A 70589-nucleotide genomic window follows, 5' to 3' on the forward strand; every position below is an offset into this window, starting at 1 on the left:
GAAACACACATGCAAAAATCAATAAACATATACATATATATCGAATAAAACGGAAATATATAAAGTTAAAAAGATCAGTGACTGGGGAGGAGACTAAACACTAGTTCACTAAGGACTACGTTTTCAATCTCTCACCGTACAGTGCCTTGGGACGAGAATAAAAACTAAAACGTTTTATCCTCTCTCCCCGTACAGAGACTTGGGACGAGAGTAAAAAAAAAACTGAATCGAGAACAACGTTACTCGCTCCCAAACTCTTTGTACAGAGTCTTGGGACGAGAATAAAGATCGGATCGTTCTCTCTCTCTCTCTCCGTCCGTCTCTCTCTCTCTCTCTCTCTCTCTCTTGTCACTCACAAGAGAATGGCCCACTCACCCTTAGTCAATAACAGGTTATTTGACTAAAGGAAAAAACTGAAAGGACTAAGAAATTGAAAATTAACAAGTTCCTTGAAATTAGTATCTAAAACACTTCAGTTTGAAAGAAGAATGAACAAAACGTCAAAATCGATTTACTCTTTCTGCAAAGTGAAACCGTGATTCTCTCTTTCTCTATCGTAACGATAGAGCGCAAACTGCGTAGCATAAATAAACCAAACGTTAGTTCATCTTTAAAAAAAAAACAGCACGAAGACTATTCAAAGAATATATTTCTTAAAATATTTTCTAAAAAATATTCATTTCATCACTCTTACAGAGCAACTGTTTTAAACTAAACAAAAATAAAAGTTGAATGGGCTCAACGTTGTTTAACTTCGTTTTCCAAGTTAGGACCGCCTACACAGAATAGGTAAAGGCCGCATATAAACAAAAACATAAAATTTATCTTGATGTTTAGCATAAATGGAAAGCTAATCGAAGAGGCCTAATAAAGGCGGGTGAGATATAAAATATAAAATATATAGAGGTAAATCTATAAATATCAACAATAATTTATAAAGTGATAAAATAAATACTAAAAGCCTTTAACACACTTCCGTACACTGAGGGAAGGGTCGGCCATCTTCTCTCTATGGAAAAACCAGAGATTAAAAAAAAAGCAAGGGCAAAACACTTTTCCTCTCCTTTCAAAAGCATTTCTTTTGAAGATAGTATTGAATAATCCAACACGGCGAAAGCAATAAAACCCAAGTACTTCACCAATTAGGTCGAAAACTCGAGGTCATAAAGCGAGCGGAACCAACTTGTCGACAAGACCGACAGAGAAGAACTGGAGAAATTGACAAGTATATGCGGTATCTGGCCGATAGTCGGCGCTGGTGGTCACACCCGCAACCTTCACGGCGATCGCTCGCGAGTTTTTGGAATCTGTCGAGCCGTCGGAGACGTCAGCTATTATATATTCACCGGCTAAGTTTAATATTTAAAATTGGTATTCTAGCAGGACATTATCAAGTTTATGTTTATGAAATTCTCAATTATAAATACTCTTTCCGTGAGAGAAGCTAAATATTAACATTCAAATCTATAAAGCAATGGCAATTGAAATGTCAACAATGATAGCCACGTGTTCATGATCTATGTTTAGAATCAGGCAATTGAAAATCAAAGGGATGCAAATCATTCATGATGTTTGGTGATGCCCAATGAAATTTATGTTCTTAAAAGTTTACTACAGTGATGCTTAATCACCTAAAATTTAAATTTTCCACAGTGATTTAACATGTTTAAACTGTTTTCATGATTATATACTAGTATGTATTATACTTTGAGATATTTTAATACCACCAACAATATCAGTTCATATCCTTTGCTTCCTTGTTTCTGTGTTGATCTTTTCTCTTGCATATCCTTGATATCTTGAATCCCTGTAGGATCCACTTCTGAAATTAAATTCACTGATGTACTTGCTAAGGCAGCTCCTCCTGTAATGTAATTATATGTAGTTATTCAAATCCAATTGCATACTTATTCAACGATCATCTTCTTATACATCAAGACTTCAATTTAACTATTGTATCCATAAATCAAACATATTGTAAATCAAATTTATTGGTGTTGAGTTACCTAGCTGTTAAGTTTAAATACATTTGAATCTTTGTATACTTAAACCCAATACAAGTTATACAAATGTTATAAAGAAGGAAGTCATAAAATTAAGGCCTATTTGATGTAGATTTAAGATGTTAATATCCTTAAACTTTAAGAATAAGCCGAATGACACTTTCCAAAGCTGATGGCATAGAAAAGAATTAGAATTATAAGTCCCTAACTATCTCTAACTTGAAAGTTATAGTGCTACAGAGTAAAAAATAAAAGTTTGTACTTTTTAAAGATCACTGTGCTTCAAAAATTATTTCATCTCCAACAATGTTGACCAAGACTTTATGACAAGGTCAAGAAGAATTAACCAAAGAAGATATCACTTACTAAGAAGCAACTTTTAACACCTTTCAAAATTTATAAAAAAGGAAAAAAGTACCATGCAGGTAATCCTATTCTAATAATTCCCTTTCTTCCATTAACACCTTCAAAAAGGGTTTCAAGTCTCATGATCTCACCTGTGAATGAACAAGCAGTGATCTAACATTGCTACTTCAGTTCGGAACATTCCACTTTTCTCCCGTAGTCCATTTCTTTTTCTGGAAGCAGGTTTTGCCCCGTAGTCCATTTCTTTTCTGGAAACTGGTTCTGCCATGTACGCCAGTTTTTCTGGAGGCGTTTTTTGCCACGCAGTCAATTTCTTTTCTGAAAGATGTTGTCAATAGAGGCTAACCACGAGCAGTCCAAAAAAAAGCCCTCGTGCGTAAAGGTATCTGGAAATAAATGTTCCAATTTGAGAATGACTATTCCTGCTTCAAGTATAGAAACCTTAAAATCTAACTTTACAGAGGTAATTTCCGACAAGAATCTTACTGTACTAAAACGTATCTTTTGTCACACATCAAAGTTTTAAAAATTACATTTTCAATATTAAACTTACCCGATGATCATATAGCTGCAACTCTGTTGCTCGACAGAAAAAACCTACGGGCGGAATACGCCAGCAATCGCTATACAGGTGGGGGTGTACATCAACAGCGCCATCTGTCAAAGGTACTCAAGTACTCGATGTCAACAAAGAACCAATTTTTCCTCTGTCGTGCCAATGGCAGGACCTACTAAATACGCCGTCCCTAACTGGATTTGTTTTCACAACGATTTGGTGAAGTACACTATTCCAGTTTTGAGCTTTCGCTATGCAGGGGTTTTATCTTCATTTCAAAACTTGAATTCGTTTTCGATAGATTTAATTATGGTGACAAAGAGAGTATGGACTCTCTTTCACTTTTAAATGGCCGACCCTTCCCTTAGACGGAAGTGTGTTTAGGTTTTTGGTAATTTTGCTTAACACGTTATAGATCCATTTATTTATATCTCTCCGCCTTTTTAGGCCTCTTCGGTTAACTTTCCAATTATTATAAACTTATAAAAATAAATTTTTATGTTTGTTTATATGCGACCTTTCCTAATAGTAGGCGGTCCTAACTTGGAACCGAAGTTAATTAACATTGAGCCCGTTTTATCGTATTTAACCTTTAAAGAATTTAATACTTTTTTAATTTTAATGTTTTATGGAAGAATTTCTTTGATAGTCTCGTACTGTTTTTAAAGATGAACTAACGTTTAGTTTTTAGTCTCCGCAGTTGTTGACGTTCAGAACATTCAACTTGCGCTCTATCGTTACGATAGAGAGAGTGTGTATCACGGTTTCACTTTGCAGTAAGAGTAAACCGATTCTAGCGTTTCGTTCATTCTTTCTTAGCTTAAAGAGTTTAAATTCTAAATAAAGGAACTTTTTATTTGGGAAACCTTTCAGTTTTTTCCTTTAGCAAATAACATGTTTTAACGATATATAATTGGGCTCTTCTCTCAGGTGCTAATTCAAGAGAGAAGAGAGAGAGAGATAGAGACGGAGGGAGAGAGAGGAGAATAAACGTTTCGTTCAAGCGGGTAACGTTGTTCTCGTTTTTTACTCTTCTCCCTAGTCACTGTAGGGGAAGAAGGTAAAACGTTTCTAGGGTTTTATTCTTGTTCCCAGGCTTTATGCGGTGAGAGATTGTAAACGTAGTTTATTTGATCTAGTGTTTAGTCTCTTTTCCAGCCACTGAATTCTTTATCTTTATTTATGTTTTTCTGTTGCATTGTAAAACTGTTTTCGCAATGACTACCTTTTAATGAAGGATAGGATTGCGTGTTTCAGGTAGAAATCAGTTAAAGTTTCGATTTCAGTGAAATAAGTGCAAACAGAAAATCAAAAGTGATAAAGTGATATGCGCAAAGTGTTACAGTGTTGCGTCCGAGGGTTCATCTGTTCGTGCCAGTTGTTCACCTAGTCCAGGACCTCTTACAAGCTCCCAAGCCCAGGGGAGAAGTAATGTCGAACGACTTATGGGTTCCACAGGCCTTGATCGACGAACAGACGTTTTTCCCTCCGTGGTTTCGGGCGTATCTAGGCTACACACGTTTGCCGACGTGAGATCGCCCCACCCACACAAAGACGAGAGAGCCCATTTATTCCTCGTCTGCGGAAGAGGTTTCTCGTAAGAAACCATGGACCAAATCTTGCAGCTTTTGAGTGCAAGTCGGTCCCTTCCGCGCAAGTCCAACGGCCTAGGTGTAGCCACTGGGTCAGTTCGGACTCGCTGCAGTCATCCGACGACTGCACACCTCCCAATAGAGGCAAGGTGGTACCGCAACAGGCAGTAACTCCGTCTGTTGCCGCTCCAGCTGTTTTAGACCCTCAGTCACGACGGACAGTAGCTCCGTCTGTTGCCGTTTTTTGTAGACCCTAAGTGGTCTTTACTGCAGTCTATGTAGACTCAGTTAGCTGCGGTTATGCAGGAGTTTCGTGCGGAGAAGGTTTACACTGCTCTCGTTAGCCTACAACCTGCCACTGTTGTGCACCCAGCTCACGCTGAGGCTGCCTGCTCCCACACTCCGGCTGCGGAGAGCTCCACCTCCGATGCGCAATCGACCCTGCCAGACGCATGTTAACGTTAGCCGACGTGCGGCTCCCTCCGTTAACATGCGTGAGCTACCGCATCAGCAGTGGGAAGGTGGAGTCAAGCTGCCGTGTTTTGACGCGATGCGTTAGTTTCCACAACCCACGGCAGTCCCCACCACGCACCACCACTCCGCTTTGGTTGTTGTCTGCTCCCACACTCCGACTGCGGAGAAGGTTGACGATGCACCCGTTTGCCTACAACCTGCCACGGTTGTGCGCCCAGCATGGCTGCCTGCTCCCACACTCTTGTTGTGAGAGCTCCTCCACCCATGCGCAGTCGACCCTGCCAGACGCATGCTGACTCCCAGAGACACACGGAACACTCCGTTGCCGTGCGTGAGCTACCACAAGCTGCCGTGTTTTGACACGGTGTGTCAGCCTCCGCAACCCACTGTGGTTACCGCCACTCACCCGCAGCAGACTAGTCAGTCAGGAGTTGAGGCTTCCCCACACAGCTTTGGTTGTTGCCAGCTCACAGACTGTCAAGCAGTTACATGACGTTGCCTTCTGGTCTGCTACTAATGCACCAGTGCTGTATGTCCTCACGCACCTGTTGTGGTTGACAGTTCAGTTTTTGACAGTTCACAGACTGTCAAGCAGTTACATAACGTTGCCTTCTGGTCTGCTGCTTTTGCACCAGTGAGACCCTCACTGAGATAACCTAGCTTTTCTCTGACATGGTTCCTGTAGATGAGAAAGTGCTGTTCTCCCTCCTTCTGATATTCCTTTGAGGACTCTGTCATTTGGAGAGGAGCCTTAAGCTGCTTAACCTCCTATGGACTTTAATCAAAGCATAACAAGGCTTCCAGGGATGGTAAATGGTTCCGCTTCAGTCGCTAACCCCGGCTGTTGCCACACCTGCTCCCATAGACCCTAATGGGCTTTGTTGCAAGACATGCAGTCCAAGCTTGTGTCCTTGTTAGAGGATTTTTTTTTACGGAGAAGAACCTTCTAGCCAACAACCTTCCTACCGGTTGGTTGTACGCCCTGTTGACGCTGAGGTATCCTACTCACGTCCGCCAGTTGAGATGGTTCCTCCACCGGTCCGACCCAGTGTGGGTTGCCAGTCGCACGTTGACGTTAAGCGACTCTCGGAGGTGGTTGTGGACGTTCAGTGTGTCACTAGGAAGACGTTCAACAACCAGCAGAGATGACTTGTTGTGACGCAGTGCGGCAACCTCAGCAACCCTGTAGGGGGTTGACTGCACAACCCAGACAGTCTACACAGTTTCGGGTTGACGCTGTACTTCCTCGCGTCCCCATGGTTGACAGTTCACAGACTGTGCAGCAGTACCATGATCTTGTGTCCGGCTCCGTCACGCATCCACCAGTGCGACCGGATTCAGCGAGTCAGACGTTGCCCACTCCGTTGCCGTTTCCTCATCAGTTTCGGATGAGGAACCCTCTGATGAGGATATTGCTGAACAAGACGATCAACCCCCAGCCCTGCTATCCATCCAGAAGATGCTGAAGAAGGAACACTGCCCTGTCAGGCTGTGGATGAGTCTGGTTAGGAAACTGTCATCCGTGGTTCAATTTGTGTCACTTGGAAGACTACACCTCCGTCCTCTTCTGTATCATCTAGCTTTTCACTGGAAAAGGACTAGACGCTAGAAGCGGTCTCGATCCCGGTTTCCGGAAAGATAAAGTCTGGTCTGACTTGGTGAAAGGACTTTATCAACCTTTGAAAGGGTCTTCCCCTGACTGTTCAGACTCCCAACCACGTTCTCTTCTCGGACGCATCGGACGTAGGCTGGGGTGCGACATTAGGCGGTAGGGAATGCTCGGGATTATGGAACTCGAGTCAAAGGACAATGCATTTCAACTGCAAGAAGCTTCTGGCAGTACGTCTGACCTGGAAAAGCTTCAGGTCTCTCCTTCAAGGCAAAGTGGTGGAGGTGAACACGGTCAACACCCTGCTTTGACGTACATCTCCAAGCAAGGAGGGACCTACTCTCTGACATGGTACGAGTTCGCAAGAGACCTCCTCTCCTGTTCAACAGGTCTAGACTTTTCACTAGTAACGAGGTTCATCCAAGGCAACTTGAATGTCATAGCAGATTGTCTCAGTAGGAAGGGACAAATAATTCCAACATATTGGACCCTCCACAAGGATGTATGCAAGAGACTTTGGGCCACCTGGGGCCAGCCAACCATAGATCTCTTCGCAACCTCGATGACCTAGAGGCTCCCAATACTTTGCTCACCTATCCCGGACCCAGCAGTAGTTCATATAGATGCCTTTCTACTAGATTGGTCACATCTAGATCTATATGCATTCCCTCCGTTCTAGATTGTCAACAAGGTACTGCAGAAGTTCGCCTCTCACGAAGGGACAAAGTTGACGCTAGTTGCTTCCCTCTGGCCCGCGAGACCTTAACTCACCGAGGTACTTCGATGGCTAGTAGACGTTCCCAGAACACTTCCCCTAAGGGTGGACCTGCTACGTCTGCCACGCGTAAAGAAGGTACTCCAAGGCCTCCACGCTCTTCGTCTGACTGCCTTCAGAATATCGAAAGACTCTCGAGAACTAGAGATTTTTCGAAGGAGGCAACCAGAGCGATTGCTAGAGCAAGGAGAACATCCACCCTTAGAGTCTACCAATCGAAGTGGGAAGTCTTCCGAAACTGGTGCAAGTCAGTATCCGTATCCTCGACCAGTACCTCTGTAACTCAAATAGCTGACTTCCTCTTATATCTGAGGAAAGAACGATCTCTTTCAGCTCCCACTATCAAGGGTTACAGAAGCATGTTGGCATCAGTCTTCCGTCACAGAGGCTTAGATCTTTCCAACAATAAGATCTACAGGACCTCCTTAAGTCTTTTGAGACCACGAAGGAGCGTCGTTTGGTTACACCTGGTTGGAATTTAGACGTGGTTCTAATATTCCTTATGTCAGACAGGTTCGAACCACTTCAATCAGCCTCCCTGAAAGATCTCACCTTTAAGACTCTTTTCCTGATATGCTTAACCACAGCTAAAAGAGTCAGTGAGATTCATGCCTTCCGCAGGAACATCGGATTCTCATCCGAAACGGCTACATGTTCTACAACTTGGTTTTCTAGCCAAACACGAGCTGCCTTCTCGGCCTTGACCAATATCGTTCGATATTCCAAACTTATCGTATGGTTGGAAATGAACTAGAAAGAGTATTATGTCCTGTAAGAGCTCCTAAGTTCTATTTTAAAAACCTTTACGAGGCCCGTCTGAAGCTTTATGGTGTTCAGTTAAGAATCCATCTTTGCCTATGTCAGAGAATTCTTTATCCTATTTTATCAGACTGTTAATACGAGAAGCTCATTCCCTTCTGAATGAGGAAGACCAAGCTTGGCTGAAGGTAAGGACACACGAAGTTAGAGCTGTCACAACTTCCGTGGCCTTTGAACAAAATAGATCTCTGCAAAGTATATTCGACGCAACCTATTGGAAAAGCAAATCAGTGTTCGCGTCTTTTATCTTAAGAATGTCCAGTCTCTTTACGAGAACTGCTACACTCTGGGACCATTCGTAGCAACGAGTGCAGTAGTGGTGGGGGCTCCACCACTACAATTCCCTAATTCCAGAACCTTTTTAATCTTTCTCTTGAAATATTTTTGGGTTGTCCGGAAGGCTAAGAAGCCTTTCGCATCCTACTTGATTTGGCGGGTGGTCAAAATCATTTCTTGAGAAGTGCCTAGATTAGAGGTTTTGATGAGGACCTTTAGTATGGGTTGCAACCCTTCATATTTCAGCTCCTAGGAGTCGCTCAGCATCCTATGAGGATCGCGAGGCTCAGTAAGGAAGACGTACTTAAAAGGGCAGAGTAATTGTTCAAGTCGTCTTCCTTACCAGGTACTTATTTATTTTATGCTTGTTATTTTGAATAACTGCTAAAATGAAATACGGAATACTTAGCTCATAATAATGTCAACATGTAATGCTGGTCTCTACCCACCCCCCTGGGTGTGAATCAGCTATATGATCATCGGGTAAGTTTAATATTGAAAAATGTTATTTTCCTTAGTAAAATAAATTTTTGAATATACTTACCCGATGATCATAAATTAAAGGACCCACCCTTCCTCCCCAATAGAGACCCAGTGGACAGAGGAGAAAATTGGTTCTTTGTTGACATCGAGTACTTGAGTACCTTTGACAGATGGCGCTGTTGATGTACACCCCCACCTGTATAGCGATTGCTGGCGTATTCCGCCCGTAGGTTTTTTCTGTCGAGCAACAGAGTTGCAGCTATATGATCATCGGGTAAGTATATTCAAAAATTTATTTTACTAAGGAAAATAACATTTTACTTTGGAAATACGAATATTTTTGGAGTGTTACAATTTAGTTTAATAATTCTAAAAAGAAAAAATAGTTTTCCTAGTAATGAAAATTTTGAAATTAAACTTTTAGAGATTTTTTTAGCATTTTAAACAACAATAACAGTACTTCCGGGTAATAAAAATTTGGAAATATGACAAAATGTTATTTTCCTTAGTAAAATAAATTTTTGAATATACTTACCCGATGATCATATAGCTGTCAGCTCTGCTGCCCGACAGAAAAACCTACGGGCGGAATACGCCAGCGATCGCTATACAGGCGGGGGTGTACATCAACAGAGCCATCTGTCAAGTAGGTACTCAAGTACTCGATGTCAACAAAGAACCAATTTTCTCCTCTGTCCACTGGGTCTCTATTGGGGAGGATGGGTGGGTCCTTTAATTTATGATCATCGGGTAAGTATATTCAAAAAAGGGATTTTGACGTAGGAAAAATCTATTTCTGGGCGAAGGACCTGTGCCGCCCAGTGAATAAGCTCCATTTAGCACTTATTCTTAGGTAATTTACTGCTAAATATACCAGAGAAAAAATGTAAAGGAGTGCTAGGTTAACTAGCTCGCTCACCTATTGGTGTCGGTATAAAATTGGGCGTATATTCCAGAGGTCCCGCACTATTTAGATTAATCCACGACAGAGAACCCCAATAGAGGAGAGCCGTTCAACCTCACTCGGTACTACTACAATGCATCCGCTCAGAACCCAACTCCTTAGCACCCAAAGTTTGGGGACTCCAAGGGAGAGGAGCTGGGAGGGTTCACTGGGCGGCACAGGTCCTTCGCCCAGAAATAGATTTTTCCTACGTCAAAATCCCTTTTCTGGGCTCGAACCTGTGCCGCCCAGTGAATCTACACAAGAGAAAAATGTCACCAAACTTGCAAAATAAAGGAAAAAACATAAGCGTAAGAGAAATACAGGATGCTTTAATCAGAGATGAGTACCAAAAAACAATTATAAGGGTATCTTAAATATGAACATAAATCCAATAAGGTAGGTATAATAATGCCGTGAGTGATAATATATACAGATACTCAGGAGCATAAAATTTACAAATATAACGACAGTATTCAGGTGCGAGACCAACGAATACAATAGGGTATAAATGAGGCAGGTAAGAGGGAGAGATAAAGAGTCAAGGCATTAACCTGAGTTACTCGTGAGTAACTACGCTCCCTGCGGCTACTGTAGAAAATTTTAGGGCTTCCAAATGTTTAAGGTAGTGTTTCTTGAACACTGACGGTGATTTCCACCCTGTATACCTGGAAAGGTCTGTAAAATTCATGTGGTGAAAGAAGTTCACCGAGGTGGCAACCGCCCTGATATCATGTGCAAGAGGAAAAGAGTCAGGGTTAGCTTGTTTAATAAAATACAAAATTTGTTGCCTGATCCCTTTAATAGTAATGGTACCGCCTTGTTCTCTAACGAATAGAGGCCCCGAGGAGTTAGAGGAGGTCCGGGATAGATAAGACCTAAGAGTAGTGACAGGGCACAGCGACGGATCTTGCGTGAGGGGAACAATTTTCCAGGAGGTCCATCTGTTTTGAGGGTCTTCATTCTTAGCCAAAAAGAATTTGTTAGGAGAAAGAAGGACCTCTCCTGAAGGCAGAAAGTCAATATGACCCGGGTCTCTCGACAAGGCTGCCAATTCAGAAATTCTTGCCCCGGAAGCCAAGCTCACTAGAAAAAGTGTTTTCCTGAGAAGGGGCATGTAATCACAAGAACTGTTAATGGTATCAGAAGCCAATTTGAGTACGTCATTAAGGAACCAGGTCACCGGGGTAGGACGAGTAACCGGTTTCAGTCTGGCACAAGCTTTCGGAATTGAAGCTAACAAAGAGTCGGTTAAGTCTATGTTAAAACCCACTAGGAAGATCTTTTTCAGAGCCGATTTAATAGTGGTGATAGTATTGGCTGCCAGACCTGATTCTAATAAAGATCTAAAGAAAGTGACTGTAAGGTTTAAGTTCATACAGTTCACGTCTAAGTCTATTAAAAATTTTGCCAACTTTTTAACTGCAGAGTCATACTGACGGATGGTGGAATCCCGTTTATCCGATTCTAGGAACAAGGTGTTTTGAGGATCAATATTGGCACCATGCATAGCCGCAAACTTCATAAAGTCCATAAAGTTAGGGCGCTCTGAATGTTTGAGAAAGCGTACACAACGCGTGTTTGTACTATCTGAGACAGAACCGGATTGGGTATCGGGTGAGGGTATAATCTCAACTCCCGCAGGAGAGGATACCAGTTGCTCTTGGGCCAGTTGGGTGCGACCAAGGCTACTTGTCCCTTGAAGGATCTCAGTTTGTCTAGAACTTTCAGCAAAAGATTCACCGGGGGAAAGAGATAAATCTTTTCCCAGTTGTCCCAATTCTGTGACATGGCGTCTGTGGCGTAAGCCTGAGGGTCTAGATTGGGAGCCACATATACTCTCAATTTGTGGTTGGATTCCGTGGCGAAGAGGTCCACTTGGAGACCGGGAACCTGAGAGAGAATCCACCGAAATGACTTTAGATCGAGTGACCATTCCGATTCTAGAGGGGAGGTCCGGGACAGGGCGTCTGCCACTACATTCCGGACTCCCGCCAGGTGGACAGCTGAAAGATGCCAACGGTTCGAGGCTGCTAAGGAGAATATGGCTACTAGAACATGGTTCAGAGGCCCTGACTTTGACCCGCCTCTGTTGAGGCAGCGGACCACCACTTCGCTGTCGAGGACCAGACGAAGGTGTTGTTTCTTGGGAAGAGCGAGACGTTTCAGGGTTAGAAGAACTGCCATGGCCTCTAGCACATTGATGTGAAAATGGCGGAACAAGGGAGTCCAAAGACCTTGAACTTTCTTGAGCTGAGAATAGCCGCCCCAACCTGATAGGGATGCGTCTGTGTGAATGATTAATTCCGGGGGCGGAAATCGAAGGGGAACTGACTTTGACCGACTGTTTGCTCTTGTCCAAGGAAGAAGTCTTTCCCGTAGAATGGGAGGAAGGCGGACTTTCCTGTCCCGGAGCTTCCGGTTCGCCCTCGAACGCCAGACACGATTGATATCTTTCAATTTTGCCTTCAGAAGAAGATCCGTCACTGAGGCAAACTGAAGGGACCCCAGAATCTTCTCTTGAAGCCGTCTGGAACTTACTTTGTCTTTGAGAAAGCGTTTGGTGTTCCTTGCAATCTCTAACCTCTTGGGTCTGGGAAGACACAGAGTATGAGATATAAGATCCCATTGCAGGCCGAGCCATTGGAACTTCGATTTTGGAAGAAGACGGGACTTCTTGAAGTTGATCTGGAAGCCTAGAGATTGAAGATAATGGATGACTTTGTGAGTGGCTTTTAGGCAATTTTGGGAGGTGTCTGACCAAATGAGCCAGTCGTCCAGATAGGCTACTACTTGAATCCCTTGATTCCTGAGTTCCTGAACAGCGACTTCTGCTAGCTTTGTGAAGATCCTTGGGGCAATGTTGAGCCCGAAAGGCATCACCTTGAAGGAGTAACTTTTGTCCCCTAAGCGAAAGCCTAGGTACGGACGGAAGTGTCTCGCTATCGGGACGTGATAGTAGGCGTCTGTAAGATCGATAGAGGTGGTGACGGCCCCACGGGGAAGTAAGGTTCGCACCTGCGAGACGGTAAGCATTCGAAACTTGTCGCATTGAATGGACAAGTTGAGAAGGGATAGATCTAGAATCACTCTTCTCTTGTCTGAATCCTTCTTCGGGACACTGAACAGCCGACCTTGAAACTTCAGATGTTTCGTTTCTTGTATGGCATTCTTTTGTAAAAGATCCTGGACAAATTCGACCAGGTCCGGAGTGGAATGTTGACGAAATTTGTTCGGAGGAGGAGGTCCTTGAATCCAACTCCACCCTAGTCCCTTGGAGATGATACTGAACGCCCAGGGACTGAACCTCCATTTGTTGCGGAAGGCATAGAGCCTCCCCCCTACCTGCTGCACCTCAGTATTGATTTGAGGAGTTGCCTCCACGTCCGCCTCGGAAGTTCTTTCCTCTGCGAAAGGCTCTTCCCCTGCCTTTGTTCTGGTTAGAGCCACGATGGTAGCCTCTACCTCTACCATAACTCTGGGAAGAGCTATGAGCCTCGAAGGACTGGTTAAAGGCAGGGGAAGTGGCGGAGGCACCAGAAAGCTGGCTCTTAAGTAGCAGAACGGTGACATAGTCATCTGAAGGAGCCCGAGAGGTGGAAGGCTGTGCAGGGGCAACAGAAGATGGAGGAAGAGGCAGCCGGAAGTTGGATGAAGCACTCTGTTGTTGCCTGAACTGGGTGGAGGTATATGGTCTAAGCTTCTTCCTACCCCGGGCTTGATAATTTGCGGGGTCATACTTGCGTTTAGGGGTCAAACCCCAACGGGCTTTAAGGCTCTGATTAACCCTAGTGGCCTCCGCCAAGACTTCCTCTACGAGATCCTCGGGGAAAAGATTTGAACCCCAACAGGAGGACCGGATGAGTTTATTAGGTTCATGCCTAATCGTCGCCTCAGCTAGAACATGCTTGCGACATCTGCGTTTAGCAGTAGCGAAGTCATACAAGTCATAATATAACGACTGTAACGTAGCCTTGTTGAGAGACTTAAAAATACTCTCCGTATCGTAAGTCAAGGCTATCGACTCCGTGGATGTGGCCAGGTTTAGAGTACGGCCCACACGTAGGCGGGAATCATATTCCTGTTTAATGAGAGATTCCGGGAGATGGGGAAGCTTCTCACTAAACAAGACTGAGGCACAGTCTGCTGCAAGCTTGCCGGAGGTAAAGGTGGTATGGACGTTGTCCCAACAATCAATACCTGAGGGAAGAAGGAGGGAGATTGGATCCACCTCTCGGATGGGAGGCAAGGGCTTCTCCTCCAGAGCATATTGAAAGGCAAGCTCTGCCACCTTATTGACGCATGGAGTCAAGGTGGTCTTGTCCATTAAGAACATCGTAAAGGAGCTTTTATGAGGCGTCAGCATGGTGTTAGTGCAGCCGATGTCATTCAAAAATCTGGCCCAAACAGATTGGGCTTGCTCCTTCGGGAAGATGACCGTCTCTTTGGGGACCTTGTCTAATCGGACTAAAGCTTCCTCGGTAAATCTGGCATAACCATGAAATGGAAATGCCAGACCCGGAAGAAAGAATTCAAAGTCCTCTAGAGGACGAGTGCCAAGGCCCTCCAGAGTCAACATTCCGTCTGAGAACGGGGAATGAAGAGCCATCCGCCAGGGGTTGTTCTTGGCAAACGGCGGGAGCTTAGAGGCATCCGGTATGAGAGAGCTTTGGACTCTCTCCGGAGCTCCTTGCTCTAAAGCCCCAATTCTCTGACCGAAGTTAGAGAACATCGTGTCCATCCTCAACTGCATCTCCGAAACCAACTTTGCCTGCATCTCCGACACAATGCGAAGCATAGCTGATTCGGAAAGGCCCGGGCTAGCAGCAGGAGGGGCGGAAGGAACTCCCGGGTCGTGAGACTTAGAGGAGGAACCAGAGGTCTTTGAAGACGGGTTCGTACCATGTTTAGAGCCATGAGAAGTCTTGTGAGGCTTGCGAGCTTTGGGTAAGGTCCTTGAAGTAGACTTATCCTTAGGGGGAACCGGGTATGAACGTTGAGACGAATCACGGTCCCCAGAAAATCCAAGAAAGGAAGAGCGATCAGAAGAAGAAGAAAGAGCGGGGCTGAGGATAGGAATCTCAGCGCCGGACACACCTGCCTCACTTACCACCCTACCTGTATCCGGCTCGTCTAGCAACATTGGTTCGACGTCCAGGTTCATGGAGGCAACATTGTCCTCCAGACCTCCGGGGGCGTCCGATGGATCTTGCTCTGGGTCGATGAGACCCGTTATAGTGGCATCAATGTGGGCAATGATGGGAGCTGCCACATGCCTAGCCACAGCAGCTGAAGACTTGGCGTTGGGGTAAACCATGGTGCAGTAGTCCTCAGATAGGACGTACGGCCGCTTAGACTTTACATTCCGGGCAAACCCACCAATCCACACCTTCAGTGTGGCCCGAGCCGCAGACTTTTTCTCCGGGGATGCCTGAAATAATAGGGGGAATTATAAAAGGGAGACTCCCAATGGTCCTTCAAGACCATAGATATCTTACTAATAGTAAATAAAATAAGAAGGCAATATAGCCAACGGGACTCACCGAGTCAGATCCAAGGGTAGTGATGAGGTCGAAGCAAATCACACAGTTATCCGGGTGCCATACCACAACGTCTTCCAGTTGAACCCCACAAGGGGCGTGAGATCGGCAGACGGAGTGGCCACAAGGCTGGTGCAGAACAGCTGCACAGGCCGGCGTCAGACAATGCACCATCTGTAAAAAGAATAGTATATGAGAAACTGTAATTCTCTTAATTAGGGGCGGGTCTGGAGGACCCGGGCCTAACATAGGTCTAACACAAGATTAGAGCTTAACTGTACTATTCTTTAAGTGGCCTAACATAGGTCTAACACAAGAATAGAGCTTAACTGTACTATTCTTTTAAGTAGGGGCGGGTCCGGAGGACCCGGGCCTAACATAGGTCTAACACAAGATTAGAGCTTAACTGTACTATTCTTTAAGTAGGGGCGGGTCCGGAGGACCCGGGCCTAACATAGGTCTAACACAAGATTAGAGCTTAACTGTACTATTCTTTAAGTAGGGGCGGGTCCGGAGGACCCGGGCCTAACATAGGTCTAACACAAGATTAGAGCTTAACTGTAAAAAATAAAAATAATTTTTTTTTTTTTTTTTTTTTTTTTTAATTAGGGGCGGGTCCGGAGGACCCGGGCCTAACATAGGTCTAACGCAAGGTTAGAGCTTAACTGTAATATTCTTACATAGGGGCGGGACCGGGGGTCCCGGGCCTAAACATAAGTCTAACTTGAAACTAAAGTATAGCCATCCATTCCGGTCAAGCCGGGAGCATAAAAAAGGATGCAATAACAAGGAATTAAGACACATAGTGTCTGATTTCCCGGGGTGGGGTAGACCCCGGGCCGGGAAATAAAGGTATATTCAATACCAATTCCTTTAGAGACTCCGGGGTAGTGAACTGTCATATATAATCATCATAGGAAATGTTATAAAATAATAGGGGGGCGGAACTGTAACTAAGAACTGCCAATCAAACCCGGAGGGTTTCGTATAACATAAGCCAGAATGAAAAGTGAATATAAAATAGGGTGCACCGGGATCCAACTCTGTTGACCGGTGGCCAACCAGACTAGACAGAGACTAAACCGCCGGGCCACCCGGAGGACAAAGTCCATAAACACTTAACTACCCCCTCTAAAAGGAGGGAAGGCAACGGTCCCTTAGTGGAGGGGGGAGAAGCCTAGCCTCCCACCTAGCTAGAGGGGGAGCGTGGGGGAGGATCACGTGATACGAGGCAGCAGGACTACCAACTGACGATCCCCAACCAGACAGATCAAACGGAGTAATGGCACAAATATTCATTATAAAAATAATAATAGCGTTAAATATATGAATAAACACATAGAAAATTTTTGGGCAAGGCATGCAACATAAATAATTAAATCACAAAAGACACACCTGATGGCTAAAATAACATTGCCGCCTTAGCACGGTCGGCAGCCATAGCGATACGTAAATGATATCGGCCCAAAAATTGAACCACGAGGATTCTAAACGCTAAATAATGAATATTCACAATAACAAATAATATTTGATAATAAAAATAATACACATAGTAACACCGCAAGTGAAAATTAAAAGCTCTCAAAAACAGGAGTACCAACTGTAGTGAAATCAAGCAAGATCGGTATGAACGAAGAGAATAAACTCCTATAATATAAATATTAAACGATCTAGGTTGCTCAAAACACAGTAAAACCCAGCTTGGTGCTTAACTTAGACGGTGTCTCCTGGGAAACCGACGAAGAAGCCATAATTCACTAGAAAATATCCAAAAATCGAGAGCACTAGAAAAATGCGGGTTACTTTGCACGATGTGCTAAAAGGAGTTGGGTTCTGAGCGGATGCATTGTAGTAGTACCGAGTGAGGTTGAACGGCTCTCCTCTATTGGGGTTCTCTGTCGTGGATTAATCTAAATAGTGCGGGACCTCTGGAATATACGCCCAATTTTATACCGACACCAATAGGTGAGCGAGCTAGTTAACCTAGCACTCCTTTACATTTTTTCTCTGGTATATTTAGCAGTAAATTACCTAAGAATAAGTGCTAAATGGAGCTTATTCACTGGGCGGCACAGGTTCGAGCCCAGAAATTTATTTTACTAAGGAAAATAACATTTTTCAATATTAAACTTACCCGATGATCATATAGCTGATTCACACCCAGGGGGGTGGGTAGAGACCAGCATTACATGTTGACATTATTATGAGCTAAGTATTCCGTATTTTATTTTAGCAATTATTCAAAATAACAAACATAAAATAAATAAGTACCTGGTAAGGAAGTCGACTTGAACAATTACTCTGCCTTTTTAAGTACGTCTTCCTTACTGAGCCTCGCGATCCTCATAGGATGCTGAGCGACTCCTAGGAGCTGAAGTATGAAGGGTTGCAACCCATACTAAAGGTCCTCATCAAAAACCTCTAATCTAGGCGCTTCTCAAGAAATGACTTTGACCACCCGCCAAATCAAGTAGGATGCGAAAGGCTTCTTAGCCTTCCGGACAACCCAAAACAATAATAAAACATTTCAAGAGAAAGATTAAAAAGGTTCTGGAATTAGGGAATTGTAGTGGTGGAGCCCTCACCACTACTGCACTCGTTGCTACGAATGGTCCCAGAGTGTAGCAGGTCTCGTAAAGAGACTGGACATTCTTAAGATAAAAGACGCGAACACTGATTTGCTTTTCCAATAGGTTGCGTCGAATATACTTTGCAGAGATCTATTTTGTTTAAAGGCCACGGAAGTTGCGACAGCTCTAACTTCGTGTGTCCTTACCTTCAGCAAAGCTGGGTCTTCCTCATTCAGATGGGAATGAGCTTCTCGTATTAACAGTCTGATAAAATAGGATAAAGAATTCTCTGACAAAGGCAAAGATGGATTCTTAACTGAACACCATAAAGCTTCAGACGGGCCTCGTAAAGGTTTTTAAAAAGAACTTAAGAGCTCTTACAGGACATAATACTCTTTCTAGTTCATTTCAAACCATGCGATAAGTTTGGAATATCGAACGATATTGGTCAAGGCCGAGAAGGCAGCTCGTGTTTGGCTAGAAAACCAAGTTGTAGAACATGTAGCCGTTTCGGATGAGAATCCGATGTTCTTGCTGAAGGCATGAATCTCACTGACTCTTTTAGCTGTGGTTAAGCATATCAGGAAAAGAGTCTTAAAGGTGAGATCTTTCAGGGAGGCTGATTGAAGCGGTTCGAACCTGTCTGACATAAGGAATGTTAGTACCACGTCTAAATTCCAACCAGGTGTAACCAAACGACGCTCCTTCGTGGTCTCAAAAGACTTAAGGAGGTCTTGTAGATCTTTATTGTTGGAAAGATCTAAGCCTCTGTGACGGAAGACTGATGCCAACATGCTTCTGTAACCCTTGATAGTGGGAGCTGAAAGAGATCGTTCTTTCCTCAGATATAAGAGAAAGTCAGCTATTTGAGTTACAGAGGTACTGGTCGAGGATACGGATACTGACTTGCACCAGTTTCGGAAGATTTACCACTTCGATTGGTAGATTCTAAGGGTGGATGTTCTCCTTGCTCTAGCAAACGCTCTGGTTGCCTCCTTCGAAAAGCCTCTAGCTCTCGAAAGTCTTTCGATAATCTGAAGGCAGTCAGACGAAGAGCGTGGAGGCCTTGGTGTACCTTCTTTACGCGTGGCTGACGTAGAAGGTCCACCCTTAGGGGAAGTGTTCTGGGAACGTCTACTAGCCATCGAAGTACCTCGGTGAGTTATTCTCTCGCGGGCCAGAGGGAAGCAACTAGCGTCAACCTTGTCCCTTCGTGAGAGGCGAACTTTTGCAGTACCTTGTTGACAATCTTGAACGGAGGGAATGCATATAGATCTAGATGTGACCAATCTAGTAGAAAGGCATCTATATGAACTACTGCTGGGTCCGGGATAGGTGAGCAAAGTATTGGGAGCCTCTTGGTCATCGAGGTTGCGAAGAGATCTATGGTTGGCTGGCCCCAGGTGGCCCAAAGTCTCTTGCATACATCCTTGTGGAGGGTCCAATCTGTTGGAGTTATTTGTCCCTTCCTACTGAGACAATCTGCTATGACATTCAAGTTGCCTTGGATGAACCTCGTTACTAGTGAAAAGTCTAGACCTGTTGACCAGGTGAGGAGGTCCCTTGCGATCTCGTACCATGTCAGAGAGTAGGTCCCTCCTTGCTTGGAGATGTACGTCAAAGCCGGGTGTTGTCCGAGTTCACCTCCACCACTTTGCCTTGAAGGAGAGACCTGAAGCTTTTCCAGGTCAGACGTACTGCCAGTAGCTTCTTGCAGTTGAAATGCATTATCCTTTGACTTGAGTTCCATAATCCCGAGCATTCCCTACCGCCTAATGTCGCACCCCAGCCTACGTCCGATGCGTCCGAGAGGAGAACGTGGTTGGGAGTCTGAACAGTCAGGGGAAGACCCTTTCTAAGGTTGATAAAGTCCTTTCACCAAGTCAGACCAGACTTTATCTTTCCGGAAACCGGGATCGAGACCGCTTCTAGCGTCTTGTCCTTTTTCCAGTGAAAAGCTAGATGATACAGAAGAGGACGGAGGTGTAGTCTTCCAAGTGACACAAAAGAACCACGGATGACAGTGTCCTTACCAGACTCATCCACAGCCTGACAGGGCAGCGTTCCTTCTTCAGCCTCTTCTGGATGGATAGCAGGGCTGGGGGTTGATCGTCTAGTTCAGCAACGTCCTCATCAGAGGGTTCCTTATCCGAAACTGATGAGGAAACGGCAACGGAGTGGGCAACGTCTGACTCGCTGAATCCGGTCGCACTGGTGGATGCGTGACGGAGCCGGATGCAATATCATGGTACTGCTGCACAGTCTGTGAACTGTCAACCATGGGGACGCGAGGAAGTACAGCGTCAACCCGAAACTGTCTAGACTGTCTGGGTTGTGCAGTCAACACCCTACCGGGTTGCTGAGGTTGACGCACTGCGTCACAACAAGTCACCTCTGCTGGTTGTTGAACGTCTTCCTAGTGACACACTTCAACAACCACCTCCGAGCGTCGCTTAACGTTAACGTGCGACTGGCAACCCACACTGGGTCGCATCCGTGGAGGAACCACCTCAACTGGCGGACGCGAGTAGGATACCTCAGTGTCAACAGGGCGCACAACCAACCGGTAGGAAGGTTGTTGGCCAGAAGGTTCTTCTCCGTAAAAAGTCCTTTATCAAGGACACAAGCTTGGACTGCATGTCTTGCAGCAAAGCCCATTAGGGTCTACGGGAGCAGGTGTGGCAACAGACGGGGTTAGCGACTGAAGCGGAACCATTTACCATCCCTGGAAGCCTTGCTATGCTTTAATTAAAGTCCATAGGAGGCTAAGCAGCTTAAGGCTCCTCTCCAAATGACAGAGTCCTCAAAGGAATATCGGTAGGAGGGAGAACAGCACTTTCTCATCCACAGGAACCTTGTCCGAGAAAAGCTAGGTTATCTCAGTGAGGGTCTCACTGGTGCATAAGCAGCAGACCAGAAGGCAACGTTATGTAACTGCTTGACAGTCTGTGAACTGTCAAAAAACTGAACTGTCAACCACAACAGGTGCGTGAGGACATACAGCACTGGTGCATTAGTAGCAGACCAGAAGGCAACGTCATGTAACTGCTTGACAGTCTGTGAGCTGGCAACAACCAAAGCTGTGTGGGGAAGCCTCAACTCCTGACTGACTAGTCTGCTGCGGGTGAGTGGCGGTAACCACAGTGGGTTGCGGAGGCTGACGCACCGTGTCAAAACACGGCAGCTTAACTCCACCCTCCTGTTGTTGTGGTAGCTCACGCACGGCAACGGAGTGCTCCGTGCGTCTGTGGGAGTCAGCATGCGTCTGGCAGGGTCGACTGCGCATGGGTGGAGGAGCTCTCACAGCCGGAGTGTGGGAGCAGGCAGCCTCAGCGTCTGCTGGGCGCACAACCGTGGCAGGTTGTAGGCTAACGGGTGCAGCGCCAACCTCTCCGCAGCCGGAGTGTGGGAGCAGGCAGCCTCAGCGTGAGCTGGGCGCACAACCGTGGCAGGTTGTAGGCAAACGGGTGCAACGCCAACCTCTCCGCAGCCGGAGTGTGGGAGCAAGCAGCCTCAGCGTGAGCTGGGCGCACAACAGTGGCAGGTTGTAGGCTAACGGGTGCAGCGTTAACCTTCTCCGCACGAAACTCCTGCATAACCGCAGCTAACTGAGTCTGCATAGACTGCAGTAAAGACCACTCAGGGTCTACAAAAGCGGCAACAGACGGAGCTACTGTCCATTGTGACTGAGGGTCTAAAACAACGGGTGCGGCAACAGACGGAGTTACTGCCTGTTGCGGTACCACCTTGCCTCTCTTGGGAGGTGTGCAGTCGTCGGATGACTGCAGCGAGTCCGAACTGACCCAGTGGCTACACCTGGGCCGTTGGACTTGCGCGGAAGGGACCGACTTGCACTTAATAAGCTGCGAGACCTTGGTCCAAGGTTTCTTACGAGAAACCTCTTCCGCAGACGAGAAGTAAATGGGCTCTCTCGTCTTTGTGTGGGTGGGGCGATCTTGGGTAGATACGCCCGAAACCACGGAGGGAAAAACGTCTGTTCGCTGATCAAGGCCTGAGGAACCCATAAGTCGTTCGACATTACTTCTCCCCTGGGCTTGGGAGCTTGCAAGAGGTCCCGGACTAGGTGAACGACAGGCACGAACAGACGAACCCTCGGACGCAACACTGTAACACTTTGCGCATATCACTTTATCACTTTGATTTTCTGTTTTGCACTTATTTCACTGAAATCGAAACTTTTACTGATTTCTACCTGAAACACGCAATCCTACCCTTCATTAAAAGGTAGTAATTGCGAAAACAGTCGTATAATGCAACAGAAAACATATATAAAGATAAAGAATTCAGTGGCTGGGAAAGAGACTAAACACTAGATCAACTACGTTTACAATCTCTCACCGCACATAGCCTGGGAACAAGAATAAAACCCTAGAAACGTTTTACCTTCTTCCCCTACAGCGACTAGGGAGGAGAGTAAAACGAGAACAACGTTACCCGCTTGAACGAAACGTTTTATCTCCTCTCTCTCCCTCCGTCTCTATCTCTCTCTTTCTCTCTAGATTTCGCACCTGAGAGAAGAGCCCAATTATATATCGTCAAAACATGTGATTTGCTAAAGGAAAAAACTGAAAGGTTTTCCAAATAAAAAGTTCCTTTAATTTAGAATTTAAACCATTTAAGCTAAGAAAGAATGAACGAAACGCTAGAATAGGTTTACTCTTACTGCAAAGTGAAACCGTGATACACTCTCTCTCTATCGTAACGATAGAGCGCAAGTTGAACGTCCTGAACGTCAACAACTGCGTAGACTAAAAAACTAAACGTTAGTTCATCTTTGAAAACAGTACGAGACTATCAAAGAAATTCTTTCATAAAACATTAAATTTAAAAAGTTTTAAATTCTTTAAAGGTTAAATACGATATAACGGGCTCAACGTTGATTAACTTCGGTTCCAAGTTAGGACCGCCTACTAAAAGGAAAGGTCGCAAATAAACAAAACAAAAATTTATTTTTATATGTTTATAATAAAAGGAAAGTTAATCGAAGAGGCCTAATAAAGGCGGAGAGATATAAAATATAAAGATCTATAACGTGTTAAGCAAAATTACTAAAAACCTAAACACACTTCCGTCTAAGGGAAGGGTCGGCCATTTAAAAGAGAAAGAGAGTCCATACTCTCTTTGTCACCAAAATAAAATCTATCCAAAACGAGTTCAAGTTTTGAAATGAAGATAAAACCCCTGCATAGCGAAAGCTCAAAACTGGAATAGTGTACTTCACCAAATAGTTGTGAAAACAAATCCAGTTAGTAACAGCGTATTTAGTAGGTCTTGCCAGTGGCACGACAGAGAGAAAATTGGTTCTTTGTTGACATCGAGTACTTGAGTACCTACTTGACAGATGGCGCTGTTGATGTACACCCCCACCTGTATAGCGATCGCTGGCGTATTCCGCCCGTAGGTTTTTCTGTCGGGCAGCAGAGCTGACAGCTATATGATCATCGGGTAAGTTTAATATTGAAAATTCGAAGATAATTTGTATTTTTCCTAACCATACAAACCTTAGCTATTTACACAGGGTTTACCTTTTAGCGCAGCTGAAATGGCGAGCCATTAGAATTTAACGAGGGTGTATTATCCCCGCGCTAGTTAGCGGGGGGGTAGGGGAGTGGTAGCTGGCTACCCCTCCCCTCCCTCACACACAGATGAATGCTCACTTTCACTTAGAGGTAGGATTTGTCTTGGGGGACAGGGCTGGCAGGCAAATGTGTGTAAATAGCTAAGGTTTGTATGGTTAGGAAAAATACAAATTATCTTCGAATTTGTCATTTGTTCCGTAACCGAAATACAAACCACGCTATTTACACAGGGTGACTTACCCCTTAGGTAGGGTGGAAAGTCCCCAGCCATACTGGCTTTGGCTTTACCCGGGGACTCAGAATCCGAGTGAGTAGCACTCGATTAAAGGAGTCCCTGCACCTCACAAGTTCCTTGCTTCGCAAGGAACCATGTGGCCTACGTAAGCTTGTGTGTGAAGGAAGAAGTGTGACCCGTCCTAGGCAGTTGACCTGGAGTTCCAGAAGGAACTCTGGATTAGGACGTTCCCAATACCACCCCATCAGGGTATGGGGGACGCGACAGTATTGACTCAATACTCGGAACACAAGGAAGCATGGTTTACCTGCAGAGGTTCGAGGTCAGCTATGCAGAGACCAGGATGCTGCTTCCCCGTAGAGTGGATGATGAAGAAAGAAGTAAGGGCCAGACATACTTCTTTCGTTCATGCAGACTAAAACCTGATAACAATGCCCTCAACCTTCTGCTGCCTGTCCAAAAAGGAGCCTGAGGTTAGACCAGCTGTTGTGTAGCCACCACAGAGCGATAGAAAACGTATCGAGACTCCTGTGGCTCACGCCCTGCAGGAAGCGGGCTGCGAAGGTCATTAGACGCTTCCAGACTCCAGCTTGTAGCACCTGCGTCACAGAGTAGTATTACTCGAAGGCGAGGGACGTTGCGATGTATCCAACATCGTGCTGTAGGGCGACGTGATGGGGGAGGGTCTGGAGACAGGTCGAGATGAATGTCCTTGAGTCCGGGCTGAAGAGGTATACTGGTGACTCTCCCCCATGTCCTCCTTGTGCTCCCAAATCGGCTGCAACTGAGGACAAACTGCAGCTGTTCCCAGCGCTAACCTCTCGATTCCTTTACTGGCAAGAAAGAAAAGGTCTTGGGACATCAGATACAGAATGGAGACTCGAAATCTTGAATGAATCGGACCGAAGGGCCGGACCCCCAGATTCTGAGTCTAGCCAACAACTCAGGAGCGAGCCTGAATGTTGCCTTCCCCTCTTCCTTAGAAAGGGGGGAGTCGTAAGAGACCAAGAAGATTGCTTACACACTGGCCGTGGCCAGAGTGAGCAGAAGACCCAAGGCGGAATACAATCCGAGGCCTGTCGTAAAGGGTCTTGAGAAGATCTCTTAAAGGACTAAAAGTCCGAGCCATGCTCCAAGTTGGAGGTCTTCCTCCGACTAGGGCAGGGACGATCGTAGCTTCGCATGAGCGAGGATAGATCCAGCGGGCAGGAAAAAGTTATTCCTTTAAGCCTGAAGGTCAGGGAAAGGCTGAGCGACAGGCTTCATTGCCGAGAGCGGAAAGGAGTTTCCTCCCGCCGAAAGGCAATAAGACCGTTATTGCTGGAGAAGAGGCCTCAAGGGAAGAGGTATATCTCCCACGGCACCAACCACCTTAGACTCTTCACTTTGCCTGGGAGACCCCTGTGGATGACTATCGCAGATGACGCGACCTCCGTACCGCGACTGTAGCGGGTTGTCTCTTCTTGAGGAGGAGGCGTAGTGTCTCCAGGCATGAAACCGAAGCGACGCCCCGGTTCGGGAGAGATGTCGCAGTGTGGATGCTTGAGTAGTCTGCGCCGTGGGAGAAGCTCTCCCGGGAGTTCCGTCAGGGGAAGCAGAGGGTCCAGAAACCGTTCTGCGCATAGTCCCAGTGGAGCTCTCCCATTGAAAGGTTGACAGACAACCTGGTCTTGTTGAGACCCATTGTCCACAGACAAAAGGGAGGGAAGATGCAGGCGTCGAAGTTGTCCCACCATCACCGGAATGCATCTTGCCAGAGTCTCGGGGTCTGAGACTGGGGGGAAGAATAGCTGAAGCTTGAGGTTCCAAGCTGTCGCGATCAGGTCCCCCAGACCAGTACTTGCTGGTTACCCAAGGTCAAAGACCCCCAGGTACACTCTCTCTACGAGGCTCTGCTCGGATAGTCGGAGAGAACATTCCCCTGCCTGGAATGAGAGAACCGATGGTGGTATTGAGAGAATCTCAATCATCCCGGTATCTCTACTGCAAGATGTGAAGGTGTGAAAATGCGTCCCCTGCTGGTTAGAATACGCCAGAATCATGAAGTCGACGCGCACGGGGCGACTCGGCAGGAGCTGTAGGATCTGTAGAGGGGCCAGACTAAGGCCCCTAAGCCTGCCTGAATGATGGAGAGGTATCCTTCAGGTCTTGACCATAGGCCTGGACCGGAACATGCCCCCCCCTTTCCTTTGACGAGTCCGAGAACAGCATCCAGAATGTGGGGAAAGGACGAGAATATCCACTACCATCAAGAGGCTCCATAGGTCAACACCCATTGCAGGTCTAATAGTTCCGCTGGTCCCATAGGGGCCAGGAAGTCCGGTTAAACATTGCCTGAAGCCACCGGAACTTGGACCGCCCCACATGGAACTTATCCTGAGGCGACCGTTCGGACTATAGACGGGTCAATGAGGAAAGGAGAACTAGGAAACGTTCCAAGGTAGGGCTGAAAGCTCTGCTTGACTGAGAACAGGTACTGCGACTCTCCTCAGTCTTGCCACAGTCAACCGAAAGGAAGGCTCGGAGGATGTGGTAACAGAATCTGGTGTCCCCAGGTGGTCACCCATCCAAGTACCGACGTTGCTTAACCTCGCTGGACGGACGAGAAGCGGGGTTTCCAACGTGGTAAGGCCGTTGACTCAATATCATGGCCAGATACTCCAGATGTTGAGGCAGAGGAAGAGAAGGCTCCAAGCAAAATACCATGAGCCCACACTCATGGTAAGCATCCGGAAGCTTGTCCCGGCGCTGAAGAAGATCGAACCCGAGCCTACCGGAGTTGACCAGCTATCCAAACAGCAGAGGAGGCGGAAGCCTGCACCTGAGCGGCCAAGAGGAAGGCAGGGAGAGTTCTCTGGGGAAACAAACCTGCTATGCCACGGCGGGATAGCCACACTGCATCATAAGCAGGAATACTTGCAGTCTAGGCTGAATTCGACGAGCACCCTGGAAGATGGATGGAATGGAAACTGAAAGTACCTGTCCTTCCGATCCAGGGTTTAAGGAGTCCTGTCGCCTCGTTACCAGTCTGATCGATTCTGCTGGTCTACGCTGGCCGAAGTTTGTTCGACAAACTTGATCAGGGCTGAGAGGTCGACTAAGGACATCCCCTCTCAGATCCTTTCTTACAAGAAAGGATCGACTGAGGAGGCCGGGGGTGAAGCCGTCGATGATCCTAAGGAAGACCTTCGCCTAAGGTATGGATCATTCTGCCCAACCGGGCAACTCTGCTGACGCTATGGCATAGAGGTTCAGAGACACTGAATTCGCTGACAGAGACGGCAGGCGCGATATCCTTGGCTGATCACAGAGATTGTGCGGGAATGGGCATCGGGAAGCTGTCATTCGGATGAGTAACCTTAAGCATCCTCCCAGAGAAAAACCTGCAATCCTAGAGTTCGTGAACTCCTTTTAGGACTATGCCCCCCCGGGGGAGTCTCCCGTGCCATCTGTTCCTGACAGGAGGAAACTGCAATTGGACACCTTGTCCCAGTTGTCGTAGCCGATAACTTAGCCCGACGTGATTGAAAGAAAAGGGCGCTGGAGCCCTGCAGAGTCTGGAAGAAAGCGCCTTGGAGGAGTGAAAACGGAAGTCGATTTCCTCCGCACAGCCGCTGTCTAAGTCTCTGTCCTTGGGCACAAACAAACTCTTCTCAAGGATGGAAGGGTGTCTGAGGTCGTCGACCTCCACAGATGAGACACCCGAAGGAAGCCCTCAGTCAGCGCGTCCAGATGGTACAACATCGAGCTTGTCCGCAAGTTAGATACTTAACGACGAAAGGCCAAGGTGCCTGAGCTCGAGAGGAGGAAAGTACCCATGCTCTTCCTGTAGCTTCCTTGAACCAAACCTCGGGCCGTAACCGAGGAGGGAAAGAACCTGGTAAGCTCCCAGAGGAAGGGGTAAGCAGTCACCCCTTGTCCGATGGAGAAATCTCGAACGGAAAGCGCCCCCGCCAAAAATCCTTCCAGGGAATGACGGGGAAGGGCTAACCAGGTTCAGGAAAGAGGAGTGTTGCTCAGATCTCCCTTAAGTTTCTCTTATTCTTGCAAGTGCCATGCTCTGCGTTTACGGGGTGAGGCCGTGTTCTGGAAATACGCTCCAGAAGAACTCGCCAGGCTGGCCATGCTGCGAAAACCCCATTGGGAATCGTGGTAGCAATCGCCATGGAGCTCACGCGACGGTAATTCAAAGATTTTTGCGTGGGCGAACGTGGAAGCGCCCATGCGCGGTAACGCAAACGAAGGTGAGCGAAGGAGCGCAGAAGGAGGGCGAGCGTGGTAGGAAGGGCGAGAGCTGGTGGTCGGCGAGCGATAACCCATAGACGAGCAATGGATACTGCAAGAAATAAGCCGACGTTTGTGCGAAGAAACACTGTAGGTTCGCGCGACGGAACACCATCCGTCCGCGTGATGGAAAACCGTTGGTTCGCGCGTGGGCGAACATTGGAGAGCATGGGCGCGGACGTGCATGAGCGTAGACGTGCAGGCACGTGGGCCTGTGGGCGCGCAGGCGAGCGGTCGCGCGGGCGAGCGGGCGCGCAGGCGAGCGGGCGCGCAGGCGAGCGGGCGCGCAGGCGAGCGGGCGCGCAGGCGAGCGGGCGCGCAGGCGAGCGGGCGCGCAGGCGAGCGGGCGCGCAGGCGAGCGGGCGCGCAGGCGAGCGGTCGTGAGGGTGGGCAGGTGGATAAGCGCGAGTCCGAGGCGGCGAACGCAAGCGTTAGCGCGATGGCGAGGAAACGCTCTGCCACGTGGGCGAGGAAGACCGCTGGCGATATGGATCATCAAGCGATCGGTGGTGAGCTGGTGAGTGCTAACGCGCAGATTGGCGATGGCGCGTTGTGTTATGCCGACGCGATGGTCGAGCAGCATGCGCAGGTGAGCGATCGTGCGTTGGCGAGCAATATGCGAAGGTGAGCGATCGCGAGCAGCATGTGCAGGAGGGCGATCGCGCGATGGTGATCAGCATGCGCAGATGGGCGGTCGCGTGATGGCGAGCAGCCTCTGCAGGTGGGCGATCGCGCGATGGCTATCAGCATGCGCAGGGTCGTGCGATGGCGATCAGCATCCGCAGTTGAGGGTCGCGCGATGGCGATCAGCATCCGCAGTTGAGGGTCGCGCGATGGCGATCAGCATCCGCAGTTGAGGGTCGCGCGATGGCGATCAGCATCCGCAGTTGAGGGTCGCGCGATGGCGATCAGCATCCGCAGTTGAGGGTCGCGCGATGGCGATCAGCATCCGCAGTTGAGGGTCGCGCGATGGCGATCAGCATCCGCAGTTGAGGGTCGCGCGATGGCGATCAGCATCCGCAGTTGAGGGTCGCGCGATGGCGATCAGCATCCGCAGTTGAGGGTCGCGCGATGGCGATCAGCATCCGCAGTTGAGGGTCGCGCGATGGCGATCAGCATCCGCAGTTGAGGGTCGCGCGATGGCGATCAGCATCCGCAGTTGAGGGTCGCGCGATGGCGATCAGCATCCGCAGTTGAGGGTCGCGCGCAGGTGAGCTAGTAGCTGGCGAACCATGTTCCTTCAGAAGAGTTGGAGAACGTTGGCGTGCCGGCTGTAACACACGCGGGCGATCCGGAGATCGCCGAGACACAGGTGATCGCTGACGAGCAGAAGGCTACGCGTGGAAGCCTGCGTATAGAAGAAGAGTCCTTGACCCCGACCTGAACCGAAGTTCAGGGCGAACGTGGGCGCACAGGGCGCGTAACAGGAACCAACAGGAACAGCAGGGATGATCATCATGAAAGCGCTGACGAACAGGAGAGCGCTGATGAGCAGAAGAGCGCCTGTGCGTTAACACTGAGCAGGAGCAGGAGAGAACACAGCAGAAGGGCGCGCAGGGAAACCTTGACACGCAAGGGAAGAACCCCCATGGGAGGCAACCCTTTGCCCCGAAGGGATCATTGTCCGCCGGGAGACTGATGTGCGTCGGAAGACCGCTGTCCGTCGGGAAGACCGTTGTCCGTCGGGAAGACCGTCGTCCGTCGGGAAGACCGTTGCCCGTCGGAAGACGAGATCAGACTGCTGTCCATTTGCACCAAGGAGGAAGATCGAGAAAAAGGAGTTGTAGGCTGCAAACGGAGATTCAAAAAGGCGCCTCAAGCACCCTTATAGGGAGATGAGAGGCCCTTACGACGAGGTGGACGGTGGGCCTTACGGCGAGGGAGGCCAACAGCAACAGAAGAACCCTCCGAAGAGGAGTCTCTATGAGTGTACTCTCTTGCGAACGAAAGAGAAACACTTCGTAGAAGAGACTGGTCAGCAGTGACCTAAAAGGAGCAATCCTCCGAAGAGGAGCTCCTGCAGTTGCCCAGCCCCTTGAGCGAAACTGCAGGTGTGACCGCTCAGCACCAAGAGCATAGTCGCACGAAAAAAAGGCAAGAGGAGAACCCTCCATAAGGGGAAAAACTCAAGCCTGGACAGGAAAAAACTTCCCTCGGAAGGAAAGTTACCTGTCCAAGGAGGCAAGCCTCCTGAGAGTTCTAAAATGAACTGGAGAGCTGTCCGTCGTCACGGGAGTACTTCCAGTAGAAGGAGACACGCCCCTGACGAAAACACAAGGGGGGAGGCAGCAACAGCCGAATCCCCAGGACTCAACAAGACAGCTCACACCGTTGCCATATTACAGAAACGAACTAGATCGGTAACTGTAAAAAAATAAAACAAAAAACCTTAGTACACATTCATTCCCCCGGGAAGGCTCCGAAGAGGAATCCTGAGGGAAAGGAAACAAGAATTACACAACAGGCACGTGCCCTCACAACCACTTACACTCACGGAAGGAGAGCTGTAACCAAAACAGAATTATAACAATTATAATTATGTAACTATGTAATTATGTAATTTAAAAATGAATGAACACTAAGGAAAGAATGAAAACCCCGAAAGGAATCGTTCTACAAAGCTGAAAAATCAACAAATACAATTAGATTCATAAACTAATAGAGACAAACCTACGGCGTAGCAACCCCCCCACACGGAAAGGAAGCTACAAGGGCGTAGTAACACGTAGTAAAAGGGTGAACGACCTCAAGAGAGAGAGAGAGAGAGAGAGAGAGAGAGAGAGAGAGAGAGAGAGAGAGAGAGAGAGAGAGAGAGAGAGAGAGAGAGAGAGAAAGACATAAGTCAAACTCGATCGCCACCCATAACGCCGTGGCGGCCAACTGCCGAGGACACCACGTAGATAAGTACACTACACACACAAATCTGAAAAAGAAACTTACTGATTTCTATACTCAAATATGTATACAAACATGAAAACATGTTTACATATATATTGAGAAAATGAAAAGTAAGCGATTAAGTAAAGACAAAACAAACAATGGCTGCTAAGAGAGGACCAAGACAGAGACGTCTGTCACAGGCCGAGCCAAAAGTGAAAGTGGGCATTCATCTGTGTGTGAGGGAGGGGAGGGGTAGCTAGCTACCACTCCCCTACCCCACCGCTAACTAGCGCGGGGGTAATACACCCTCGTTAAATTCTAATGGCTCGCCATTTCAGCTGCGCTAAAAGGTAAACCCTGTGTAAATAGCGTGGTTTGTATTTCGGTTACGGAACAAAAAACTTTTATTAGTAAAGTAGTTTAAACAACATTATTAGTACAGTACAATACTGTACTCTAAATTAAAAAGAAACTCATAACACTTACAAAATCATACTGGATCATTTCATATTTCAAGTTTCAGTCTGAGAAGTACAATCTCTACATCCTCGCATGTACTGTACTGCCGTTCAAAACAATTGAAGAGAGAACATCCAGTTCCATAAATCAGTGGGTTTTGGGTCAAAGGCGAATCTCTGAGTTCCAGACCATGTTATCCAAGGAAAGCAGCCTGAAATTAATAGAAAATTATAACAAACTATAAATGGCCTCAATTGTTTAACTTTCATCATATAACTTCAGAGAAAAATATTCCATGAAAACTATAGTAATACTAAGTTTAAAGGTTTAAAGGCTACTCATGAATGGCAGAGGCAAGGGACAGAGACATAAGCAATCAAGACAATGCACATATGATTAGGGCCCAAGCCCCCTCTCCATCCAAGCTACGACCAGGGAGGACCATGTAATGGCTGCTGATGGCTCAGCAGGTAGACCTATAGACTCCCCCAAACACACCATCCTTAGCTCACAAGGATGATGAGATTGCAGTGACCAAAGAAACTAACGAGTTTCAGAGGGACTTGACCCCAGTTTGGCGATCACTAGTCAGGGACGTTACCAAATAGGCCACCTCACAAAAGACAATTATTCTTCAAATAGATCTTTTGAAAAAGTTGTCTCATCTTTTCTATATAAACGGTTTTCCCTTCAATTATTCAGTATTACTACTTACTGTCCCATAAAAACTTTTCTTACTTTCTAAATATAGTGCCGATGTCCTAACATCACAAAATGCATATAAAAAAAGTTACCATCAACTTTCCATAAACCTTAAGATCCTTAGAAACCGAACACAATTTCTATCCTTGGTATGCACAACTTAAAATCATTTTTAAAGGTTATCCTGAACAACACTAAGATGAAAATAACCTCCAACCCCTGCAATATAAGTTGCTATCATTCAATGAACAAATTACAGGATATCACAGGTACCAACCCATGACCACTGGACATTTTCTAACACCCTATAACCAATGTAAGACAAAGGTGTCGACATCCTTTTTATGACTTACACACTAAGGGTTGATTCACACTATCAGTCCGGTCACGCTCCAGTCTCAGTTCGCTCTAGGTACTAGGGTGTTCACACTCTCGGTCCGATCAGTGTCTATGCAAAGTCATAAATATAAGGAAAAAGCAAAATTGTATAAGAATATTGTTCAGTGATACTAGGGAAATGTATTTACGCAGTGAAAATTTGCGTTATTGTACATATTGATTTTTTATATCATGACCGAAGCAAGACTGGAGTGAGAGCAGACCGGAGCGACACTGTGAATGCTGCCATTTAAAATCGTGTAACAATATTTGACCTGACTGTGAGCGGAGGCTGACTAGGCCGAGTGAGAATCAACCCTAGGTCATAGCTGCTGGCAATCTACCCAGTACCAGTGGGAAAAACACACTGGTAAGTTGTAACAAAATGTTACGGTCTATAGCCATACTAAGAGTAACAACATATATCCAACATGTAACAACAACTGTCCTACAACATAACTAACAACCACAGCAAGAAAAGACTGAGAGCCTAACACTTCCAACAAATATGGAAAATTTGGAAGTAATTTGTATTTTTCCTAATCATACAAACCTTGAGGTCTTTATTGTGGAAATATATTTCAGCGAAAGCAGAAACTAGCCATAAAACTTTTAGCGGGATATAACCACATACAGTGAGCCCTCGCTACTTTGCGGTTCGACCATCGCGGATTCACCACTTCGCGGGTTTTATTCATAACCCATATATATATACATATCGCGGATTTTCCGGAAATTTCGAAATACCGCGATATCTGAAGACCCCAAATACGATATTTCGTTACCTGGAATTCCATTAATACTGTAATTAGTAATATCTGCTCTTACTGATTGTTCATTGCATTACATATGACATATAATTCAGCACAGAAAGAAATAAAACATGACAAGAGAATGTGATCATACGATAATTCAGTACTGTATACAGTACGTAGTAAAATTAAATCGAACATGAAACGCAAATCAGATGCAGTCATACCATATTAGAATGGTGTAAGGCTGCTGATGGCTACTACTGTACTACAAATGTAATGGATGTGCATCTTTTCCATGAATCTTTTGTATGTATACGTACGTAGTACTGCATCCAATAATATTCTTTGTTGCAAAAATCACATCTCATATAAGCGTACGAGAGAGAGAGAGAGAGAGAGAGAGAGAGAGAGAGAGAGACATATCCTACAACAAAACAAGCGTAAAATAGCGTACGTAAAGCTGTATTATTATTATTATTATTATTATTATTATTGTTGTTATTAAAATTATTATTGTTATTATTATTATTATTATTATCATTATTTATTATTATTATTATTACTGTACAGTATACGTAGGGTACCTTGTACTTTGAATTGGTAACCTACGTAGCATATAAGACGGGTTGTGATTGGTTCAAGCGCTGATAGATGACGAATCAGAACCCAAGTTTTGTTATCTAGCCTGTGATTGGTGTTTTGCCTGCATCTCCAACCCGCAGCATCTACGTATTCGCGGTCACTTTGTCTCCCGCTGTATCACTGTGTAGATATTGTTAAGTTATTGTGGACTTTAATCTGTGCTGTGTGTGACTGTTTTAAGTTGAACTTTTTGTTGAACTTTCTGTTAAACCCTACTGTACAATGCCTCCCAAGCGTTCTGCTTCTACTAAGGCTGGTAGTGAGCCTAAACGCCACCGAAAGATGATGACGATTGCTGAGAAGGTGACGCTTATCGATATGTTAAAAGACGGTAGAAGTTACGCGGCCGCAGCCCGCCATTTTGAAGTCAACGAATCCACCGTTCGCTATATCATGAAGGACGAGGCGAACATTAGAAAGACGGCTACCATCACCTTTAACAGATAAGCGAAGCGAGTCGTTACCACGCGTAATAAAACGATCGTATGCATGGAAGGTGCTTTAGCAGTGTGGATTGCCGACTGCCGGAAGAAGAACATAGTCTTGGATACGAACACCATCCGAACCAAGGCTTTGAGCTTGTATGAGAATTTTGCGGCAAAGGAACCTCAAGACGACGATGGCGACCATGCTGAAGATGATGATGATGTAGATGAACCTCAACCAGGGACATCCACTGATTCCCAGCGTCAAAAACAACGTTTTTCCGCCAGCAAAGAATGGTTCGCGAAGTTTCAGAAACGCTTCGCCCTGAAAAGCGTTTCCCTGCATGGCGAGGCTGCTTCCGCTGACATTGCCGCTGCTGAAACTTACGTGAACCAGACGTTCAAGAATATTATCGCCGAAGGTGGATACAAGCCGGAACAAGTGTTTAATATGGATGAGACCGGCTTGTTTTGGAAGAGAATGCCGTCGCGAACTTTCCTGTTCAAAGAAGAAGCCAAAGCCTCTGACTTTAAAGCATTCAAGGATCGCGTTACCCTCGTGATGTGTGGCAATGCTGCTGGATTTTTGCTAAAGCCGGGGCTTATTTACAAGTCGAAAAATCCTCGCGCTTTGAAAAATAAGAATAAGAATCTCCTTCCCGTGTACTGGATGCACAATCCAAAAGCATGGATTACAAAGATGCTGACCTCCAACTAGTTCCACCAGTGTTTCATCCCGCAAGTCAGTCAATATCTCTTAGAGAAGGGCTTGCCATTCAAGATCCTTCTCCTTATGGATAAAGCTGGTGGACACGCAACTGACCTGTCGCGTGAGGGCGTTCAGGTTGAGTTCCTGCCACCCAACACCACGTCATTAATTCAACCGATGGACCAGGGGGTTATCAGAGCGTTCAAGGCCCTCTACACGAAGAATACCTTGGCGGACCTCGTTGCGTGTGTGAATGCTGCCAATGAAGATGAAGATGAAGATTTTAATTTGAAGGCGTACTGGCGGCAGTACACCATAGCCACGTGCCTGCAGAACATTCAGAAGGCACTGCAAGAAATGAAACCTGCAACCGTGAATGCGAGCTGGAAGAAGTTGTGGCCCCAGATAATACGCAAATCTGTGCAGTTGGCTGCGATAATTGGAGGTGACGGGTTTGGCGACATGACGACTGAAGACGTCGACGAGTTGTTGGACTGCCATTCCCAGCCGCTAACTGACGCAGACCTAGAAGACCTGACGAAATCGGCCAGTGAAGAGGAGAGCGAAACACAGGAAGAGACCCAAGAAAATGTCAAAGAAACGGGCTTACCATTAGAACGGCTTGCCAAGGTCTGCAACCATATAAAGGAGGTGAAAGAAATGTTGCAAGAGTGGGACGAGGATATGGTTCCGTCTATGCAATTATGCAAAAAGATCGATGAAGACATGACTCCCTACAGGATGCTCTTAGAGTGAAAAAAGAAGCAGCGGCAGCAACTTCCGATCACAATGTTCTTCCAGCCTCGCAATAAAGAGCCAGTTCCTCCTGCTAGTACGCCTTCGGAAGAAATTGAAGAAGTTTCCCAGGAAGAAGTTGAAGAGGTGTCCCAGGAAAAGACACCTCTGTCTGAAGAGACGTAAAATACTATCATTGGCTGCACAGTAGAAGACATCATCAGCTTCATCATCATCATTTCTACTGTGCAGCAAATTCATCGCCATCATCATTCAAGTTTTTCTTCAACTTCTTTTGTGGTGAGTACAGTAACAATCTTTATTTTTTACTTTAATATTCTAACATTTTAATATTTGTGCCTGTTTTAGTTTAGTACTGTATGCATTAAGTTAAAGGGAAGGTTTTGAAAGTCAGAAGAGTATACATGTTGTAACCTATCATATTTTTTTTGTTTAAAATTTACATTTACGTACATAAAACAATCTCTCTCTCTCTCTCTCTCTCTCTCTCTCTCTCTCTCTCTCTCTCTCTCGTAAATTGTTTTCCTGCTTTGCTACGTATAGCATGTACTGTATGATTTTATATAGATACGGTAAATAATATTTGTAATAACATTTTCTAAAAGCTTTTACTGTAAATATGACAAATTCGAAGATAATTTGTATTTTTCCTAACCATACAAACCTTAGCTATTTACAAAGGGTTTACTTTTAGCGCAGCTGAAATGACGAGCCAATAGTTTTTAACGAGGGTTAATTACCCCCGCGCTAGTTAGCGGGGGGTGGGGAAGGGTAGCTTGCTACCCCTCCCCCCTCCACACACCGGTGACTTGCTTCACTTCACTTAGAGGTAGGACTTGACTTGGGGGTCAGGGATGGCGGGCACATATGTGTAAATAGCTAAGGTTTGTATGGTTAGGAAAAATACAAATTATCTTCGAATTTGTCATTTGTTCCGTAACCGAAATACAAACCACGCTATTTACAAAGGGTGACTTACCCCTTAGGAAGGGTGGAAAGTCCCCAGCCTTACTGACTTCAGCTTGCCCGGGGGCTCGATCCCTCAGTGAGCAGCACTAGAGAGAGGGAGCCCCTGTACCTCACAGGTCGAGTGGCCTACATAAGCAGTGTGAGGAGGAGTGTGTGACTCGTCCTATGAAGTTGACCTTGACACCTTCAGATAGGAATTCTAGGATAGGACGTTCCCCATACCACCTCGTCAGGGTATGGGAGACGCAACAGTATTTAGCTTAATACTAGGAGCACAAAGAAGCATGGGTTACCTGCAGAGGTCGAGGTCAGCTATGCGAGGACCAGGATGCTGCTTCCCCAAGAGAGGGGAGAATGAAGAAAGAAGTAAGGGTCAGGCATACTCTTTCATTCACGCAGACTAAGACCGGGTAACAACGCCCTCAACCAACTGCTACTTGTCCAAAAAGGAGCCTGAGGTTAGACCAGCTGTTGTGCAGCCACCACAGGGCCGATAGAGAACGTATCGAGGCTCCTGTGGGTCACGTCTTGCAGGTAGTGGGCTGTGAAGGTCGTTTGACGCTTCCAGACCCCAGCTTGAAGTACCTGCGTCACAGAGAAGTTTCTCTTGAAGGCCAGGGATGTAGCAATACCCCTGACATCGTGGGCCCGAGGGCGACGTGACGGAGGAGGGTCAGGATTCAGGGCATGGTGGATAACCCTTCGAATCCAAGCTGAGATGGTGTTCCTGGTGACCCTCCTCTTTGTCCTGCCTGTGCTCACAAACAAAGCTCGCACATGAGGACGGACTGCAGCCGTTCTCTTCAAGTAGTACCTCAGACACCTCACTGGGCATAGTAGCAGCTGGTCTGGGTCGTTTGTTACAGAACGGAGACTCGCGATCCTGAAAGAGTCGAACCGAGGATCCGGCACTCCAGGATTCTGAGTCTTGGCCACAAACTCAGGGACGAACCTGAACGTTACCTCCCCCCATCCCCTTGAATGGGCGATGTCGTACGAGAGACCATGAAGTTCACTAACTCCCTTGGCCGAGGCCAAGGCGAGTAGGAAAGCCGTCTTCCAAGACAGGTGGCGATCGGAGGCCTGGCGTAATGGCTCGAAGGGAGGTCTCTTGAGAGACCTGAGGACTCGAACCACGTTCCAAGGAGGGGGTCTCACTTCCGACAGGGGGCAGGTAAGCTCATAGCTACGTATGAGTAAAGAGAGTTCTAGCGATGAAGAAATATCCACGCCCTTCAATCTGAAGGCCAAGCTTAAGGCTGAGCGATAGCCTTTCACTGCCGAGACAGAAAGGCGCATTTCTTCTCGCAGATACACGAGGAAGTCCGCTATTGCTGGAATAGTGGCATCGAGTGGAGAGATACCCCTTCCACGACACCAACCACAAAAGACTCTCCACTTCGCTTGGTAGACTCCCTCAGAGGACCTTCGCAGGTGCCGAGACATTCTCTCCGCAACCTGTTGCGAAAAGCCTCTCTCCGCGAGGAGACGCTGGATAGTCTCCAGGCGTGAAGCCGAAGCGAGGCTACGGCCCTGTGAGGGACACCGGAGTGGGGTTGTCTGAGAAGCTGGTGTCGTGGAGGAAGCTCCCTTGGGAGTTCCGTCAGGAGTTGCAGAAGGTCCGGAAACCATTCCGCGTGATGCCATAGCGGAGCTACTAGAGTCATGGAACAGTTGACCGATAGTCTGGTCCTGTTGAGCACCCTTCTCATCAGACAGAATGGTGGGAAGGCGTACACGTCGATGTTGTCCCACCGTTGCTGGAAAGCATCTTGCCAGAGTGCCTTGGGGTCCGGGACTGGTGAGCAGTACAGGGGCAGCTTGATGTTCAAGGCTGTCGCGAACAAGTCCACCGTCGGGGAACCCCACAAAGTTAGGACTTTGTTGGCTATCTGAGGATCCAAAGACCACTCGGTACTCACTATCTGCGAAGCCCTGCTCAGACTGTCGGCGAGCACATTCCTCTTGCCAGGAATGAAGCGAGCTGATAGTGTTATCGAGTGGGTTTCGGTCCACCTCAGAGTCTCTACTGCAAGATGGGATAGCTGTTGCGAAAAAGTGCCTCCCTGCTTGTTGATATAAGCCACTACCGTGGTGTTGTCGCTCATCACCACCACGGAGTGACCCGCCAGGAACCGTTGGAACTGCTGAAGTGCCAGAAAGACGGCCTTCAATTCTAGCAGGTTGATGTGTAGGCACTTTTCTGATTCTGACCAAAGGCCTGAGGCCCTCTGGTTCAGAACGTGCGCCCCCCACCCTTCTTTTGACGCGTCCGAAAACAGAGTCAATTCTGGGGGGAGGACAAGAAGACTCACTCCCTTCCGCAGGGTCTCGTCGGCCAGCCACCACCGCAAGTCCGTCTGTTCCAGAGATCCCATTGGGATCAGAATGTCCGGGGAATCGGATCCTTGATTCCACCGGGACTTGAGCCGCCATTGAAGGGATCTCATCCTGAGGCGGCTGTTTGGAACCAGATGGGCCAGGGAGGATAGGTGACCTAAGAGACGCAACCACGATTGGGCGGAGAGTTCTTTTCGCCTGAGGAAAGGTTTCGCCACCCTCCTCAGCCTTGCTATCCGGTCGTCTGATGGAAAGGCTTTGTGGAGATTGGTGTCTATTAGCATGCCTAGATAAACCAGTCGTTGGGACGGCTGCAGAGAGGACTTCTCGAGGTTTACCACGATCCCCAGATCCTGGCAAAGATCCAGAAGCCTGTCTCGGTGCCGAAGAAGGGTCGACTCCGAGTCTGCTAGGATCAGCCAATCGTCTAGGTAACGAAGGAGACGAATGCCGTTCCTGTGCGCCCAAGATGAAATCAGGGTGAACACTCTGGTGAACACCTGAGGAGCTGTGGAGACCAAAACACAGCACCTTGAACTGGTAGATCTTGTTGTCTAGGCAGAATCTCAGGTACTTCCTGGAAGACGGATGGATTGGGATCTGGAAGTACGCGTCCTTTAGACCCAGTGTACACATGAAGTCTTGTGGTCTCACCGCAAGTCTGACCGTGTCTGCTGTCTCCATGCTGAACCGGGTTTGTTTGACAAACCTGTTCAGAGCTGAGAGATCGATGACGGGTCTCCAGCCTCCAGTAGCCTTCTTTACAAGAAAGAGTCGACTGAAGAAGCCTGGAGAGCCGTCCACGACCTCCTGGAGAGCACCCTTCTCGAACATGGTCTCGACTTCGGCCTGAAGGGCCAGCCCCTTTGCCGATCCCATGGCATAGGAGCTCAACGACACTGGATTCGCTGTCAGGGGAGGTTGAGATGACGTGAACGGGACGCGATAACCTTGGCCGATCACTGAGACCGTCCAAGCATCGGCCCCGTGTTGTTGCCACCTGCGGACGCAACGCTGAAGGCATCCCCCCACAGGTGGACACGCAGGGGGACTGCCACCCCTAGGGCTTGCGGCCGCGGCCGCCACCCCTAGAAGTCTTGCCTCCCCTGGAGGACTTACCGCCCCTCTTGACCTTGGCTGGAAAGGGCTGGGGCTTAGACACCACTTTCTTAGCTGCCGGTGCCTGTTTGGGAGCCTTACGAGGCTGTTGTTGCTGTTGTGGCGGGGCTGGAGGCTTATAGGGCCGAGTTGTAAGGGCCCTGTGGAGGAGGGAGTCCGTGCTGGATTTCCTCCACCTCTCAGCCGTTCGCTCCAAGTCTTGACGCTCAAACAGGCTCTCCCCCAGAAGGGAAGCATGTCGGAGCCTACACACATCTATGGCGGGGACCTTCGGATGGAATCTCTCAGACACAGCATCGCAACGCTTCAACACCGAGTTGGCCCACAGGGTGGTAACCTGGTGCGCCAAAAACTCGATGGAGCGGGTGCCCGAGAGCAATAGGGCCTTCCTATTGGTCTCCTTGGACAAGTCCTCCGATCGCAATAGGATGCCCAGAGATCCTAACCAGACGTCCAGCCACGAAGTGGCCTGCATGGCACACTTAGCGACCTTCTCTTGGTTAAGGATCTCTGCCGCCGAGAACGACACCTGCCGGGCAGAGAGTTTCTCCAGGGGAACTCCCTTCGCCAGCTCCTCCACAGAGTGATGGAGAGGAAGAGCGAGGTTGTGCTCACCCAGGATCTCGAAATACCTCCTTTGCTGAAGGCGAGGAGGAGGGATGAGCTTGTTCCCGGCAGTGGAACGATTGGAGGAGGCAAGAAGTGCGAGCTGAGCGTTGGCCCTAGCCCTGGCACTCTTCAGACCCCGAGACCAGGGCAGAGCTGCACTGGTCTTAGGGGCCTTCCGAACGTCAAACACTTCATCCAGAATCGTGTCTTTGCCTTCACGGGGGGGGGGGGGGGGGGATGACTGGATCCGTAAGTCTGTTAAGTTGCCTTATCTAGCTTAGGACCTGCCAGAAGGCATGTTCGGACTCTTGCTGTTCTCCTCCCTGCGGGCTGGCAGCTAAGTCTCCTGCCCCAGGAATCTCTTCCTGGGGTGATACTTGGACATTCCCCTGGGTAGTCGTGGGTTCCTGACGAATCCTTGCAGAGGATTTAGGGACGGTCTTGGAATCCTTGGATTCCCTCCTGGGAGGGATACAGGATCCCAACAACGAGGTTTGAGGGGCCCCTTCCTCACGAGACGATTCTCCTGCCTGAAGCGAAGTCTCCCCCCCTGGTGCCGAGGGGAAGACTACCGCCCCACTGGACTCGCCTGAGGACGGAAAGGCCTCGTCCACGGGAGAAGGAGAGAGTACTCGTGCCGGAGAAGGGACCTTCGAGACCGACCTCTTGGGAACCAACTTCGCCCTGGGGGAAGTCACCACGAAGTCCACTCCTCTCTTTCTCTTCAGCGTAGGAGAGACAGCCGCTGGTTTGTTACCCTGGCCGGCGAGTGCTGGTTTCATAACCCTCACTAACGCCCGTGCCAGCGGACCAAACCAAGTCTGCTGCTCCTAGGACACAGAGTCCGAAATCCTCGCTAAAGTGAAAAGGATCGGGCGATCCTTCGGAGTAGACACAACGGTACCTGCCTGAAAAGAAGGTGGGGAAGAATGCTGTACTGACCTGTCTTCGTCCTGCACTACCAACCTGTGCTTGGATGGAGGTGATCCCGAGTGCCGTCTAGGAGCACGCGTCCCTGCTGCTACCACCGGCTGTGGAATTCGCCGCGAACGATGGTCGCGCGAGGGCGAATGGTCGCGCGGGAGCGCAGGTGGATGATCGCGCGGGCGCGCAGGCGAGCGATCGGACGGGCGCGCAGGCGAGTGGGCGCGAGGGTGGGCAGGTAAATAAGCACGTGTCCGAGGCGACAAACGCAAGCGTTGGCACGACGGCGAGGGATCGTGCTGCCGCGTAAGTGAGGAAGATCGCTGGCGATGTAGATCCACAGGCGATCGATGACGAGCTGGTGAGTGCAGTCGCTCAAGTTGGCGATGGCGCGATGTGGTATGTCGACGCACTGGTGTGCGATGGTGAGCAGCATGCGCAGGTGAATGACCGCGTAATGGTAAGCGATGGCGAGCAGCATGCGCAGGTGAATGATCGCGTGATAGGGTGCGATGGTGATCAGCATCCGCAGGAGGGCGATCGTTCAGGGTTGTGCGATGAGGAGCAGCATGCGTAAGCGGGCGATCGTGCAGGGTTGTGCGATGGCCAGCAGCATGCGCAGGAGGGCGATCGTGCAATGGCGAGCGATGGCAAGCGGCATGTGCAGGCGGGTGATCGCGCGATGGCAAGCGGCATGTGCAGGCGGGCGATCGCGCGATGGCGAGCTAGAAGCTGGCGAACCATGTTCCTTCAGGAGCGTTGGCGAACGTCGGCGCGCTAGTTGTCGCTGTTGAATAGGCGATACTGTACTAAGATCGCCTGTGCGCGCTGGAAAGCAGGTGAACGCTGGCGAGGAGGTAATCGCTGGCGCGTAGGTGATCGCTGGCGAGCAGAAGGTCGACGCGTGTCCTGTGAAAGGACAGGTGGCGCGGCGCGTTCACGAGCAGGAACGGGAAGATCGCTGGCGCGTTGGCGAACATGTGTTTCTGACACGCGCAGCACGATGTTGCGTAGCCACAGGACCAGGCAGATGGTGAGCAGGGAGTTCAGCAGGAACTAAAGGGTGGTCAGAGACCGCAGGGCGATGGTCCTCAAATGAGCGCTGACGAGCAGGAGAGCGCTGGCGAGGGGGGCGAACATCAGGAGAGAGCCGACGAGCAGGTGAGCGTCGGCGAGCAGGAGATCATCGACGAGCAGGAGAGCGCTGGCGAGCAGGTGAGCGCTGGCGAGCAGGTGAGCGCTGGCGAGCAGGAGAGCGCTTGTGCGCTAGCACTGCTCGCGTAAGGGAAGAATCCCTTAGCCCCGAAGGGACCGTTGCCCGTCGGGTGACGAGTTCTCCAGAAGGCGAAGATCCGGCAGGAGATGGTGAGCGGTCTGCAGAGAGGTTCAAGGAGGGCGGAGCAGTAGGTTGAGGCTGACGAGGAGAGTCCCCCCCGGAGGATGAAGACCCAAAAAGGCGCCTCTTAGTCTCCCTGTAAGGGGAAGGGAGGCCCTTGTGGCGTAGAGGGCGATGAGCCTTACGGCGGAGGCGGCCTCGGGGGAGATCGTCGGGACCATCGGTCCTCCGAAGGGGAGTCTCCGTCAAAACACTTCCCTCAGAAGGAAGCTGAGCAGCAGTCGAGACCGAAGGACTCACTTCCCCCTTCGAAGGATGTACGGAAGGAGGAGGAGAGCCTTGAGCACCATCACCAGCAACAGCACCTGCGGCGGAAGGCCCAGCCACGTCGGAGGTCTCTGTCACCACGACGTCGACAATAGACAGAGGGTCTACCTCTGCTACCACCGGCGACTGCTTAACAGCGGCCCCCAACGAGACAAGGTCAATAAGAGCGACCCTGGAGGGCAAGCCCTTAAGCCCCAGGGACGACCAAATCTGTAAAAGATCATCACTGGATAAGGCATTATCAATAACCTCCCCCGGAGGAGGAGGGGGAACCGCCTCGCTATGGGAGGCGACGCCCTCTCCCCCCACCAAAGGTAGGGAAACAGAACAAGGGCCTGCGCTCCCACTCGGACGACTCTCCTTAGGAGGCGGACGAGGGGGAGCTTCGGAGGAGGTTTGGGCGGCGGAAGAAGAGTCCCGAGAACCTTCCTCCTTCAAGGCTAACCCCGGAGGAGAACGGTCTCTCTTGGACTTCTTCTTACGCCGACGGCCAAACCTCTCCCACTGGGAGGCAGACCACTCCCTGCACTCACGGCACATGTTATCCTGGTCACACCGTCGGCCCCGACATTGAGGGCAGAGGGTGTATGGATCCGTATTAACGTCCGACATGAAAGTCCCACAAGGACGGCCGGCAACTCCAGGGCATGTACGCATAGAGAAAAAAAAAAAAAAAAAAAAAAAAACTGAAGGTCAACTTCCAACCAACACACACGCTGAAAAGAAAAAGCAAAAAATTAAAGGCTGTCACGAAGGCGACGAGCAGACACGTCTGATCACCGCCGAGCCAAAAGTGAAGTGAAGCAAGTCACCGGTGTGTGGAGGGGGGAGGGGTAGCAAGCTACCCTTCCCCACCCCCCGTTAACTAGCGCGGGGGTAATTAACCCTCGTTAAAAACTATTGGCTCGTCATTTCAGCTGCACTAAAAGTAAACCCTTTGTAAATAGCGTGGTTTGTATTTCGGTTACGGAACTAATCATTATTTATCACTTTCATCATGCGCGTTAAATGCCTTCTTTGTTTACTGAGCGTGGTTGTTTACTGAGCGTACTTTATGACGCCGTCATTTCAGGCGGCGTCATAAAGAAAAAAATTTCATTTGGAAGTCCTAAGAAAAATTAAGTAAAACATTGGTAATAACAAAATCAACATACTGTATAATTAATATAATCGATGCAAAAACTAACCTATACACAGATATGTACAGTACACGAAATGCGTTTGTTTCTTCATTATGATCAGAGAAACGTAAACAAAACATTGGTTGCCATTTTTTATCGTGCTTTTTGGCGTGTTTAGGAAACGCATGATATAAAATCGCCTTTAATATTTGTGCCTGTTTTAGTTTAGGGTACTGTAGTACATGCATTAAGTGTTCTGTACATTAAAGGGTAGTTTGTTAACAGTACTACGTACAAGGGAAGGTTTTAAAAGTCTGAATATACATGTTAAATAAATAGGTAAATATGGTGTCACTACTTCGCGGATTTTCACCTATCGCGGTCGGGTCTGGAACCTATCTACCGCGATAAACGAGGGTTCACTGTACCGCTAATTATCGGGGGATAGACCAGCCACCTCGCTCACACATACACACACCGGTGATATGTCACTTCCTATTGGAGGCAGGACTTACATTGGGATAGATGATGGCAGGACAATTATGAGTAAAGAGCTTAAGGTTTGTATAATTAGGAAAAATACAAATAACTCCCAAATTTGTCATTTGTTCCAACACCTAATACAAACCATTTCACCCTTTATAGTGGAGTCTCATCCTTAGATGGGTGTTAGTCCTTAACCAACTGGCTGGTATTTTGGCCTGGGGTGTGTTATTGAGACACCCTGATACCTCGCTAACTCTCGCGTATGTGCGGAAGTTGACGAACTAGGCAATCAGTACATGTGTGAGAACTAAGCACTGTGACTTGACCAGGTAAAGATTCTTGGAGTGGAGCACTCTGCTTACTTAACATAGCCATTATCCGACTCTCCATCGCTGAGAAAATGGGAAGTTGGGAACATAACTATATTCCATATTTTAGGCTACACAAGGGATATAGTTTTCACTTGCAAATGGAGGAGGCCAGCTTGCAGATTTCCACAGGTGCTGTGCCCTAAGAGAGGGGGAAGATGAAGGAAGAAGAGGCCAGTCGCTCTACCCTTCATCCCAGACTAATGCTGGGCAACGTCTTCCCTCGACCAACTGCTATTTGTCCTGCAAGTGAGCTGAAGTATCTCAAACCACATGTTGTGCAGCCACAACAGGACCTAAGGGAAAGGTATTCCGGTTCCTGCAGTTTACGTTGTGCAGTTATTGGGCTGTGAATGTCGTTTGACGCTTTCAACACCCGCTTGAAATACCTACACCCCAGATGCTAGGGACTTACAGTACTTATACTTCTAACATCCTGAGTTCTGGATTCTACAATCTTGTGGGGGAGAGTCTGGATTCAAAACCTGGTCTATGACTTGTCGAATCCATGAAGGATTTGCATTCTTGGTGACCCTCCACTTGACCCTAATCATGTTCAAGAAAAGCTTGTATACCTGTGGGTGAGCTCTTGCAGGTAGTTTAAGATATCGCCCCACTGCTCTTACAGTTACATAGAAACAATTGATCAGGGTCAAAGAATAAAGTACGAAGACTCTCAATATAAAAGGATCCGAACCCTTGGGTCTGCTACAACCGGAGTCTTAGTCTTGGCAATGGAGTCATGGATGAAGTCGATGTTATCTGACCTCTATCCCCAAGCTGGGATAAGTCATAGAAGAGACCATGTCTTCGTTGACTCTCATAGCGGGGGCCAAAGCGAGAAAGAAAAACAACTGTCTTAAGAGTCAAGTCATGATCTGAGGACTGACTGGAGGTATGAAGTGCTCCCTTCCGGGAGCGGGGTACAAGATCTACGCTCTGAAGAGGTGGCCTCTTTACACGAAGTCAACCTTAGCGGATAGATCACTTCACCGGATCTGGCCAACATACTACTACTGATATAAATGGCCTATCAAAATTACGAACCGCTTTACACTTACCAAACATTCAAAACGAAGTTTACTTAACCTAAACATATAAATATCTTCCTCTGCCATCAGTACAGAGATCATAGCTAGACAGGCTTCATATTCTAAATATCTCTCTCTATGAACAGATGTGAAAAATGAAATACAACACTTGTGAGTTTAGTACGTTTAGAGGACAAATTCTTAGTAAAAAGGAAGTAGCCTTTTTAGATAGCTGGTTTGGACATTATAATTTCAAAGAATAAAGTACAGTACTAACTTTAGCCTTCAATTTTGACAACCTTTTAGACGTACATATCTTCTAATTCCTCTGGTTTATCTGCCATAATATTACTGAAAGAGTGAATCTAAAAATGATATCTAGGGAAACCTTAATCCTTCAAATCACTCTTAGCTTTAATTTCTAGTAGAAGTGATAGTACTACATGTTTGGAAGCAAACCCTACTAGAACAGACAAGGCCTAAAATTTATTCAGTTTATTGATTCCTTATACAACGGACAACACTAAGATAACCGAAAAATCTTTACTCAAGGGGTTAGCTACTGCACTGCATTGTTCAGTTGCTACTTTCCTCTTGGTAAGGGTTGAAGAGAGACTTTAGCTATGGTAAGTAGCTCTTCTAGGAGAAGGACACTCCTAACATCAACCATTGTTCTCTAGTCTTGGGTATTGTCATAGCCTCTGTACCATGGTCTTCCACTGTCTTGGGTTACAGTTCTCTTGCTTGAGGATACACTCAGGCACACTATCTATGCTTTCCTCACAGGGCTATTTTCCTTGTTGGAGCCCTTTAGCTTATAGCATCCCAGTTTTCAACTAGGATTGTAGCTTGGCTATTAATAATAATAATTGCAATGACTCAAAAGGAGACCTAATCAGTTACCCAAGCACTATATCCACATGCCAGGAAACTGCTTTCACCCTTGGCGGTCTTTAAAAAATGTTATTTTCATTAGTAAAATAAATTTTTGAATATACTTACCCGATAATCATGTAGCTGTCAACTCCGTTGCCCGACAGAAATCTACGGACGGGATACGCCAGCGATCGCTATACAAGAGGGGGGTGTACTCACCAGCGCCATCTGTGGTCAGGTACTCCAGTACTTCTTGTCAACACCACCTCAATTTTTTCCTCGGTCCACTGGTTCTCTATGGGGAGGAAGGGTGGGTCAATTAAATCATGATTATCGGGTAAGTATTTTCAAAAATTTATTTTACTAATGAAAATAACATTTTTCAATATTAATCTTACCCGATAATCATGTAGCTGATTCACACCCAGGGGGGTGGGTGAAAACCAGTGTACATGTTAATCAAGAAGCTAAGTATCCCGTATTTCATTTTTATCAGTTATTCAAAATAACAAATGAAATTATAAGTACCTGGTAAGGAAGTCGACTTGAACCATTACTCTGCCTTTAATAAGTACGTCTTCCTTACTGAGCGCAGCGGTCCTCTTAGGAGGCTGAACAACTCTTAGGTGCTGAAGTATAAAGGGCTGCAACCCATACTAAAGGACCTCATCACAACCTCTAACCTAGGCGCTTCTTAAGAAAGAATTGACCACCCGCCAAATCAACTAGGATGCGGAAGGCTTCTTAGCCCACCGTACAACCCAAAACAACAATAAAAGCATTCAAGAGAAAGGTTAAAAAGGTTATGGGATTATGGGAATGTAGTGGCTGAGCCCTCACCTACTACTGCACTCGCTGCTACGAATGGTCCCAGGGTGTAGCAGTTCTCGTAAAGAGACTGGACATCTTTGAGATAGAATGATGCAAACACTGACTTGCTCCTCCAATAGGTTGCATCCATAATACTCTGCAGAGAACGGTTCTGTTTGAAGGCCACTGAAGTAGCCACAGCTCTCACTTCATGTGTCCTTACCTTCAGCAAAGCAAGGTCTTCATCCTTCATGTGAGAATGAGCTTCTCTAATCAGAAGCCTTATGTAATAAGAAACTGCGTTCTTAGACATAGGCAGCAAAGGTTTCTTAATAGCACACCATAAGGCCTCTGATTGTCCTCGCAAGGGTTTTGACCTTTTAAGATAGTACTTAAGAGCTCTGACAGGGCAAAGTACTCTCTCCCGTTCGTTACCCACCATGTTGGAAAGGCTAGGAATTTCGAACGATTTAGGCCAAGGACGTGAAGGAAGCTCATTTTTTGCCAAAAAACCGAGCTGTAAGGAACATGTAGCCGTTTCAGATGTGAAACCTATGTTCCTGCTGAAGGCGTGAACCTCACTTACTCTTTTGGCTGTTGCAAGGCAGACGAGGAAAAGAGTTTTGAGAGTGAGGTCTTTGAAAGAGGCTGACTGGAGAGGTTCAAATCTAGATGACATAAGGAACCTTAGGACTACGTCTAGATTCCAGCCTGGAGTGGACAACCGACGTTCTTTAGAGGTCTCAAAAGACCTAAGGATGTCCTGCAGATCTTTGTTGGAGGAAAGATCCAAGCCTCTGTGGCGGAAAACCGCTGCCAACATACTTCTGTACCCCTTGATCGTAGGAGCTGATAGAGATCTAACATTCCTAAGATGTAACAGGAAGTCAGCAACTTGGGTTACAGTGGTACTGGTAGAGGAAACTGCATTGGTTCTGCACCAGCTTCGGAAGACTTCCCACTTAGATTGATAGATTCTGCGAGTGGATATCCTCCTTGCTCTGGCAATCGCTCTGGCTGCCTCCTTCGAAAAGCCTCTAGCTCTAGAGAGTCTTTCGATAGTCTGAAGGCAGTCAGACGAAGAGCGTGGAGGCTTGGGTGTACCTTCTTTACATGAGGTTGACGTAGAAGGTCCACTCTTAGAGGGAGAGTCCTGGGAACGTCGACCAGCCATTGCAGTACCTCTGTGAACCATTCTCTTGCAGGCCAAAGGGGAGCAACCAACGTCAGCCGTGTCCCTTCGTGAGAGACGAACTTCTGAAGAACCCTGTTGATGATCTTGAACGGCGGGAATGCATACAGGTCGAGGTGGGACCAATCCAGCGGAAAAGCATCCACGTGAACTGCTGCCGGGTCTGGAATCGGGGAACAGTACAATGGGAGCCTCTTGGTCATCGAGGTAGCGAACAGATCTATAGTTGGCTGACCCCACAGGGCCCAAAGTCTGCTGCACACGTTCTTGTGAAGGGTCCATTCTGTGGGGATGACTTGACCCTTCCTGCTGAGGCGATCTGCCGAGACATTCATATCGCCCTGAATGAACCTCGTTACCAGCGTGAGCTTTCGACTTTTTGACCAAATGAGGAGGTCCCTTGCGATCTCGAACAGCTTCCTCGAATGAGTCCCTCCCTGCTTGGAGATGTACGCCAAGGCTGTGGTGTTGTCGGAGTTCACCTCCACCACCTTGTTTAGCAGGAGGGACTTGAAGTTCATTAAGGCCAGATGAACTGCCAACAACTCCTTGCAATTGATGTGAAGCGTTTCCTGTTCCTGGTTCCATGTCCCCGAGCATTCCTGTCCGTCCAATGTCGCGCCCCAGCCCGAGTCTGATGCGTCCGAGTAGAGATGAAGGTCGGGGGTCTGAACAGCTAATGAGAGACCCTCCTTGAGAAGAATGTTGTTCTTCCACCACGTTAGAGTAGCCCTCATCTCTTTGGAAACAGGAAAAGAGACCGCCTCGAGCGTCATATCCTTGTTCCAGTGAGCTGCTAGATGGTACTGAAGGGGGCGGAGGTGGAGTCTCCCTAACTCGATGAACAGGGCTATCGATGAAAGAGTCCCTGTTAGACTCATCCACTGCCTCACCGAGCATCGGTTCTTCTTCAGCATGCTCAGGATGCACTTTAGGGCTTGGTTGATTCTTGGGGCCGACGGAAAAGCCCGAAAAGCTCGACTCTGAATCTCCATTCCCAGGTAAACGATGGTTTGGGAAGGAACGAGCTGGGACTTCTCTAAATTGACCAAGAGACCCAGTTCCTTGGTCAAATCCAAAGTCCATCTGAGACTCTCCAGACAGCGACGACTTGTGGGGGCTCTTAAAAGCCAGTCGTCTAAATAAAGGGAGGCTCTGATGTCTGCCAAGTGAAGGAATTTCGCAATATTCCTCATCAGTCGCGTAAACACAAGAGGTGCCGTGCTTAGGCCAAAGCACAGGGCTTGGAACTGGTACACAACCTCTCCAAAGATGAATCTCAGAAAAGGTTGGGAGTCTGGATGGATGGGAACGTGAAAGTAGGCGTCTTTCAGATCCAACGAGACCATCCAGTCCTCCTGCCTGACCGCTGCTAGGACCGACTTCGTCGTCTCCATTGTGAACGTCTGCTTGGTGACATAAGCATTGAGCGCACTGACGTCCAGCACCGGTCTCCAACCTCCTGTCTTCTTGGCCACCAGGAAGAGACGGTTGTAAAAGCCCGGGGATTGATGGTCCCGGACTATCACCACTGCCTCCTTCTGTAACAGGAGCGACACCTCTTGATGTAACGCTAGCCTCTTGTCCTTCTCCTTGTAGTTGGGAGAGAGGTTGATGGGAGATGTGGTCAGAGGGGGATTGCGGCAGAACGGAATTCTGTAACCCTCCCTTAGCCACTTGACAGACTGAGCGTCTGCACCTCTTCTTTCCCAGGCTTGCCAGAAGGTCTTGAGTCTGGCTCCTACAGCTGTCTGGAGAGGAGGGAAGTCAAAGCTTGCTTTTCGTGGACTTGGCACCTTTCTTGGACTTGCCCCTGTGACTGTCTGCACGGGAACTTCCTCGGCTGGGGGCTCTGCCACGAAAGGGCGGAATGAATCTGGTAGCAGGTGTATCAGCCACAGGGGTGCGGTAAGATCTCGGCACTGAAGGTACGATTTTAGCCTTACGTGCTGAAGAGGCCATGAGGTCATGCGTATCTTTCTGGATAAGAGCCGCAGCCATCTCCTTGATTAGCTCCTCCGGAAACAGGAACTTGGAGAGAGGAGCAAACAGCAACTGTGACCTCTGGCAAGGGGTGATACCAGTAGATAAGTAGGAGCATAGATGTTCCCTTTTCTTGAGGACTCCTGAGACAAAAATAGAAGCAAGTTCGCCAGAACCATCGCGAATTGCTCTGTCCATACAGGACATGATCAGCATGGCCGAGTCTTTGTCAGAAGGGGCAGTCTTCTTGCTCAAGGCCCCCAGGCACCAATCGAGGAAATTAAAAATTTCGAAGGCGCGAAAGACTCCCTTCAACAAGTGGTCCAGATCAGAAAAAGTCCAGCAGACCTTCGAGCGTCTCATAGCCGACCTACGGGGAGAGTCAACCAAACTTGAGAAGTCGGCCTGGGCAGAGGCAGGGACCCCCAAGCCTGGTTCCTCTCCCGTGGCATACCAGACGCCCAACTTAGAAGCCAGCTTAGGAGGAGGAAACACAAAAGATGTCCTTCCCAGTTGCTGCTTGGACTGCAACCAATCCCCTAAAACCCTCAAAGCTCTCTTTGATGATCTGACGAGGACAAGCTTGGTGTAGGCAGACGTAATAGGCTGCATGCCTTGAGAAAACTCGGATGGAGGAGAACGAGGGGTTGCAGAAACGAAGTGTTCAGGGTATAACTCTCTGAACAGAGTCAGGACCTTACGAAAGTCTAAGGAAGGTGGCGACGACTTGTGTTCCTCCACATCAGAAGAAGGATCATCCAGGTGAGCAGCTTCATCCTCAGAAACCTCATCTCCTGAGAGTTGAGAAGCGAGAGGTAACGGTATAGCGGCATGCTGAATGGCTGAATCCTGTAGAACGGGTGCATGCGCACTTGCGGATCCATCATCACGCCTCTGCTGAAGAGGATGAGGGCTGGCAATGACAAAGTCATGAGGCTGGGGTGAAGGAGGTTCTGCGGAGGTCTGAGGAGCAAGCGTGGTCAGAAGCGAATGCTGTAAGGCCTGAGGCTCATGCTGCATGGTATGCGGTTCATGTTGAATGGGAAGAGGCTCATGCTGCGAAGAATGCGGCTGCTGCATGCGTTGAGGAGGCTGCCTCATAGCATGAGGTTCCTGCCTCAAGGGTTGCGTCTGCCTCAAGGGTTGAGGAGGTTGCTGCGCAGAGAGAGGCTCTTGCCTCAAGGGTTGAGGCGGTTGCCGCATAGCCTGAGGCTGCTGCCTCATGGGTGGAGGAGGTTGCCGCAACGCATGAGGCTCCTGCCTCATGGGTAGAGGAGGTTGCCGCATAGCATGAGGCTCCTGCCTCAAGGGTTGAGGAGGTTGCCGCATAGCAAGAGGCTCCTGCCTCAAGGAAAGAGGAGGTTGCTGCATAGCGCTGGTACCTGGCAACTCCCAATGCGGCAGCTCACGCATGGAGGCAGGAGGAGCCTCAACATCATACGTCTGGCAGGGTGGACTGCGCAGAGGTGGAGGAGCGCTCGCAGGAGGAGGTGTGCTAACCTTCTCTGCCTGAAACTCCTGCATCAAAACCGCAAGCTGAGACTGCATTGTCTGCAGCATAGACTACTTGGGATCAACAGAAGTTGGAGCAGAGGCCTGTTGAGGCATCGCTTTACCTCTCTTAGGAGGTGTGCAGTCATCAGATGACTGCGGCGAGTCCGAACTGGCCCAGTGGCTACACCTGGGCCGTTGGACTCGCTCGGCCTGGACCTTACGTTTAAGAGGTCGTGAGACCTGGGTCCAGCGTTTCCTCCTGGAAACTTCTTCCGCAGACGAGGAATTTAAGGGCTCAATCGTCTGGGACTGGAAGTGACGATCTCTATCAGATACGCCCGCAACCACTGAGGATACAACTGTGCGCCGATGAAGGCCTGCCGAACCCTTTTGCCCTTCGACGTTACTTCTCCCCTGGGCTTGGGAGCTTGCAAGAGGTCCCGGACTGGGAGGACGACTGGCACGCACAGAAGTATCCTCATGCGCAACACTGACACTGACACTAGGCACAGCACTGGCACTAACACTTCCCACTGCACTTTTCACTTTAAGTTCCTTGACATCTGCCAAGAGAAGATTGTGGTCACTCACTAAAGACTCCACCTTATCACCTAGAGCCTGAATGGCACGTAACATATCCGACATATCAGGCTGAGCACTCGTAATAGGTTCGGGGGTCACCACTACAGGGGAAGGAAAAGGTTGAGGATCATGGGGGGAGGAATAAACCAAAGAGCGAGAAGAACTCCTCCTAACTCTCTCCCTCTCTAACCTAGTCGTATACTTGAGGAATTCATTAAAATCGAATTCCGAAAGCCCAGCACATTCCCCACATCGATCTTCCAACTGACAGGATTTTCCCCTACAGTCGGAACAAACGGTGTGAGGATCAACAGAGGCCTTCGGAAGACGCCTATTACAAGTCCTAACACTACATCGCCTAATTTTAGGAGCTTGAGAGTGGTCGGACATCTTGAATTTAGAGAACAGTCAAGGGGGAATTCCAAAGTAAAGCAAAGATCGTTAACCAATAAATCAATTTAATTCCAAAAGCTATCTAAGCTAAGGGAAAAGCTTCCTGTATAGCGAAGGCTAAATTTTAGAGCAAATACTTCACCAAAACCGTGAACAAAGACTCCAAAATCAACAGCGTATCCATGTAGGTCTTACCGGCGGCACGACAGAGGAAAAATTGAGGTGGTGTTGACAAGAAGTACTGGAGTACCTGACCACAGATGGCGCTGGTGAGTACACCCCCCTCTTGTATAGCGATCGCTGGCGTATCCCGTCCGTAGATTTCTGTCGGGCAACGGAGTTGACAGCTACATGATTATCGGGTAAGATTAATATTGAAAAATGAACGACTTAATAACCGATGTGGTAATGTCCATGACTGGTGAACGCCAGACTGAGTTTCGAGTCTCGCTCAAACTCGTTAGTTTCTTTGGTCACTGCAACCTCATCATACTTGTTAGCTAAGGATGGAGGGTTTGGGAGAGCCTATAAGTATATCTGCTGAGTCATCAGCAGCCATTGCCTGGTCCTCCTTGGTCCAACCTTGGGCACTGATCATTTGTATATATGGTCAGTCTACAAGGCATTGTCACTGTCCCTTGCCTCTGCCATTCATGAGTGGCCTTTAAAACCTTTAAAAACATTGAAGGTTCAGACCCAAATGTTGCACCACCAAGTAAAAATCATCAAGATCACAGTACTATAATCATACAGCTCTAAATGTTTGAGAAAATTGGTAACATGGTCCTCACTTCAAATCAGATTTATGACATATCAGATGACCCACCTGCCACACATTATCCCTCATATGCTTATCAATCAAGCAAGCAAAAAGACGTTGTTGCGTCAATTTTTCCTTACCGGCAATCGTCTCTACGCTCCACTATAACAACAATTGGCAGAAGACCCCGACGATCCCCAACTTTCCTCATACCAAACATATGGCAAGTCCTTTCATTTTGGGTTTAAGTCATTTTAAAACGATATCCCTAAAATAATGACCCACGGGGCTGGCGAGTGCAGCTCTACAGTATATGTACCACTTACCAGTACATGGAACAGTGATGTGTTTTGTTCTTTGAGAGCGAAGCAAGCCACGGCGGAGCAAAACAAATTAATAGTTTTAAATAATATCCCTGATATAATGACCCACACGGCTGGAGAGTGCAGCTCTATATGTACTGATTGTCGGTACATACGAGCAGTGATGTTTTTCGTTCTTTGCAAGGAAACCCAGTAACGGCGGAGCAAAACCCATTAGAAGTTTTAAAATACTGCTTACCATTACATAAGAGCAGTGATGTTTATTGTTCTCTGCGAGCGAAGCAGAGCAAAACTCGTTAGGAGTTTGAAAAAATATCCCCAAAATAATGACCCATGGAACTGGCGAAGGCAGCTCTATATACTACTTGCCAGTACATAGGAGCAGTGATGTTTTTTGTTCTTTGCAATCAAAGTGAGCCATGGCAGAGCATAAACCATTATAGAATCTGTTTTACCTAAAATTAATGGAGTGTTCTTGTTTAATTCAGTTGTGTTCTCCTCTAATTCAGTCAAGTCATTTTGTTTTTCCTCTTTTCACAGAGTTAAAAACATGGTTCCCACCATCGTTGTTTCACAAGGGGGGACCAGGTCACGGAAGAACAGTTGATTAGCCCCTGAAATGAATGTCAAATTTGGACGGCACACGCTATTTGCTACAGGAAAACCATTATTTTTAATTAGAAAATTTTGTTCTGACCGGATCTATAATTTTAAAATAAAATATAGTTCATGCATTTAGATAGAAATTTAAGTATTGCATACTTACCAAAATTATTAAACACTGTACATTTATTCAACAGGTTGGAAAAATACAAAATAGGCTTCATGTACTTGGCTAGAAATTAACGTAACATATAATTACCCGAATCATCATCAAACACTGTACATGTATTCAAGTATTATAATGAACCGTGAACCATCCACTCCTCGGATAGTTTTATCAAACATGAAAGGTAAAACATATATTTACCGAATAAATAAGGGTATTATTATAGAACCTTTTACCTAAATAAGGCACCTCAGATCGTTTTATCAAACATGAAAGATAAGACATATATTTAACGAATAAATAAGGGTATTATTTTAGAACCTTTTACCAAAATAAGATCTAACCTAGGTCATGTCAAAACCACTTAGCCCAAAAGATAGTAATTTTTAAACTTTACACAAAAACAAAATTGCTCTTACCACAGGTGGTCATCAGAATGTGAAAAACATTCACTCATAATGATAGAAATGTCTAAACTTTAGAGAATAAAACAAAAATTGTTCTTTCCCGGGTTATTGTATTGACACTAACGCAGAAGCTTTGCTTTATTGGGAGAATGTAAACAATGACGCATGTCACGTGACAGATGTTAAAGAAAATGGAAAGTTATAATCATGAAAGAAAACGTAGTTAGAGTAAAAAATGTAGAAAAAATATAATTTCCTCTTTACTTAAACTATAAAATACATTATTTCCTTCACATAAATATAACGATATGCACTAAAGGCACTTATGATAAGATAGAATGTGCTTAAAATGCCCTTTTTATGAGAAAATGCAACATTTAAAAATGTTTATTTTTACGGAAAAGTGCATTGTGAGGCCATCTATCAGTAATTATTCGGAACCAATGAACTATAGAAACTTACTATTCTAATGAAAAACTTTTGTTAATTTTCTAAAACAATGTAATATAAATATCAAAATGCTAAAAAATACTTTAGTACGACTTAATTAAGAAGCTATACTTTGTTTTTATAGAAGATTTATCGATTGAATTTAATGAAAATGAAGGTTTGAAAGGCCTGCTGAAATATTCATTCTGGTAATCTTGTTTAAATTAAAGAAAATTACATAAGAGGTGTCGTGATTTTCACCAGTTAATTAAATCTGCCCGATGTACTGGGCGGATCGCAAGGCCTTGAAGAGGCAAAGTTTCCCTAAACTTTCCAGGATTTAACTAAAATACGGTGATAAAATTTACAATTTTATTACAAAAATAAACTCTGATAAAGACAAACAACATTCTTAAGCATTCAAAAAACTCACTGAAAAAACAAGACTGACCCTAGGTAATGTAGCATGTGCTCTTCAAGCACAAAGTCCACACCGGACTCATTAACAAACTGAAAATAGTGCCAATTCGAATTCAATACACAACGAATCACACACCAAATATCCCTATTCTTATTTAACTCAGGATTCAGATCCCCAATCACAAGGATCTCTACACTAAACTGCGATATAAAAACTAAACATCTTGCACTCAAACTTCTACTACAACCAACCTGGTAGACAAGGTAGAGAGGAGAGATAACAATTAGAGGGGACTTACTTCGGTTGGGGACGTTGGATCAAAAGAGGACGAGCTATCCTTGCAACCCCCGACGTCACCTTTTTGGCGCAAATTTGCCCTGAACCTAAATTTCTACATTGGATTTTTTTATCATGTTACAACAGAATGACTTTATTTTTCCTAATCTTAAATTACCAGCAATTGATTTTATTAGTCTCAGCGCCTTCCTACCAGGTGGTTTCCTTTTTTGGCTCTAAACGTTCACGTCTGGAACTACATTCATTCGCCCGCGAGTTTCTCCTCTCCCTCCAAATTGACGTAGTCGTAGGCGGAGTCAAATGGCGGGAATTTCGATTGATCGGGTCGAAATTCCCGACATCCTCCACGCCCCAAAATAAGGAGCGATGAAACGTCGGTCAATTGGATGGAGCTAGACTCGGGGTGAGGGGAGTGGCTTACTCCGAGACTCTGTTAGGCTCGCTGCGTAGCGCTCCGCAACGACTCGAACAGAGTGCGCACAATATACTACAGCAATGTTACCCCGGGGTAATAAACACAATCAATAATATACAGTCATATAACAGATCAAAATAGGCAATGGGCCTAGCAATTCTAAAGCACTCGTGTAATACACATAAGGAACAGCAGAAATAAGTGATATGTACACATTTTACAATTCAATTGGCAAGCAATTAGGCAATGGGCCTAAGACAATTCAAGAAATGGTAGAAATGCAATCATAATAAGTCAAGTGCAACGACAATTAGGCAATGGGCCTAAGACAATTCAAAAAATGGCAGAAATACAATCATAATAATTCAAGTGCAACGACAATTAGGCAATGGGCCTAAGACAATTCAAGAAATGGCAGAAATACATATGACAATTCAAATTCAGTCTGTCTCAACTCACAATAATCAAGACTTCTATAGCGCTGCTACATGCAGACCGTTACTTAATGGAGTACAAGAGGGAGGGGCAGGTTCTGTGCAACGCTCGGTCTGTACGCACGAGAGACCATCCCGTCCCCGTACTCCACCCCTAAGCACTTCCAACCTCCGCAGATTCACGCACACCTCACAAACTCCACCCTCCCTACCTTCCAGATAGAACACGCCCCCTTTTTCACAGTTTGCAGCTACTTTTTATATATCGTCACCTTTCAGTAGACAGTCCATTAGTTCTCGCTGTTTCGCGGCAGCCCTTCTCAATGGGCGTGCAGAACGTCTTTGTGCGTTCGTCTGCTCTGATTCAGTTTCATTTTCATTTTCACTTCTTTCACTAACTGCATAGTTCTCACCTTCCTCGTCGTTGTCGTCCGTTCCTGTGGCTGGTTGTTGAGTTGTCGTAGCTGTTGCCATACCCTGGTCGTTCCCAGACGTCTCCGCTATCCCTGGCATTCCGGCTGTCGAACTGTTCGCACCCTCTTCTCCGTCGACTCCTTCATAGTCATCCTCAGAGGGGGCTATTTCTAGGGGAACCAGGTGGCTGATAGCTCGCAGCGATTCGACACCCTCAAACAACACTTTCGCCGAGCGTACGACTCCGTTGTCGTCAGGATACGTCTCCACGACACGTCCCAGTGGCCAAGTCACTCTCTTCTTATTGTCCTGCTTCACTAGCACGATGTCTCCGGGGTGCAGCTTGGAGGGTTCCCCGGGCCGACTGTCGTGCCGGGCCCTCAAGGCACTCAAGTATTCCTTTCTCCAGCGTTCCCTAAAGGCTTTGAGCGAATCTGTCAATCTTACGTAACGATCACGTAGCTTCCGAGAGGTGAAGGTTGCGTTAAGATGGTCGTCCGGTAAGATCGGGGCCATGAGGTGGACTTGGTGTCCTCTTATCAAATGGGAGGGGGTGAGGACTTCATCCTCGCGCTCGTCACCGCTGTACATGAGCGGTCGATTATTCACCACTGCTTCTGCTTCTTTCACGAGGGTTAGCACGTGGGCGTCCGGCAGGTACTTCTTTCCGAGGGCTATCTGGAGGGTCCGTTTCGTTACTCCTATCAAACGCTCGAAGAACCCACCCTTCCAAGGTGCACGGGGCGTCTGAAACCGCCACTTTATGCCAGTTTTCCTCAGGAACTGCTGGACTTCATCCTCTTCATAAAGTCCCTGTAGGAGGTGGCTGGCAGCCTTGAAGGTTTGATGGTTATCGGACATGATGAGCTGTGGGGCACCGTGGGTGGCGCTAAACCGTCTAAGTGCCAACACGAATTCTTCTGCTTCCAAAGAGGGACAGAAGTCAAGGTACACGGCTCTGCTGGCCATGCAAGTTACGATAAGTATATACCCTGGCCGTGTTTCCGTGTGTATAGCTGCTGTGTGGTCCACTCCGACCGCCGTGAACGGTTTTGTGAGGGTGATCCTTTCCTTTGGCAGGGGGGGTGGTGGTGGCTGTCTCGTCAGAGGCTGGAAGGCCAGCTTGCATTCAGGGCATTGCCGCACGGTTCGCTTCGCAATGGAACGTAGACCCGCCACCCAACATTTCTGTCGAAAGATACCTATTAGTGTATTCACCCCACAATGCAAATGTAACTGATGTAAATAATTTAGATACATCCTAACCAAATGCCCTTTGGCTGGCAAGAGAATTAAATGATCAGTTTCTCCTACATGGGACACTCGTCCCCTGGTGCAGATGAGATTATCTACAAAAACTAAATTCAATTGTCTAGCAAAATTAGCAACTTCACGAGGGGGTCTGACTCCGCCCTCTAAGTAGGCATAAACAGTAGGCAAATAATGTTTTTGCTCTAATTTTACAACAATACTGAACGGGTGCCGTTCTATCTTAGCAAACTTTAAAACTAGTCTGGCTACTCGTAACAAGAATTGGAACCCTACTTCCCTCTTCAGGACGTCCCAAATCTCGCCTGGGGGGGTAGGACACATCTCCTCCCTCAACTCCTGCACCGCCGCTACTACGTGAGTTTGATGTAGTAAATCTTCCTCCTCGCAAGGAACAGGCCTTCCCGTGGTCCTGAGAAATTCTGGACCGTTCCTCCACAGGGGGTTAGCTTGCAATTGTTGAGCCGTTGCGCCTCGGGATAGGATATCGGCAGGGTTCTGATGACTAGGGACATGGTTCAGACTGAAACTACAAACCTGCTGAATAAAATTAATTTCCGCCACTCTGTTAGAAACAAACACATTTTTATTAGACCTGGCATCGGGCGATGCTACCCATGCCAACGTTACCTTACTGTCGGTCCACATTACTATTTCCCGTGGCTCGATCAGATCCTTGAGCGTTCTTGCTAGTCTGCTGCCTAACAACAAGGCCAGCAACTCTAGCTTAGGGATCGTCAGCTTGCTCATCCCTTTCGGAGTGATCCGGGTTTTACTTGTTACCAGACTTACCCGATTGTGTTCGTCCCTAGTATATGCTACTGCTCCATATGCCTTACTGCTGGCATCGGTGAACACATGAAGTTGTAAGCCTTTTTTTCCTATTGATCTTTGAAAGGTGATGTCGCTCACCGCTTTCAAATCATTCAACAATTCACTTGCCTCTTTAGCCCTCTCTTTTCCTAAAACATCATCCCAACCTACATTATCCTCCCATAGTTGTTGAAGGAAAAGCTTTCCCCTTACAAATAATGGGCTTATCAAACCTATCGGATCATATATGGAGACTAATAGGGAAAGTACCCTACGCTTCGTGGGCACCCATCCCTCCCCCAACTCACAGATCCTTTTGCTTTCTTTCACACACAATCTGTCCACGTCCCGGGCCCATCGCAGCCCGAGCACGTTCACACTCACAGGCTCATTCCACTGTCTCTCGCTATCGAAGGCCAAGTGATTGCTGGCCCACCCTTCTAAGGGCATACCCGCCCTTTTTAAGATGTTATGAACAGACTCATGCTCTTGCCTCATATGTTCTATATCTTCAAACGTGGCCAGATAATTATCAACATAAAAAGATTTTACTAAATCTGGGCGCCCTTCCTCTTTAAAATGACAATTTAATATTTGCTGTACCAAAAATGGACTAGCTGTGATGCCGAACACCACGACTCTAAAGGCGAAGGTAAGCGCTCGACCAGCTGCCTTGCGCCACAGAAATCGTGTGTATTTGGCATCACGAGGATCTAACAAAACACGATGGAATGCTTTACTTATGTCGGCTAACATGGCATATCGATTCAACCTAAACCTTATAATTAAACTATATGCTACTTCTACCAAATTGGGCCCAGGTAAAAGACATTCATTCAAGGACTTGCAACCTTGTGACTTGGCAGAGGCATTGAACACGATTCTAAGGGGGGTGGTACGGCTGTCTTTCTTAACACCAAAGTGTGGCATGTAATAACCTTCCACTACGGGATTTTTCACTTCTGATATAAAACCTGCTTCGAGATACTTATCTATCACTCCCTGATATTGTTCAAGATATTCCCTATCCTTTTTGAATTTTGTCTGCAACGACTCCAACTGCGTCATAGCGTTACGATAATTGGTTTCTGGCCTAGCATCCGATCCAAATGGTAGGCTAACCTGATATCCCTCAGGTTTTCTTACAACGCTTTGCGATACCTTTCGCACGGCCTCGGCCTCGCGAACAGTGTATTGCTCAGATGGGGCGATACCAACACGGTCTAATCGCCACCACTCGTCTACATCATACAGATATGGCTCGTCCGTGATTCTGCACACTCGCAACGTTCTTACTTGTTCGACCTTTTCCCCTTGGAACAGCCACTGTGGCACCTTCCCGTACGGGGACATACCATTATGCGTTAAGAAAAGATTTATCCCATCTACTTTTTCTACACCTATGACAAAATAGCTAAAATAATCAGCCCCAACTAATATGTGAACGTTCTTCATGGTATCTGATTGGTTTGCTGGATCGGCTAACGTGACTCCCTTGGTCAACAGATGCTGTCTGACTTTAACATAACCCACGTTATGTATCGGGACGTCCACGTGTTCGTGTGCCACCAATTTCATACGCACGATTCTTTTCCCCATTTCAACCCTGCAACTTACTACATCGTATTGGCCGCTTATTTCCTCGGAACCAAACGGAGCTATATTCAAGGATACTCTTCCTACCACCGGTAGGCCTAATTGACGGGCAATTTTTGCAGAGATGAAGCTCCTCTGGCTTCCTGAGTCGAGAAATAGGCGGACTCGCTTACTACCTTGCCTTTGTTGAATACCTGCCATGGCTGTTGGCAAGATAGTGCATGGGAGGTCCACATCAGACCTCTGCGCGATCTTTGCGCTCGTGCACGGCTTAGATTCTACTTTAACCTTAGACGGACGGGGGGCATTTTGGTTCGGTGCAGGCGTCGCATTTACTACGGGGCGGGACGTTGTTGATTGACTATTACTATGACTAGGGATTGATTGCGGTCTACCCGCATCGCAAATCGCAGTGTGGTGCTTAGCATTACAGTTTCTACAGGAATTTGATACGGGACATTTATCGCTACGATGGCCTGATTTCGTGCAATTGAAACAAAGACCCCTTTTTAGTAAAATGCGACGTCTAGCAGCTACGTCTGTCACTTGGCGACATCCGTGAGGCGGGTGCCGTTCGCTACAAAATGGGCAGGAATTTTGGTGGATGGGATGGGTTTTCGGTCTTACACTACTGTCTGGTCTTTTGTCACTCTCAAGACTGTCGCCTCTCTGCAATGCATCGTCTTCTAACATTCTTACTATGAAATCTATTGCCTCAAAAAACTCGTCCAACGTATAGTCGCATTTCCTCAAATGCTCTACCACCTTGCGGTATAGTTTTCCCTCTGACAATTTTTGATTAATGAGGCTCATGACCATGCCCTGGCCTAAGTCATTGGTACTAAGTCTTTTGATTTGCTCAATAATGATAGTTAACTCAAAACGGAACCTTTTTAATTCTACTGGGTTTAGTGACGGCACAAAGATGTTTGCTAACTTGCGGTGCAGAATCACGAGCGTTTGGTGCACGTTGCCATACTGCTTATCTAATAAATCTAATGCTACTCTATAGTTCGCGGCGGTTACACTCAGGGATTTGATAATCCTGAGCGGCTCCTTGCCCAACGTCCCCAATAAATACGTGAATTTAGACACTTCGTCTAAATCCGCTCTTCGATCCACGTGGATCGTGAATAATTCACGGTACGATGCGTACTCTTGCACTTCCCCTTCAAACGTGGGGAGAGGCAGCGGCTTCAACCTGGGGAGGGCAACATTCCCCGTTGAAGGGCCTTTCACTTTATCTATTCTATTGTACAATAGTGTGGAAGCGCGTGTCGCTTCACCTAACATATGCCTAATTCGGGCTTCGATACTAGACTCTAATTTAACTCTCTGGTTTTTGTACAGCTCTTTAAGCTGTCGGACCTCTGCCTGCAACTCCGTTACCAAATTCTGGTAAACGGACTCGGAGTAGGTCTCAATCAGTGCCCTTTGCGTTTCGCTTAGCAAATCCTCCAGTAGGCCCATCGACGCCTCGATATGCACGATCGTAGATAGAGCCATCTTAATTACTTTACTTTACGTTTGGGGGGGTTGGACAAGGCAAGGAGAAAAGGATAATTTAACGTTAAGGGACTCAAAGAACTGACCCACGTGGGCGATCGCACATCGAGACGTAGAGGACCTTAATTGTTAGTCTCTCTCTCTCAAAAGCTCATATTTTAAATTAGTCCTGTCCGGCTCTGGGAAGCGCTTGCGATCCGGTTCGAAGGACCAAATGTCGTGATTTTCACCAGTTAATTAAATCTGCCCGATGTACTGGGCGGATCGCAAGGCCTTGAAGAGGCAAAGTTTCCCTAAACTTTCCAGGATTTAACTAAAATACGGTGATAAAATTTACAATTTTATTACAAAAATAAACTCTGATAAAGACAAACAACATTCTTAAGCATTCAAAAAACTCACTGAAAAAACAAGACTGACCCTAGGTAATGTAGCATGTGCTCTTCAAGCACAAAGTCCACACCGGACTCATTAACAAACTGAAAATAGTGCCAATTCGAATTCAATACACAACGAATCACACACCAAATATCCCTATTCTTATTTAACTCAGGATTCAGATCCCCAATCACAAGGATCTCTACACTAAACTGCGATATAAAAACTAAACATCTTGCACTCAAACTTCTACTACAACCAACCTGGTAGACAAGGTAGAGAGGAGAGATAACAATTAGAGGGGACTTACTTCGGTTGGGGACGTTGGATCAAAAGAGGACGAGCTATCCTTGCAACCCCCGACGTCACCTTTTTGGCGCAAATTTGCCCTGAACCTAAATTTCTACATTGGATTTTTTTATCATGTTACAACAGAATGACTTTATTTTTCCTAATCTTAAATTACCAGCAATTGATTTTATTAGTCTCAGCGCCTTCCTACCAGGTGGTTTCCTTTTTTGGCTCTAAACGTTCACGTCTGGAACTACATTCATTCGCCCGCGAGTTTCTCCTCTCCCTCCAAATTGACGTAGTCGTAGGCGGAGTCAAATGGCGGGAATTTCGATTGATCGGGTCGAAATTCCCGACATCAGGGTTTAATTACAATATATTCAAATGTAAATAAGTTATTTTTCCTCCTTATATCTGATATTAAAGACCTAAAGTGTTGGCCTCTTTGACTAAGAAATTTCCACTATTGGAAAATTTATTTCGTCTACTGTAATTGTTTTTTTTTCTTTTATGACTTAAACCATACAATAAACATGCTCAAAGCAACTCTTTATTCTGGCCATGAAAAGTTTGATATACGGATAATAAATTTCAATAAATAAATGCATAATAGTACATTATTTAGCCTTGATAGACTGTCAAACGTGTGATACAATTATCTTAAAAGAATGAACTCTTCATAATTGGTAAAACGAATAACTATTGTTATTTCTATCAAGGCTACGTTTAAAAATTTATTATTTTGAACATATTGATATTTTGTAAACAAAATCATGATATTTCAAAAAAATAATAGTTAAAAAATTCAAAAATATGTACGAAAATATAATTGAAATCTTTGAATTCACAAAGTCCATTCTGGCAAAACATAAAAGTTGGAGCTTATATAGAAGAAGAGTAAGGCCAAAAATATGAAACTAAAGTTAGGAAGTTAAAGATATTGCCTTGTATATTAGACAGGCCCTTGAAATTAGAAGTAAAAGTATGTTAGCTATGGTGTTTGTGTAGGAGGTAACTCATGATAGTAGTGTGCCCACAATCACGGCGCTGTGGAGAGAGCAATGAGGAACCTGGACGTCGTTTTCATCAAAAATTATAAAAACGAAATGAATGATGATGAAATATGAAGCCTATTATCATTTCCTTAAGAACTATTAGTTGTTGCTGAATATATATCATTTGTTCGGTTATATATAGCTGCTACCCATTTCTGTTTCAGTTAAGAGTCATATCAATTACATTATATTATCCCATTACTGTACTATAATCACATACTACTAATATCAACATTATTGTTTATAAAACCTATATCATTATCACAGAGATTGCTGTTGGCAGGGGCACCAGCCACCCGTTGAGATACTACCGTTAGGGAGTTACTTGATCCTTTAGACTGGCCAGACACTACTAAATTGGATCATTTTCTCTGGTTACGGCTCATTTACCTTTGCCTACACATGCACCGAATAATCTAGTCTATTCTTCACACATTCTCCTCTGTCCTCATACACCTGACAACCCTAAGATTGCCAACCAATTCTTCTTTGCTCTAAGGGGTTTAACTACTGTTCAGTGGCTACTTTCCTCTTGGTGAGGGCAGAAGAGACTCTTTAGCTATGGTTAGCATTTCTGCTAGGAGGAAACTCCAAAATAAAACCGTTGTTCTCCATGGTCGTCCACTGTCATGGGTTAGAGTTCTCTTGCTTTGAGGGTACAATCAGCCACACTATTCGATCTGTTTCCTTATTTCCTTTCCTCACTGGGCTACTTTCTTTGGTAGAGCCCTTATGGGGATTATAGCATCCTGCTTTTCCAACTAGGGTTTTAGCTAACCTAATAATAATAATAGTAATAATAATAATAATAATAATAATAATAATAATAATAATAATAATTCGCTGAGCAGGCAGTGTTTGTTCATAAGAATTCTTGCATCATGTTCCACATTGATTATCTCGTTTCTGAAGTTCAATTTTCATTCTTTAATAAATAAAATAACATTCTTTCTTTGCATCTTTATAGACTCAAGGTGTAGACATGCAATTTTCTCCTACTTTATCATATTTCATCTGAATATGTAGATAAAGTTTTTCCTTTTATAAAATTAACAACTGGGGGCAAATAATTGTTTTCATCATGATGTAGTTTCATTTAGACTTGTATATTTAGAGAGAGAGAGAGAGAGAGAGAGAGAGAGAGAGAGAGAGAGAGAGAGAGAGAGAGAGAGAGAGAGAGAGAGTGAGAGAGAGAGAGAGATTAGTTCTAAACTTCCATTGTAAACATCATAACAATATCTTTTTATGTTGATTTTGCCTAGATCTCATAGTAACGTATATATATATATATATATATATATATATATATATATATATATATATATATATATATATATCCTGGGGACTGATCATATATATTCAAATAATCAGCACCCAAGACCCTCTCCACCCTAGCTAGGACCAGGGAGGGCCAGGCAATGGCTGCTGAGGACTTAGCAGGTAGACCTATAGGCTCCCCCCAAAACCTCCATCGTTAGCTCACGAGGATAGTGAGGCCCTTGTCCTGCATTGGACTATATATATATATATATATATATATATATATATATATATATATATATATATATATATATATATATATATATATATATATATATATATATATATGATCAGCACCCAAGCCGCCTCTCCACCAAAGGTAGGACCAGGGAGGGCTAGGCAATAGTTGCTGATGACTCAGTAGATATCACAACAGATTACTAGGCGTATTAGACTTAACTAGAGGGGGACTCAGTAATCCGCAGACCTCCACCACGACAGCTTATTTCTCGACCTTAACATGTATTAATTGGCGTGGATTTTCATACGCTCAAATATGAACTAAGTTTGAAGTCTGTGTGACAACGATGTCCAAATTTATGGCTGATTACGTGAATTGGACATTTTGATTGATCATGACATTGACCTTTGAAATTGACATGGCAAAATGTAATTATTTTCCACCTTTTAACATGAAAGTTAATCCCTACAAGTTTCATTACTCTACGGTTAAAATTGTGGCCAGGAAGATGTTCGCAAACAAACACACTAACGGAATTTAAACCTAACCTCCTTCCAACTTCGTTGGCGGAAGTAATTAGTCGTAATATACTTAATAAAAGTTTATATATACGGATAAATTTTATTTTTCATTACTATGTAATCAATAAGTTCACGATGGTTCTAAAAATTTCTATAGATGGCTCTCCTAACGCACGAGGCAAAAAAAAATTTTTCCTATACTGTACATTTGCATAATTTAGAATTCCACAAAGCTGTAAGAAATTAAAACCTTGAATCTCACCTGAATCATCAACTCCATCGACCGATTCCTTATTCTTTTGCACTAGTAAAAGAGTTATATCAAGTCTTTGCAGATCAGTGCAGAACATCCGCTAATCAAGTCATCCAAAATTTGAGTATTATTGTTTTCACAATGACGAATGGCAGACACTAAACAAAGCGGTTCTTTCAAGTCACTTATATGGCCACCTTCATGTTAATTCAATTAGGAATAGTTTTAAACTGGTGTAGACAAACACAGCCAGAGATTTCACATTACACATCTGGACAAGTCACTTATATACTGTAGTCGCCTTCTTATTAATTCATCTATGACTCGTTTTAGACTGGTACAGGGAAACACAGCCAGAGATTTCACACTACACATCTGGACAAGTCACTTATATACTGTAGACGCCTTCACATTAATTCAACTATGACTCGTTTTACACTGGTGCAGGCAAACACAGCCAGAGATTTCACACTACAGACCACACATCTCGTTCGCCATCTGGACAATGACAAACAACTGCTTTCTTTACATTGACAAGAAAGAAGAAGAATCAACTTCTTCATGAATTGTTCTTATGAGGCTGGCCAGTTGTTGAATTAAAATGATTGGAAGTATCCCAGTAGATTTAGATGTATTAGCCATATGCTTCCTGTTACTGATAAGCGATACTCGGCTTCCCAGAGGACAAAAACATGCCCAATGTGTCATACCCAGGAACAGGCAGATGAGTACCACTATACTCTGGTGTGTCCTTATCCTAGTTGCCTCAGAGAATTGTATACAAAAAGATATTATTACACTAGACCAAATAGTATAAAGTTTAGTCAGTTGTTTAAAATAGAAAATAAGAGAGGGGGCAATCTAGCAAAACTGGTAAAAATAATAATGGAAGTTTTAGTTATATAATATTAGTTCTATCTAATCCATATGGGCTTATCTTCCTATTATATATGGCATATATGGGTATACGGATATATATATATATATATATATATATATATATATATATATATATATATATATATATATATATATATATATATATATATATACATATATATATATATATATATATATATATATATATATATATATATATATATATATATATATATATAGTATTGTATATAATTGTACAGAGAAGTAGTTTTGCTTCTCTTTACTGCCATCTTGTACTATTATTGTAAGACAAATTGTAATTTTGTACATTTTGTAATGTATTCTCATACCCCGAGAGGGGTCGCTAGTTAATAAAATCCTTTAATCCTTTAATTCGTATCCTATGAAGAACCAGTTTCAGACATTGTTCTTTTAAGATTGAACAGTAAGTGCATTTGTACCTTGAGTAATTATCATAATACTAGTAATTATGATGGTTATATTACAGAAATTAATGATAAAAAAGTTTCCATTACTGTCATGGTTCTGAGAAACTGCTTATAAATCTCACCAATACTTACAAAGTATAAAATCATTCAACAAACCTAATGCTTCATTACAAACAAGAATTTATTTATATTCCACTACTTGGAAACTCCAAATTACGAATATTTCACACCTGGAAATACTTTTCCCAGCCTGTAAATGAACTTTCAAACTTAAGAAATGAGTAAAAAAATACACGAACTTCATTTTAATGTTTTCGATCCTGTCAGCAGTCAACAGCTACGAAGTTGGGATTAAGAAACTATCGTAAACAATAATGGTGTTAACAATTACAAATAGCTTTTAATGATCCTCTCACAAGATGACATGATACCTCACGTAACAAAAGAGACATGTGCATCTGAATTAATCTGTTGTCGTTGGACTATTTACAACCTGGCTATTCAGAGCTCTGCACGTTCGTTTAAGATTGCCTTGCCCTATTTCCTTTCCACACTGGGTTATTTTTCCTGATTGCCTTGCCTCACTGGGCTATTTTCCCTGTTGGAGCCCATGGGCTTATGGCATCTTGCTTTTCCAACTAGGGTTGTAGCTTAGCTAGTAATACATCATACATATACCAAGGCACTTCCACAACTTTTTGGGGGAAGCCGACATTAAACAAATGAAAAAAAGGTGACCTTTCCTCTCTCTCCTCCTCCCAGCCTGACGAGGGATTCAACCGAGTTCGGTTGGTACTGCTAGGGTGCCACAGCCCACCCTCCCCCGTTATCCACTACAGATGAAACTTCATAATGCTGAATTCCCTGTTGCTGCTACCTCTGCAGTTATCCAATGCAATGGGAGGAACCAGCAACGGTAAGGCAATCTGACAGACAGACAGACAGGCCTACTGGAACTGCACCATATTCGCTCGCCATTCATTCCTATTTCTAGCACGCTCTCTTGCCTCTCTCACATCTATCCCCCTATCCCCCAGAGCTTTCTTAACTCCATCCATCCACATAAACCTTGGCCCTCCTCTTGTACTTCTCCCATCAACTCTTGCATTCATCACCTTCTTTAGCAGACAGCCATTTTCCATTCTCTCTACATGGACAAACACCTCGACACATTCATTTCCACTCTAGCTGCCAACTCATTTTTTGCACCCGTTCTCACTCTAGCTACTTCGTTCCTAACCCTATCTACTCGAGATACACCAGCCATACTGCACCAGGGCAGCCCGTAAGCCGCCTATGTTCCAGATCATCTGATTTTTGCCGTCCGCTGTCACGTTACCTGAATGAGGTTACAATTCAACCACCTCTACATGGCAGGAGTTCCTTCAATATCGTGAGGCTGCGAAAAATTCATAATGCAAATCAACAACCAATGTCACAGGCCTCGAAGAAAGCAACTGAAGCTTCTGAGAACCGTGCTTTCCTTAAATTTCTTAGCTAAATTTGGACACTAGATAACGCTTGACACTTTACCTTCGAACATAAGAAAGTGGGTCCCGGAAACTTGGGTGATTAAGATATCTCGAACAGACTTGACCCATAAATGAAAATATAAATG

At 46.2% G+C, this 70589-nt stretch overlaps 1 protein-coding gene and 1 long non-coding RNA gene across 8 annotated transcripts in view; both read right to left on the minus strand.

Annotated features, from left to right (window-relative positions):
- Positions 1-1351: 1351 nt before the first annotated feature.
- LOC137622857 (uncharacterized) lies at positions 1352-56288 on the minus strand. 2 transcript variants are annotated; one of them, XR_011040503.1, is made up of 4 exons: positions 56063-56288; positions 31492-31675; positions 2501-2687; positions 1352-1864 (listed from the first exon to the last, which is right to left on the minus strand). It is a non-coding gene; the product is annotated as an uncharacterized lncRNA (long non-coding RNA). The 2 variants fall into 2 exon arrangements; XR_011040502.1 differs by having other exon boundaries at positions 2501-2755.
- A 14295-nt stretch (positions 56289-70583) lies between these two features.
- Positions 70584-70589, minus strand: part of LOC137629509 (RYamide receptor-like) — a 39027-nt gene continuing 39021 nt past the window's right edge. For 4 of the 6 annotated variants that reach the window (XM_068360906.1, XM_068360888.1, XM_068360898.1 and 1 more), the window contains one exon: positions 70585-70589. This exon is cut by the window's right edge and continues 557 nt beyond it. The gene's annotated coding sequence lies outside the window, so the exon portion shown is untranslated. The other 2 variants (XM_068360878.1, XM_068360910.1) reach the window with 2 other exon arrangements.

Source organism: Palaemon carinicauda, chromosome 2 (assembly GCF_036898095.1).
Source record: "Palaemon carinicauda isolate YSFRI2023 chromosome 2, ASM3689809v2, whole genome shotgun sequence".
Classification (NCBI taxonomy): domain Eukaryota; kingdom Metazoa; phylum Arthropoda; class Malacostraca; order Decapoda; family Palaemonidae; genus Palaemon; species Palaemon carinicauda.